This window comes from Pyxicephalus adspersus, chromosome Z, assembly GCF_032062135.1.
Source record: "Pyxicephalus adspersus chromosome Z, UCB_Pads_2.0, whole genome shotgun sequence".
Lineage (NCBI taxonomy): Eukaryota > Metazoa > Chordata > Amphibia > Anura > Pyxicephalidae > Pyxicephalus > Pyxicephalus adspersus.
The window spans coordinates 65,377,059-65,449,147 of record NC_092871.1 but is presented as its reverse complement, the minus strand read 5'-3'; the positions used below and the strand labels follow the sequence as shown (position 1 = coordinate 65,449,147).

General features: G+C 39.7%; 2 protein-coding genes across 3 annotated transcripts in view; one reads left to right on the top strand and one right to left on the bottom strand.

Annotated features, from left to right (window-relative positions):
* Window positions 1–23,655, top strand: part of DDX31 (DEAD-box helicase 31) — a 67,853-nt gene extending 44,198 nt beyond the window's left edge. For both annotated transcript variants that reach the window (XM_072431248.1, XM_072431249.1), the window contains 5 exons: window positions 2,172–2,311; window positions 3,427–3,508; window positions 7,401–7,512; window positions 13,266–13,431; window positions 23,387–23,655. In XM_072431248.1, coding sequence (XP_072287349.1) covers window positions 2,172–2,311; window positions 3,427–3,508; window positions 7,401–7,512; window positions 13,266–13,431; window positions 23,387–23,534 — 648 coding nt within the window. In that variant the 3' untranslated portion in view covers window positions 23,535–23,655. The remainder of the gene's footprint in view (window positions 1–2,171; window positions 2,312–3,426; window positions 3,509–7,400; window positions 7,513–13,265; window positions 13,432–23,386) is intronic.
* A 29,675-nt stretch (window positions 23,656–53,330) lies between these two features.
* Window positions 53,331–71,407, bottom strand: BARHL1 (BarH like homeobox 1). Its single transcript, XM_072430525.1, has 3 exons — window positions 70,948–71,407; window positions 68,818–69,040; window positions 53,331–53,610 (listed from the first exon to the last, which is right to left on the bottom strand). Exons 1-3 carry the CDS (start codon window positions 71,405–71,407, stop codon window positions 53,331–53,333), a joined length of 963 nt encoding a protein of 320 aa, XP_072286626.1.
* Between the last annotated feature and the right edge of the window lie 682 nt (window positions 71,408–72,089).

Here is a 72,089-nt window from a genome sequence, read left to right as displayed (position 1 = left end):
AGTCCTTTTTATATCCTTTGGGAGTACATGACAGAAAACCTCACAGGTGTATAAAACCCTTTCCCTACTCCATTCAAAATAAAAATAAATGTTTTGGCTTTGGATAACAACCTTCATTGAGGTATACTGTTGACCATTACGTAGAACTGATTACTTATAAGTGGCAGTGATATGCACCCTGCAGATAGATCTTGGAAGTCCAGGATCACCACAAATGAATTAGAATGGTCAGACAAGGAAGATAGGTAAAAATCTATTTACTAACCCCCTTTCCCTTCTTTAGTGTGAACCCATAAACCTTTATTTGGGATCAAAACTGTCAAACCCTGGCAACTCTGTCTGGGAAAAAGAGTTTGAGCAAATATTTTGGCTCTGCTAGGATAGAGGACTGGGGGGGACATCAGGGGTCTAATAGATGCCAGCTGTCTTAATTAAGAGAACCTGTCACCTTCCCAGTGTCATCACATAGGTGGTTTCCCAGCACCTTTGTAACAACAATACAGTTGTAGAAAAAAATGAAAATGTTTTTAAATATTTAAAAAAAAACATTTACATAAGCAGGCATGCACACATCTAACATGTGCATTTGTACATTATTGGGTAACCCTTATAGCGGTAACTCTAAACTGATAACTTTTGATATTTAATCTACCTATAATCAAATTTTAGCATCAACTATAATTGAAACATCATATCTGTGTATAATTATCTATTCAGGGGTTTGAGGCTTGAGGCAGGGGATTTTGTAACTAGATCATGTTACCACAAAAGCATGTCTGAGTAGAAAAAGAATATACATTTAGAGGAACTACCTCATTAGAAATTAACACTTCTATTCCTAACCCGCTGTTGATTTCAGTACTTTTAACTGCTTGCTTCATTTTTGGGGGTGCACATCATGCCAAACCTCACACAGCCCTCAATTCTTGTTGCAAATAGCAAACTATTTTTAAATTTATATAAAGGATTTTTCCTTTTGCCAGTGAACTGTTGTTGTGTTCTCTAATATATAAGTTTTATTTGAAGAAAGGAATTGTCTGTTTATTTCATTTGTAGAGACACCAGGTCAGGCTTATTGCACCAACAACCAGGTCTCTGAATATATTGAAGACGGCAGGCGAGCTTGTTCCTTTTTCCATATATGTGAGCTTTTGTGCAGTGTATGAACCTGGTGTTGCCCTAATCAAGATACAGGGCCTTTCCAATTTCACCTACCCATTTGTCACGTCAGCGACATCTCTGAGAATAGATGCAAGCAGGTTAACAATGAGACGGGTAGCAAGGTAAAAGCGAGAGATCGGCAAAGAACAGCTTCCCGGGAGAGAGATCCCATTAGCTCCAAATCTGGCATGTATTTTGTCTTCACATGTCACACTGCAGTGTTCCCTTGACAGCCACATCTGAGCCACTTCTGCTGCTGTTTAGTGTTAAGGAGCTGCATCGGTTGATATATTCCTTATGGGCTGCCTGGAAAGGCCATGGTCTATGTTATATGTGGGGTAATTAGGGTGCCATGAGTTCTACTCGGCCATATGTCATTCTTCATGTGCACATTATTGCCTGACAAGCGAGCTGGTTTTTTTTGCACATTTTTGAAATATTTAGCTGCCCAGAAAGAGGATGCTGCATGTTCTTCTGTAATTACTGGTTAGCCTTGATATCCAGGCATGATTCCTGGCTTTGAAGTTTCCATTTTGTAAGTGGTCCTAAAAGATCAGTTTACTGAAACTGTTTTCTTTGCATAGTAGATACTGGAGAATTAAAGAATTAAACTTTTATTATTTGCTCTCCTTTGGTCTGGTAAATATACCACAGAACAATATTCAAAACCACAGAACATATGTTCAATAAATGCCTGCCAGAAATTCCGTGCTGCCCTATACACCTATTCTATGCCCCATACATGCAGTGCAGATAAGAAAATGAGAAAGAGAACTGTTCTGTTTTTCTAATATACTTGTTTTTTCCCATGGTGCCATTAGGACTTCCTATACATGCCAGTGGTGTTGTGATAATGAAGTGAAGAGGAATGTTTACAGATGTTTGCAAGGCATCAGGCTATGAACTGATGATAGCTGATCTCTCATTACCAGGAATGGAGGTCAAACTATTTTTCCCAATACTCCACAGTTCCATTTTAATTTTGTTGCACTTTTTCCATGTGTTTTTAGTACAATGCTCCTGCAACTGCTGCGGAGTACATTCATCGTGTTGGTCGTACAGCAAGAATTGGAGCCCAGGGGAACAGCCTGCTCATCCTTATACCATCTGAAGCTGAATATGTGCAAGCCTTGGTGGAGTACAAGATCAGGTGGGTGAAGTACAAGCAAAGTGATATCCTGTGTGAAAACTGAAAAAGTCCAATATCTTACATAAAAATTTTACTTGTCTGTGCTGTGTTATATCTAAGAATGATTATATGTTTACCCCTTGAAAATATTGGTTGGTGGATACTTGTCTGGCAATTTTACACCATAAATGTGAAGCACTGTGGTATCGCAGCCTGTACATAAAGTATGTCCTCTGTCTGGCTTAAGTAATGCTGGGCGTCATTCATTCTGGAAGGTCAGGGATTTAAGGTGACCTAGGGTAGAGGGGGGACTGGTCAGCCCGGGTGTCTCTTAATGTGACTGCGTAAGGGGGCTTGCTGGGTATATTCAGAAAACTGCCACTGTGACCACCAGATAAAAGCTTGGAGGAAATTCACCCTGCAAAAAAAGCAGACACATCCTCTGTGTATGTTGCATGTTTGCATTAATAATGAAAACAACCATAAGCAGTACTTAGTTCTGCTAACATATTATGCAGAAAAATGGGCAAAATATGGTTACCCTGGTATAATAGTTTTCTTATGTGATACCTAGAAAATGCATTTTTATCTTGAGAGCTTTAAAGTGGATCTTTTATCAAGAGATTATATTAGTTGCCATTTCTAAAAAATACAGCTTGCCCAGTCCGAAATATTGACCCAGAATGAGATTGCAGCTCCGGGGGTCAGCTAATTTGTGACACAGTTATCTCCATGCTGGTTTCAGAGGTGTGACTGGAACTATTGAACCCACATTCTGGCATTTTTTATTCTTTCAAATAAATTCTGCAATGGTATCTTACATTTTTGCTTAGTATTGGCTTACTTTATTTAAAAGATATAAATTGCATAACTCTGGTTGGGACTTTTTAGGAAAGTTTTTATTTATTTATATATATATAGATATATATATGTTAAACCCATATGAATAAAATGAGGATAGGACAACCCAATATGCATGTGACATTTCTAGACAGCGTGGCTTGGGTTGGGTGTACTGGCTGGGTTACCAGTGTCGGGGAACTCATAAAAAAGTGATAAAAGCTGACAGATAGCTTATATAAGTAATTTTTGCCCATTATCCCCCTTTGAAATTCATTTTTCCTTATTTTTCATAGTGTCACTGAAATGAAAATGAAAGAAGTATTGTCCAACCTCATTTTAGAAGATTTCCTGAAAATCAAAAGAGCTGGTGGCAAGGTGAGAATCTCCATCCTGTACAAAGAAGCAATGCACACCTAGAAATATAAGTTTATATTAGCAGGGGTCAGGTCTGGGGGGGGGGGTTAAATGCATCTATTTTTTTTTATACACAGCTCAGTGGTGCAGAGACACCTCTTGGATTGTACGTTTTTCAGGGTCCTCTGCTCCTCCTGTGTCATTGTTTGTCTGTCATTTGGAACCCCTATTTAATGTACAGTGCTGTATAATATGTTGGTGCTATATAAATACTGGTAATAATGTATTACTTATAATTTTGCAGAGGTTGAATCTGGGGTCTGTAAAACTATGTTTGTTTACTGGATAAATGTCCCCTGAGACAAATGGTCATGTTCACCTTGGGCAAAAAACTAATGTGTACAATGGTCCTTGGCATCATTTAGCATTCTGCCTTGGCAGATATAGATACACCATCATTCAGCTCTGTAATACTTTTTACAGCAATAAACATGTTTTTAAGCAGTGTAAGTACCAGAATTCAACCTGGTATTGGCATTAGTCTACTGTGCAGCAGAACCTAGGGAAAGGGAAAAACAAAAATTAGTTGTGCCACAATGGAACGAGCATGCTGATAGCAGAGTGTTATAGAAATGAGCTTATTAGTCTGCTGCTATTCCTTCACTGTTCAGTCACGGGATGAGGACCTGTAAAAAATCTGGTCCTCTGGCAAAAGCTGTGTAAATCTCAGAACTGGATGTTCAGGAATACTGCGAGATTTCAGGAATACTGTGTGGGTGGTTTCTATCATATCTAATATATGGATTTTTATCTGTGTATTAAGCTTTTTTCTGCAATTATTTGTTACAGTCATTTTGTTTTTGTTGTATTCAAAAAATTTTTTTTGTAGTGCTTGTATTTATTTTTGCATGCATTTGGTAGTTGAGAGGGATCCCAGTAACAGTTCTTTGCAAGCACAGGCTTTGCAACCACAACCAGTAATATAAGAAAAAGTGGGAATGGCCTCAAATGGGCATGGCGAAGGTAAAGGTTACTGGATATAGGGATATTGAAATAACCCAGAGGCAATGTAGAACAGACAGGAAATACATTCCAGGTAAAAAGGCGTATTGGGGCTGACTGCAGCTGGTGGGGAAGCCAAGTGAAGGATGTTTCTTTAAAGAGATCTTCACTCTGAAGGAAGAAACATTGTTAGCTTATCCAAGCTCTCTTCCTTTCTTTGTAATATATTGCCATATTATCACTAATCCCCCTGGCTGTTGTGACACTGAGACAAGTCATCTGTCACTTAAGATTGAGCGCTCTTTAATTTTCCAGCAGAATCTCACAGCAGGGCCTCCTTCAATTTAAGGTCTTTATTGGAATTCTGAAGTCCCTTCTCACCTCCCTTTCTGCAAGCCTCAGATCTATTCTGAGCCACATTACAGAAAGTATACAGTAACCAACCGAGGGATTCATTCCTGGCTCCAGCTCTATTTATTTAACGATTTAGCTGGATTTCTGCTGCTTACGCCACCCCAGGCCAAAGCCCGTTTTCCAATATTACTTTTTAACAACTGTTCTATTCACACAAGTCCCAGTTACCTTCCACCCAACTTCCCTGTCTGCTATCCTCTCATTAATTTGAAGAAGTTAAAGGGAAAAGGGGGGGGGGGGGTACTGTGTCCAAAGGAATAGGTGAAGCTGCATTTTTTTTTTCTAGTAATAAAGTGCTTTAGTTTTAATAACTGTGGATTGTGCCCACCTGAGGAACGGGTAACTGGTGTAATTTTCTATTCATATTAAAAAATAATAATAATAAAAACGTTACACTGGGCTTAAAGGTGTCAGGCTTATTCAGTAAGGTGATGTTACAAAGAGTGGCAACCAGTTGGCAGTCATCCTTTTATGACCATCGATTGGTGACATCTGAGTCTGTTTTATAGAGCTTTTCATGCTCTTATTGCTTTTTGTCTTTCTGTACCAGCTATTGATGGCCACATAGGGCTGTTTTTTTTCTAGTTATTTATAATTTTTGTTATGGTTTTAGATATTCACTGTTTCTTTCATTCAACCAATTATTTATATATTTATTGTTTGGATACCAATAATTTTACCAAATACACTGCAGCCTGATCAAAAACAATTACATTTACTTCCCCCAAAACAATCACTTCTATCTTAGTTTGGGGGTAAAAAAGCCCTGCATGCAGCTCAGATTTAGAACATTTAGACTGGAATGTGTGTGGTTACTGAAGGTTATTTGTCTTGTGAATAAATAACATTGGTATTGTCCATGATGACTATTGGGGCAAGTTGTGTTCCTGCACAAGGAAAATCAATCAAATCTGATTGATTACTATAGATTGAAGCTATCAGTCAGGTATGTGCTAGCTTTTTATCTTGATTCTGATTGGTTTCTCTTTACACTTGGGAAATATTGATGCCTTTTTTAATACATAAGGCTGATCTCTTGTCATTAAAATATGGTTCTTTTAGATGTAATCTCTCGTTCTCTGACCACATTGAAATCCAGCAAGATGCGTCTAAAAACGCTAAGTTGTAAAATAAAAATACTGAGGATTTTCTCGCTGTTACTGATGTGTATAAAAATATTGGAAGTCTTTTTAGAGACATTACATCACTGTTAGATGAATCTAAATTAAGTGTGGAAGCACGGTAGTGTAAACATTATTTTAAAATCCACCTGGTACTAATCCACTAAATGGTGACCTCACCAGCAGCATGTACCTTTTTCTTTTGCTTCCCCAACGTTTTGATCGGCTGCTAAAAGTGAAGCGTAATGGCTGATACTTCCAGATACAAAATAAAAAAAAATTGTGACTTGCTCTCATTTCCCTTATGTTACAGTGCTGGTGCCATAGAGGTGCATCAGTTGTTCAGATCAGCTGTTGCAGAGTGCAGCAATATGTAAAGCATCCACTAGAGGGAGCTCTGTGTTGTAGCTTGCTGCTTAGCAACTGTTAAAATAAGAGATCAGCCACAGGTGGAGTGCATTGTTTTAGTGTGTGTCATGGTGGGAAACAGGTTCATAGGCATAAGGTAGAAGCTTTGCCCAATTACACTAAACCCTTGCCTATTTTGGGAACACGAAGGTTGGCTGGGCTGTCTAGACATGCCTTTTTTTTTTTTTTTTTTTTTGCTGCAAAGAATAGGTCTCTCGTTAAGGTGAATTAGTTGAACTGTAGTTCACTGCTTGCTTGGGACCGGACTGTAAATTCAGTGTCTTGGGGGCCGATTCAGAGAGATCATACAATTCTGTTTATAATAGCACATTAGAGTTATGCTTTTGCTTTTTAAACAGTACCAACACATCAGCACTTTTAAGCCATTGTACAAAGAGCAGAGTGCCAACTGGGGTAATTCTAGGCATAGATGTACTGTTTAACAATGCAATAGGGTCGCTCGTTTACATTGTAGTTTAACTTTTGTAGGTATTTCCCAGAGAAATTATTATTTAATTGATAAGTATTTTTATATCATTCAGAAGTTAAAAATCCTTGTTCGTTTGAGATGACTTCAGTAAACGGAAATTTGATTGATGATCCCAAACAAGACACAAGGATTCTTTTTTTTTTCTGTTCTCTTGAAGTATATTTGCAGTATGAAAAGTTAATTCACAGAATGTGTGCTACCTTTATACCTGCTTTGTGTGTTTCTTCTATGCTTTCCCCTTCCTCCCCCCACTGACTCCCTCCTCTCTGCCATCATTTTTATTACAATGTAATTTCTTGTCTTTTACTAATAATATTGCAAGGATTATCCTAGCTGGCCCCAGTGTTGAATGCAGTGTCACTTTACTGTTAATAAATCCATTCTAAAACCACTTTATTTTTCACTGTCTTGCTCTCCACTCTTCATTTAACCCATTTCTCCACCTAATGCCCCTTTTCTGCTGTCCTTATCCACACAGAAAGCTGAGTCATTGGACCCCCAGACCATTCAGGAAAGAGCAACTGTCCTGCAGACCAAATTTGAAGATTATATTCATGCCAGACCAGAGACACTGCTATGGGCAAAGAAAGGTAAGAAAGAAACTGGGCTTTATGTTAGATTTCCTTTAAAGTGCACCTGTCTTCTTGCATTGGATATACTGCAAAGTCTGTTTTGGTCTTTAATTTTTTTGTTTTATTATTATTATTTTTTTATTTTAGTTTTTTTTACCCATGTTGTAGTGTATGGTGATTTTTAGTAACGATCAATGTAAATAAAATACTTAACAGTAGTAGTAAACCGTTTAGCATTACTAAATCATAAATATAAGAAAGGAGCACTTTATGTGTTCTACAACCTTGGCAAGAGATCTCATGATCTCTGGCTACCATGAATGTTGTTGGCAGGACTACAGTGATAATAAATGCACAATAAAAGATGTAGCAATGAACACATATTAGGAAGACCATAGCTTCTCTTGTAGCTTCAAGCATTGCCCCATTCCTACACGTATATGATGAGGGTAGCAGGGATCATAAAATAATTTGTAAAAGAGTATTCTGATCTGTTTAATTAATTTTAGAAAAACACCTCTAAGTAACGTAGATAACATTTTTGTAGTTTTCTTTTCTTTTTTTAATAAACTAAATTTCAGCAATCATAAATAGACATTAGAGATTTGTAAGGATTATATTCAGTCAGATTTTTTTGATTCACTTGCCCAATGATTAAGAATTTTAGACACTGGTGTAATGTTTGGTGGCTGTAGACCATGTGGTCTAAGATATCTCAGAATGGATTAGGCAAGAATTTTAGTTATTCGTTCATGGGGAACAAAAGACTCTAATGTATTAGTCATTTAATAAAGTTGACTTGATGAGTTTAATTGTAGTTTTATTTTGATTACTGATACAATTGGGATATTTTTTATCTGCTATATGTAAGTGCAAGCTTGTGGCAGTTTCCTGGTGAACAGCATTGTTAAAAATACCAGGCAGATGCCATGGTTGTGTTGAGGGCCTAGAGCTACTTCATTGTTCCAGGTTACTAGGAAATATTTCTTTCTTGCTTGCTTTCCACAGAGGGGATTATTGATGTTGTTTTTTAATTGCTGCATGCCATCTTTCTCATCATTCAGTCTCTCTTCTTTCAAAAGCCACATGTTACTTCAGTCTTTGATCCATTCTTTTTGCCCACTTATATTATATATAAGTTTTCCCTTAAAATGAATATATAGCATAAATTAAACTTTTTCATTGTTAGGGATATTTGAAACCCCCCTGGTGACTAAAAGAGAAAGTGATGATGAATACAAAAATGTTGCACTACTAATGTAGAAGCCTGTTTCAGTAGTACTTGTATAACAATGTAGATTTCTTCACTTTTACCAATATTGGGTCTTTAGGACAAGAAGAAAGACTTGTCGGTAGTATTCAAAAATTAGGGGGGTGTTTAACGATGCCCTGCAAATTATGGCTACACATAAACTTATGTAATGTGTTTCAGAGGTGGCTGTATTTTTATCTTTTTTTTTCTTCTATTACAACATATGAATGGTAAGCAAATTCTTCTTTCATCATAAGAGATCAGGAGGTAGAGATTTTTATATTTCAGGGTACTTTTCACTATATTGTAAGTGTTTTTTGCAAATTATCAGAGACACTTGGTAAACTGCAGTTGACTTATGTATGGGGCACTTATTCCAGTGGAATCTCTTCTTTCACACTTCCTGCAGGTCTTTTAATCCATCAGTAAATTATTGAATGTTGACTGAATTGTTTTTATCATTAATGGTTACTTTGTCATTATGTACATCAGTCTGGCTTCTTTAGACCAAGAGTAACCCTAAATGTCCAAGGCTGCAGCACTTTGTTCTAAGCCCCCCTTTCGCACTCCGATGAAGAGAGATTATCGTCTACTCAGGATTAATCTCCCACTCTCGCTGCTGGATATTGCCGCTTATGAACAGTAATCAAAGGGAAAAGTGTCATTTTAGAGACTGACAGATGTAAGGTCCCTAGGAATCATGGAACAGCTGAAAAGAAAAGTGGACCAAAACTGGCTACAATTTCAGAAAATTGTGACTTATATAGGATGCTGCATAAATTACTAGTCCATTAGGTTACACCATACCTGTACCTAAATATGTCCAACCATTTACCAAAATATAACCTAAATCTTCCCTCTCTACAGCATGTTCCAGTGTTATTTTTTCATTTTACCTTGTTCCTGTAGTAATAAACCACTTTTTTTACTGCCTCTGATGTGATCACTAGGTTATGTAAAATGTTTAGGGGCAGCTGCTGGCAGCTCAGTTCCCAATGGTGTAAGCATGCGTCTAAAACTACATCTACCAAGCGCCCCCTACCTACACATGGTGTCAGCAGGCTGGAGTTGGTTTTGTGGCAGATATTTACAGGGATTTTTACACTTGAAAAATGTTTTGAAACCTTTTGGGATAATTTTTAGGGATAAATTATTCAGGAATCTGATGTATAGAATTGACAGCTCTAAGTGGATGTGTGTAGCTAAATTCTACTTTTATTGTTTATTTAGTGTTTGGATGCAGGTGTGGGAGAGCTCCAAGGTGGAAGTTTGAGCAGTGGAATGGGGCATGCTGTAGCACTGTGATGGAGCATTGTTAAGCAGAGAGGGGCATGGTATAAAAATGTAATAGGTAATTGTTCAGTGGAAAAGGTCGAGGTCTATGTAGATTAGAACCTAATTTTTTTTTAATTTTAATTATTTGTCTTCTTGTTTTTTTAATATTCAACTGTACTTAGCCTCTTGGAGCTTACCTTTGTTGACCTCAGAATCTCTCCTAATGGTTTGTTCAGTGGAGAAAAGAATAGGTGAGCTCCATGGTAGAAGACTGTTCAGCAAAGAAAGGCATGGTGTAGTGTTTATGGATAAGGTGGATAGTGTAACAGTGGAAAATAGTAAGGTATAGCCCTACAGATGGGTATAGGATTCTTAGGTGGTGGTATAATTGTATGGTGGAAAACTGTTTAGTTCTCCGTAAGTAATGCTCAGTAAAGAATGGCATGGTTTAAATTTATGTTAGGGCAATGGTTGTAGAAGTCAGATAAATAAGGTTTGAGTAAAAGTGTTGTATAGCTCTGAGGTGCAGGATTGATAAGTATAGAAGGGCATGGTATAATAGTAGGGAGCTGTATTGTATGATATAGTTCTGTGGTGGAGAAGGGTAGGGTAAAGATCTATATTGGTTGGGAAGAGGGGCATATTTTAGCTCTGCCGTGGAGGACAGTTTAGTGGAGAAGGGTGTTGTAAAGTTCTATGGTGAAAGACTGAACATGGTAGAGGATTGTTGTTAAAGAAGGGTATGGTAGAGCTCAATGGTGGAGGATTGTGTAGGGGAGTAAGGTGTGATATAGAATTATAATGGATGAATGATAAAGGGAGTGGTATAGCTTGTGGTGGAGGAGTAATAAAAGGAGATGGTCAATGGAGAAGGGCTTGGTTTAGCTCTTTAGGTAAGAAAGTTGTTGTTTATTTTAATGGCGGAGGATTGATCAAGGAAGAAGGGTATGTTATAGCTCTATGGCTCTATGGTGGCGGGTTGTTTAGTGCAGCCGCTGTGGCAGGTGCGTCCGGGAGCGGGGCCGCGTAGCCGTAGACCATGTCTCTCGTACGGATCTCAGGCTCTGACAAATGGGTGGGTTGTATCCCTGGACACAACCCTCCCACCCCCCATCACAGGCTCAGACCTGCGATGGGAGAGTGGGCGGCTTCTGGCATCATGATGTCACTATGGGGGACGTTTCCTAAGTAAATTTAGTGGTCTGTGAGTCTAAAAAGGTTGGTGACCACTGTTTTTAGTGGACAAATGTAGGGTATAGAATTGTTTAGCTCTCTGGTGGAGAACAGATTAGTGGAGAAGAGTAGGATGTAGATATATAGATGAGAGTTGGTCATGTGAAAAGGACATAGTTTAGCTTTCTGATTGTCCTTCTGTGATGCAGGACTGATTAGTGGAGAAGGGTGGGGTATGTTTCTACGGATAGTGTATCTGTGGGATGAGGAGAAAAAGGGAGGGAGGGAAAGCCAGGCTTTTGAAGGGCAAACATAGTTAAATTTAAAAACACAAGATTGTATTGTTCCAACAACATAATTTAAAAGATTAAGAGCTGTGTCCCTATAAATGAATCTCAGGCTAACATATAACCACTAGTTTCCCAATAAATAGCAATATGGTTAAGTATCATACTGGGTTAGCGTTGGCGGTAAGGTGTCCTACCCGACACATTTCGCCAGGGGTAAGGGGAGACTTAGTATTATTGCTGGGGCTTTTTACTGCATTAACCTCCCCAGCGGTGCATTTTTTTTCCGGTTTTATATGTCTAAAAGCGGCACGTTGTTTTTCATGAAAATTTATTTTACAGTATAATATAATAGTATGAGTATAATAAAGTTTGAAACACAAAATCATATAAAAACAATAAATTGAATAAATTAAAAAAATCTATATATTAAAAAAAAAAATTAAAACTTTTTAAATAAAAAAAAAAAATACACATTATATAATTATATATACTAAAAAAAACTAAAACTAATATATATACTGTAAAATAAATGTTTTTGAATACAATGTACTGCTTTTACACATAAAAATCCAATGTATTGCATTCAATACAGTTATTTTGTATTGAATGCAATACAAATGGATTTTGAATTTCCCGCCCCGCCGGTAACGTACACGCACGAACGTCACCGGGAACTCCCCGGTGACTCATCGGATGCAGAAGCAGGAAGAAGAAAGAAGACACAGATCGCGGCGCTGGACAGCGTGAGACACCGGTGGATGAGGTAAGGCTCTATTTACTATTACCTTCCCATAGGTTTACATACCCGAGTGTGACTCGGGGTTACCACTTGTAGCAACTTTTTTCTACCCCGAGTCACACTCGGGGTTACCTCTGGGGAGGTTAGGAGCCTTGTGACACCGAATTGCTGCTTGTAAGTGATTTGATAGTAAGACCGATATCAGTTTGGACGTACTGCTGGTGTTTCCAGATGTCCGAATGAACGGTGTGATAGAAGCTTGAAATGTTTATTCCAGGACTTTCATATGCACAATGGTTATGACAGCAGGGGAAGATAAAGTGTTGTCTTCTCGTATGGAGTATTTTCAGTGTGGTATGTGGGGGATGGCTGCCCACAGCTCACATATACACTATATGTAATCACAGACTGGGCAAATAGGAGTCCACTCCTTTTTGTTTGTCCTTGGGGCTATTTTTTCGGGTGGAACAAACTAACAAACTTATGTTTCTATGGAGTGTGGGAAGGCTGTGGTGGAGTAGTGATCAGAAAGAAAAAGGAAGCATTATAGCTATAAGGTGGTGAACTGGTTACATAAGAGGGCAGTGATAAAGCTCTATGGTGGAGGATAGGTTGGAGAATGTGGCCAAAAAAGAGCTGTTTGGTGGTTCAAAAGTTAAACCCTATGAAAAGAACGCTCTAGAGAGTGTAATTATTCTGTAATCACACAAAACAATATAAGGTCCATTATTGGCAAATCACATCTTACAATTTATATGCTTTGAATACCTGACATATAACGTTATCTTTTTCACAGATGGTGGCTTACTGATGAAAGCAAGTATAAATTAATATTAAAACATCAGGAATCCACTTTTTTATTTTTGTGGCACTAAAGTCAAAAATGATTAGTTGCGCTGGGTTTTTGCACTTTACAGTTAAATCACATTGTTGCTTTTTCTTGCATTGTTTATACATTAAAGCTAAAATGGCAACTTGCAGTTTTTAACTTAATATTGATCATGGCTAAACATTTGAACCCCTTTTCTCTTTCTTTTCCCAGCACTGCAGTCCTATATTCGTTCTTATGCTACATATCCTAAGAACCTAAAGCACATCTTCCATGTCCGTTCTCTGCACCTCGGCCACGTGGCCAAGAGTTTTGGCCTGAGAGATGCACCACACAAACTCGGCAAGCAGCTAGCAGGAAGTCCAAAAAAGCAAAAAAGGTAAGAAAAAAGCCTTCTGACCGTAAGTAACCAGAAAAAAACTATTATGCTCATTGCATGAAAAGAGAATCTGGTTTGTTTGCTCAACACAGACATACCCAGGTTACCCAAGTATGACTAGATGCGTGGCATTGTCAAACTACTGTGTTCACATGGGTAAAACCCAACTGAGGACACAAAACACCGGGGAACAATTTTGCACACATTTTTTGCTGACAATTTTTAAGCCTATTTACACTAAAAAAGGGATTCTGATGCAGTTAGTTTTCTTCTATCACTGCAGTTTTTTTTCTCTACCGCTTATATTAATACGATTACTATACCATGGATTTGTATATGCTATTCATTTACACGCAAAACAGTGTGGTCCGAGGTTGTGCGCTGCTCCACGTAGTGAATAAGCAAAATTTGTTTTTCTACTTACACACGTATTTCCTTTCTTTCAGGTCATGTTTGGCTCTGCTGTTTCTGGACGTAAGGGCCTAAACAACCCTGATTTATTTTGGTAAATCTGTGGCAGTTTCACCATTCCCAGTCAAAGGGCAAACATCAGCACATTTGTAGGGCAAGCCTATTTGGCATATTTCAAAGGTAAAATTTGGTGATCAAGATAGTCTTGGGCCCCTCATAGGGTGTGCAAACAGTGTGTTGAGGGTTTACGGATGTGGACAAAGGGAACATGTGATAAGATGCCATTTGGTATTCCTATGGTTATGCGAGAGCCAGGAGATCATTTTAATGGCTGCTACTTTTGTAAAGTGAAAACTTCAGGATATAACAAGAAAATGTAACATACAGTATCCTAGTCTACCGTCGGCTATACGCCCAGTGGCTCATTCAAATGAAATCCCAGTGCCGGTTTTCGTTACACTACCCTCTCTTGAAGAACATGATTATGGTGATGAACTAGGTGACAACAATGATGAAGAGTTTGAAACTGAAGAGGACTCTGTTCGTAAAGGATTTGATCAGCATGAGTTGAGTGATTTGGCTTGTGATTTAGGACTATCGAATAAGGCTTCAGAACTTCTAGAATCAAAACTGCATGAGAAAAACTTACTTGAAAAAGGAACGAAGGTACAGTTGACAGTCGAAAATCTGGCCATCGATAATCCAGATCCTTCAGTTTCCTGGCAGGGACTGCAGTACACTGTTTGACCACCAATGTTTTCATGGCCATGTTCTGCAGAAACAGCTGTTAGGTCTTGATTGCTAAACTAAATACACTTTGAGACGTCTCTGCTGCCTACTCCCTGGAACTGTGCCAGATGTTCGCCTGTGCTGCGAGAGGAAGGCTGGCCTGTGTATGGAGGTAAGTATAACTTTCAAAAATCTAGAGTTTTTGAAAATCCTGCACTCCTCAGGTCCAGAGGTTGCCGGATTTTTTTAATGTCAACCTATATCGTACTTTTGAACCAGAGAAATTGCATTTTTGCAGTACTTTAGAACTGACAGTGGCTTTGTGTATTGCCATAACATACCTGGTTTAATAGAAGAATTAGGAATTCCAATCTATAACTCACATTTAATGATGTCTATTCGTCGCTTGCTCAAAGCAGAACTTAAATTGTGTCCTCCTTCACAATGGCAATATGTTTGGGTCAGTTCCAATTGGCCATTCAGTTTCTCTTTGTGAAGACATAAAGAGGGTCATAGAGTTGTTGCAATACCACCAACACAATTGGGTCATCTGTGTTGACCTTAAAATGGTATGCTTCCTTCTGGGTTAGCAACGCCGGATACACCAAGTATCCCTGTTATCTGTGCATGTGGGACAGCAGGGCTCGTCAGAGGCATTGGGTGGAAAGTAATTGGCCTCCAAGATCTGCCCTAAAACCAGGTGATCCAAACATTCTACATGAGCCACTTGATTGAAAGAATATTATATTCCCGCCTCTGCACATGAAACTGGGTCTGATGAAGCAGTACGGTAAAGCTTTGCCAATTGAAGAAGTACCTCATTTTGGCATTTCCTAGCCTATCATTTGAAAAGATAAAGGCCGGTGTGTTTGATGGTCCACAGATTCGGCAGCTCATCAAAGATGTACATTTCATCAGGACAATGTCAGAAGTGAAAAAGAATGCTTGATTATCATTCAAAGCCATTTTCAAGGACTTTCTTGGAAACACACAAGCAAATAATTACACAGAAATTGAAACTCTTGGAGAGCTACAAAATGCTTGATTGCATCATGAGCATCAAGGTGCATTCTCTGCATAGCCATCTTTCTAACTTCCCAGAAAACCTTGGTGCAGTCAGTGATGAGCAAGGTGAATGATTCCACCAAAATTTGAAGGTCATGGAAGGACGGTATCAGGGTAGATGGAATGTTCATATGATGGCTTACTATTGTTGGAGCATCCGGCGGGCTTGTCCTAACACTGAACACTTCAGAAGAAGCTATATATGTAAATTTTTACCTTAACCGCTTACCCGATTAATTTACAAATGTTTTACTGTAAAAAAAATGTCATAGAGTAACAATAAATCCTTTGTATGAACAAAAGAAATTTAATAAATAAATATAATAAATTTTAATAAATACTACATTCAAGTTATTTCATTATTTTTCATTGTATGTAAAATTTGTATGTATTTTGACAAAAAAGGATGATACCCTGTATCGTAAAATCTGGATGTGATAGCAAAAAACTGGATTCACCACCCATCCATCCTACCTCTACTTTCATATGGTAGCACAAATATACAGTTAGGTCCATAATTATTTGGACGGAGACAACTTTTTTTTTCTAATTTTGGTTCTGTAGGTTACCACAATTAATTTGAAGTGAAACAACTCAGATGCAGTTGAATTGCAAACTTTCAGCTTTTTTCAGTGGGTTGAACAAAAAGATTGCATACAAATTTGACAAACTAAAGCCTTTGTGTAAAAAAAAAAATCACTTCATTTCAGGGGCTCAAAAGTAATTGAACAATTGACTCAAAGGCTATTTCATAGGCTGGTGTGGGCAATTCCTTCGTTATGTCATTATCAATTAACCACCTGGGCGTTACACTGATGTCTAGATTTCTGTACCAAAAGCGTTACACTGTTTTTCATGAAATTTTTTTTTTTGTGATGTGAGGGGGGGATTTCCCTGCCCAGCTCACACAGACAGAGACAGAGACTGACGCTGGATGCTGGAAGCTGCTGCTGCTGGCATCTCCAGAGAGATGCACAGCACAATGCAGGATTTCTGCATTGTGCTTGACATCTCACTGCAGATGCCAGCAGCAATAGCAAATCTTTTATTTCTGCTAGAGGAGCTGCGGACACTGGTTAAGTATTTGCATTCAGTTGTAATCCGATTGTCATACAATGTATGACAATCGGATTGCAATATAACATTTGTTTACATTTAACCACCTGGTGAGAAAAGTTTGTGGTTAACGATAATTGCAACTTTTTTTAGCACGGAAAAGTTCGGGCTTAACGGTTGGGAGGTTAAGCAGATAAAAGGCCTGGAGTTGATTTGAAGGGGATGCTTGTATGTGGAAGATTTTGCTGTGAACAGACAACATGCAGTCAAAGGAGCTCTCCATGCAGGTGAAACAAGCCATCCTTAATCTGCAAAAACAGAAAAAACCCATCCGAGAAATTGCTACAATATTAGGAGTGCAAAATCTACAGTTTGTTACATCATGACACAGAAACAAAGCACTGGTCAACTCAGCAACGCCAAAAGACCTGGATGTCCACGAAAGACAACAGTGGTGGATGATTGCAGAATCATTTTCCATGGTGAAGAGAAACCCCTTCACAACAGCCAACCAAGTGAACCATACTCCCCAGGAAGTAGGGGTATGGATATCCAAGTCTACCATAAAGAGAAGACTGCACGAAAGTAAATACAGGGGGTGCACTGCAAGGTGCAAGCCACTCAAAAGCCTTAAGAATAGAAAGGCTAGGTTAACCTTTGCTAAAAAAAAACATCCAAAAAAGCCAGAACAGTTCTGGAAAAACGTTCTTTGGACAGATGAAACCAAGATCAATCTTTACCAGAATGATGGCAAGAAAAAAGTATGGAGAAGGCGTTGAAACAGCTCATGATCCAAAGCATACCACATCATCTGTAAAACATGGCGGAGGCAGTGTGATGGCTTGGGCTTGCATGGCTACCAGTGCCACTGGCACACTAGTATTTATCGATGATGTGACACAGGACAGAAGCGGCCAAATGTATTCTGAGGTGTTCAGAGACATACTGTCTGTTCCATCCCAGCTAAATGCAGTCAAATTGATTGGGAGGCGTTTCATAATACAGATGGACAATGACCCAAAACATACAGCCAAAGCAACCCAGGACTTTATTAAAGCAAAGAAGTGGAATATTCTTGAATGGCCAAGTGAGTCACCTAATCTGAACCCTATTGAGCATGCATTTCACTTGTTGAAGACTAAACCTTTGACAGAAAGGCCCACAAACAAACAGCAACTGAAAGCCGCTGCAATAAATGCCTGAAAAAGCATTAAAAAGGAGGAAACCCAGCATCTGCTGATGTCCCTGAGTTCAAAACTACAGGCTGTCATTGCCAGCGGGTTTTCAACCAAGTATTAGAAATGAACATTTATTTTCAGCTTTTTATTTGTCCAATTACTTTTGAGCCCTTGTAATGAAGTAATTGTGTTAAAAAAAGGCTTTAGATTAGTTTTTTTACCAATAATACTTTTTACATTTAAAAAAAAAATGTATTTTGTTTGTAACTTTTTTAATTTATGCAAGAATATATGAATATATGAAACCCTAAAAAAAAAAAAACTTTCTTGTATAACAAATTAGGGATGTGGCATAGAGAGTAAGATAAATAGGAAGGGGGAATTGCTCATCTTTTGATGATACTTAAATTTTTTTTTTTTTTAATTTTAGGAAAGAAGTTTTACTGCAAATAAGTGTAAATTATAATTTGCGCCCCTTTTTAAATGACACTAAAATGATGTTTTTAGCACAAAGAATGGCTAAAGTATTTTCAGATAATTTTTTAAATCTGCAAATACTTTAGCCATTCTTTGTGCTAAAAACATAATTTTAGTGTCATTTAAAAAGGGGCACAAATTATAATTTACACTTATTTGCAGTAAAACTTCTTTCCTAAAATTAAAAAAAAAAATTTGGCCATAGTTTACATAGCAATTAAAGTAACTTACAAAACGATAATTATTAAATATATAAATGATATATATATATACACATTTCATATATACAATAATTATTTTCCAAATTTGTAAATGTGCATTTTACTAGACAGATGTATCCTTAAATCTTTATACAGCCATATGTTCCTTTTCCAAGCCCAAAAATGGTGTGCACCCTCATATCAACAGTGCTGGTAGCCATTGTCCAGTCATGTAGCGGGGCCAGTCTGCGACTCTTCTCTCTGTCTGCAAAGGCAGATGGAGAATTGACTGGGACCCCCCCCCCCTCCCTTCTTTCTCATGCATCTCGGGCCATGACTAGTAGGATTTGTCCTAGCTTTTATCTGGCACATAATAGTGTGATTAGCAGATAAGAAGCACGTTACATAGCATGGGGCCACCTCTAAAGACAGCCAGGCAATGCTCTGTCTGATGGCCAGAGGCGTATCACACGATTAGACTGCCTAAAGTCGGGGTCTGCTCACCTCTATTCACTGTACACAAGGAAAGCTCCTAGGGAGCATGAACATGTCGCGTTCCAGAGCATAAAAGACCTTAAGGGATCATTAAGTGATCATTTAAAGAGAATGTAACCTTAAAAGGCCAACATTCAAGTTATCATCCCTTTCCTGTTCCTGTGTTATGTTTAAAACTTGCCCTATTACTACAGATACTCTGAAATGGTGCTTGTCAAAGGACAACTATAACTGTTTTTTTATTATTGATATTGCAGAGTATGGTGCAGCACACCTTAAATGTGATAATTAACAATTCAAAGGTACCTTAAAATTTGCTCAAAATACATCATAGGCTCCCTTGGAACACGTCACCAGTAGTGCAGGAAAAAGGGTACCTGAGGTTACCCATGTTACAGGTCCTCTGTATCTTGGAATAAAGGATTTCCCTAGCCATATCGGCATACCCTTACCATCACCGTAAGCAGGTGTGTGGTTAAATATCTTCCCGAGACTGTGGAGACATACAGATTAATAAGTGCAGAAATATTCTGTACTCTAATTTGCATATAATGTGTATTATTTTCTCTTCATCAGACTTTACATGCAGACTTACCAAGGAGACAAAAAAAAAGCACAATCATTGTGCAGTATTCCAAACAGGAAGCAAATTCTGTTTATTTAGCTAAAAATCATAGCCGTCCCATGTGCACAAACGAAATGTGATTACAAATAAATTGAAACCAGTTTATTTAAACATTGACAAAGATTTTTACATATATTAAATTCTGTAAAATGTATAGCTTATGAGTTGAAACCTGGGAAAATTTAGGCCTGGTCATTTCCTGATTCCAGGCATCATAACTTGTAGAAATGGAAGTTGCCATGTGCAGCTGATTGTCTAAGGTTGGTCTTGTGCAGCTGGCTGTGGCATAACTCAGTGTTCCCTGGATTGCACTAACTAGTCACTAATTGATTTTACTCATCTGCAATTGCTGTTCAACCTGTAAAGAAATTGTGACAAGCGTAGTTCAAATCTTTCACCCTGTTCAGGAAGCCTTTCTTCTTGCGCCTTTCTGGTCTTTCTCATCTGCTGCATTTTCAAACAAGCAGATGGCATGTGAGACCTCTAGTTCATTGCGTAGTTTGTTTTGTTGCTGCTCTCTGGATTTACATGTGTCTGGAAGCAGTGTGGCGATAGGGTGGCCAAGGCTATAAGACAGTCTACTGTCATTATCTGGAGATCCCAAAGCATGTTGACCATAAAGACTGAACCACAAAGGAGATCAAACTGACTCCCCCGGATCCCTGGAATAAGCTTATTTCATACTCTGTCACATCTGAAAAGGAACCAGGTTAAAACCCCAATTAAAAAAAAAAAGCAGCCAGGTGTCACTGGAAAAGAATGGACATTTTTAGTTTATAATTACTGTGATCCTGTTGTCTGGATCTGTCATGTCTTTGGGCACCAAAGCTAGGCAAGGTCAGTAAGTCTCTCCCAAAGAGGGATCGGAACTTTGCCCTGCATATCTCAGCACTAACATCTTGCTGACACAGAGTCACTGTTCAAGTGCCTGCCCTGCACTTTTGTGTTATTCATTTTCATTTAACCCCTTTTGTTGCTGCTTGCAGTTCAAGGGGACATTGTTGTTGACCCAATAAGAAATGGAACCCAAAAATAGAGTTGACCCAATAGGAAATGGAAAGTAAATCTTTAAAACATTTATTTCTAGACATTAAATATAATTTGATGTTAATATGGTATATAAAACACCACTGATCTGAAAAAGAAGAAATAACATTTTTGTAACAGAACTGAGAGTGACTCCTTTACAGCATGGTCACCTCTCCAAGCCATGTGACTGTGGTTTCCAGCCACTAATTATTAGGGGATTATATTATTATTGATTGTCTGTTTTGCCCGTGCTCGACAGCTGTGCTGTACACAGGACAGACGTAACACCTGACCTGTCATATTACCCTACTGCTTCCTGTTGTCATGGCCCTACTGAAAACACGATCACAACCAATTACTGTTCAATCCATATCTACATGCATTCATCAATGTTTTGTTTCCTTTAGATGTAATATGTAATGGCTAGACTGTCAAAAAGGCTTGTCATTATGGTGGAGCTTAACCCAAAAACTAAAAGTTGCCAGGAAGTAGAGGTTTTTATCAGATATATGCAAAATCAAAAAACTTTTTCCTGGCTTCTGGTGGCTTTGTTATATTTATAGAACATTCACCATGCAGTTTAAAGCCAATTTCTCAGAACTTCCAGTAATACATCAGTTCTAGATGCCAGGGACAGGGTAACACACACAGAAGTTATATCATCAGTGGCTTGTAGAAGATTGTAGTGAACCTGGAAGATGGTGATGTACAGTTAGCTACAAATATATTTGGAGAGACAACTTTTTTCTAAATTTGGTTCTGTACATTACCACAAAAAATTTTAAATGAAACAACTCAGATGCAGTTGAACTGCAGACTTTCAGCTTAAATTCAGTGGGTTGAACAAAAAGATTGCAAAAAATGTGAGGAGCTAAAGCGAATGCAATCACTGAAGTGAATACAATCACTTCATTTCAAAATAATTGGACACATTAAAAAGATGAAAATAAAATGTTAATTTCTAATACTTGTTTGAAAACCCTTTGCTAGCAATGACAGTCTGTACTTTGAACTTTTGGACATCACCGGATGCTGGGTTTCCTCCTTTTTAATGCTCTGCCAGGCCTTTACTGCAGCGGCTTTCAGTTGCTGTTTGTTTGTGGGCCATTCTGTCCGAAGTTTAGTCTTCAACAAGTGAAATGCATGCTCAATTAGGTTCAGATCTGGTGACTCACTTGGCCATTCAAGAATAGTCCACTTCTTTGCTTTAATAAACTCCTGGGTTGCTTTGGCTGTATGTTTTGGGTCATTGTCCATCTGTATTATGAAACACCTCCCAATCAATTTGACTGCATTTAGCTGGATTTGAGCAGACGGTATGTCTCTGAACACCTCAGAATACATTTGGCCGCTTCTGTCCTGTGTCACATCATCGATAAACACTAGTGTCCACTGGTAGCCATGCACACCCAAACAATCACACTGCCTCCGCCATGTTTTACAGATGATGTGGTATGCTTTGGATCATGAGCTGTTCTATGCCTTCTCCATATTTTTTTTTTTGCCATCATTCTGGTAAAGATTGATCCTGGTTTCATCTATACAAAGAACATTTTTCTAGAACTGTGCTGGCTTTTTTAGATGTTTTTTTTTTAGAAAACTCCAACCTAGCCTTTCTATTCTTGAGGCTTATAAGTGGCTTACACCTTGCAGTGCACCCTCTGTATTTACTTTCATGCAGTCTTCTCTTTATGGTAGACTTGGATATCGATACGTCTACTTCTAGGAGAGTGTTGTTCACTTGACTGGCTGTTGTGAAGAGGTTTCTTTTCACCATGGAAGTTATTCTGCAATCATCCACCACTGTTGACTTCTGTGGACGTCCAGGTCTTTTGGCATTGCTGAGTTGACCAGTGCTTTGTTTCTTTGTCATGATGTACCAAACTGTAGATTAAAGCTGAATTAAAGCTGAAAGTCTGCAGTTCAACTGCATCTGAGTTGTTTCAATTAATATTAATTGTGGTAATGTACAGAACCAAAATTAGAAAAAAGTTGTCCCTGTCCAATTATTTATGGACCTTACTGTAGGTGTAAGCAGCGGTGACAGCATCCTGTATGACTTGAAAAATCCCCAACTGTGAAAATGTTTATTCCAATATTGTTCATATGTTTCATGTTTATTTGTCACAGATTTGTAAGACTGTTCGTATCTGCTTTGTTATAAAAAAAAAAAAAAGCGTTGTGTACAGAGCTGTATGGCTTAAACCAAAATTTCTACCAAAAATTTCATTAATCGCAGCAGTGGCTCCTACCTCTCCTTTACAGCATGTTAACATTAATCATGAATATGATTATAACTCGTCATCTACTTTGTATGCATTAATTTTGTATTGAAATTCTGATGTCACACCTTCATCTGTAGACTATAGATATGCTTTGGGTATTTTTAAGGTATTCAAAAACTGTACCTAGAACTAGAAATTTTTAAAGAAAATGCCTTTTGAAAAATCCTGAGAATGGTTAAAATCACTGCTTTCATGAAAGGACCCACTAAGGCTGTTTAGTAATATTTTCTCACTAGTTTTGGTATCTTTGGGGTTCCCAGGACCTGCTGTGATGTCACACCACCAGGTGAATGTGGCTGGGGATCTAATTAATAAGCAAACCTTATATTTAAATATAATCAAATACCACGCTGCAGAGCAGAATGGTATCTTTTACACATTTATTTATTTTTTTTACTTTTACAGAGCTGATGGACACAATGTAGTTGGAAAGAAGCAGCGATTTTTAGATCTGCTCAGGTCAGAATATTCCAGTGGGATGACAACGAAAACCAGGAAAGGGAAGAAGCCCAAGAATGAAGATGAGGAACGTGATACAGGAGGTCCTAAATGAAAGTTTTCACGTACAGAAGATGAACAAAGCGGATGCAGATTTGGCAGCCCTGGTGTTTGTTTTTTCTTTTAAAAATGGCTACTGGCTAAAGTCTGTCCACAATAAAAGATTTTTATTGTAAGGACATTGTTTGTGTATGTATATGTATGTATGTATGTATATATATATATATATGTGTATATGTATATATATATATATGTGTGTGTGTGTGTAAAAAAGTCAAAAGTCAGAGCTTGATGTGCATTGTAATGGGTGAAATAATTAATTGATCCCCTATCAACCAGTCTGGAGATTGGCTAGCCCACTCCGGGACCTTCACGTGCTGCTTCTTGGGCCACTCCTTTGTTGCCTTGGCTGTGTGTTTTGGGTCTTTGTCATGCTGGAATACCCATCCACTACCCATTTTCAATGCCCTGGCTGAGAGAAGGAGATGCTTACCCAAGATTTGATGGTACATGGCCCGTCTATTGTCCCTTTGAGGCGGTGAAGGTGTCCTGTCCCCTTAGCAGAAAAACACCCCCAAAACACCCCCACAGTGGGGATGGTGTTCTTGGGGTCATAGGCAGCAATTCTCATCCTCCATACATGGCGAGTTGAGTTGATGCCAAAGAGCTCAAATTTGGTCTCATCTGACCACAACACTATTACCCAGTTCTCCTCTGGATCATTCAGATGTTCATTGGCAAACTGCAGACGAGCCTGTACATGTGCTGTCTTGAGCGGGGGGACCTTGCGGGCTCTGCAAGATTTCAGGCCTTCATGGCGCAGTGTGTTACCAAGGGTTTTCTTGGTGACTATGGTCCCCTTACAGAGGGTGCTCCTAATCTCAGCTTGTTACCTGCATACAGTGAAGACACCTGGGAGTCTTCCACATCAAGTTCTGACTTTTGAGCACTGGGTTTTTGAGGGTTCTTGTGTTGTTATTCTGTCTCTCACCTCAATAAATCTATAATTACAATTGGTCATTTCTTTGTCCGAGGGAAAACTTACAAAATCAGCAGGGGATCAAATATTTCTTTCCCTCACTGTATGTGTATGGTAACCCAAACAATGCTCCCATTTACTACCTTTTAAGGTTTGGTAAATATACATCTGTTTAAAAAAAATGCATGTTTAGCCTACCATAAATCTTGCAAGCTAGCAACATTATGTAGGGCTCTGCTAAGCTATTTTTTTTCATTTTTTCCCATGTGTTCTATACTCCTGTGATAGGATGACAACACTGCTTTTTTATTTCTAGTAAAGTGAGTGAGCTTTGATACATAGGAAGTTACTGGCAGGTTCACATGTGAAAATAAAATAAAAGGAAAGGGAAAAAAAAAACTAATGCAGTCATTACAATCCAACAATCAATTTTGATTTAATTGTATGCTGGTACATTTCATTTTGCAACAATATTCTTATTCAAAATCCCCTCAGGATCCCTGTTTGAAGCCCACACAGACTCTTCATAAGCAAGAAGGGACAGTGGAATACATGTGACAATTTCAGCCAATAGTAATAGTATACTAAGAGCTCATGTACATGCTTTGCATTTCCCTGTAGTTTGAGGACATTTTTAAGCATTAGGAATATTTTTAATATATACTTGTGGAAATGCGTGTTTGGAGGGTGAGGGAAATATGACAGGTTCTTTTACCTGCAAGACTGTAAGCACATGTTAAACACATGCATATTTGCATTTTTTTTTATTACTGTTTTAAAAGTTTGCAGGGGCCACATTTACTGACCTAGGTTTATACTTGAGTCAAAGAATTTTCTTGTATTTTCAGGTAAAAGTAAGAATCTCAGTTCATTTTTAAAATGTCATCATTTTACCCCACAGGTATCTTTTTTTATAGAGAATCTCCAGTATTTAGATGATCATACATGACACATGTAAAAGGTTCACTTACTGTCATATACTTATGTTGAGGTAGGTATACTTTACAAACTGGTTGACATCCTCATGAGTACCAATCCGATGTTTGCTTTTATTAGACTGCACTGAGAGGGGGCAGTTAAAATCTGCCTGCTGCAGGTAGTAGTATTCAGCGTAATCTGTTGGCACTATATAAATCCTGTATATTAATAATTCTTCCAGTTTTTATGAAAACACTGCAAGGAATGGAAGACAGCCAATGGGAAACAATCGTTAAGTAGCTGAATTATTAAATATGATCACCTATGTTACATGGGTATTGTGCATTCTTCTAAGTTTAGGTACATGTCGTGCTTCCCCTAAGCAAGTGGTTCAGGGGTGTGAGGAAGCAGTCACCTCACCGCAAGTCCTAGCATACTATACTGTAATAGTGAAAGACCTTTCATCTGATTTGTCAGATAGAATAGCTCCTAGATTTTAATTTCATCCAAAGAGTTAACAATTGTCCAAGTTTAATTCCATTTATCATTATAGAAATATACAACACAAAAGGTATTTTTCCTAAGTCTGTCCTGCTTTTCATCCCGTTATACTTTGCACAGCAACTCTCAAACTAGAAAAATATGTAGCAGCAGGCTAGGACAATGATAATTTTTTGTTACCATCTGCTACCATCCGGAAGCCTGTATGTTTGTAGGAATAAAGTGCAGAGAGATGATCTTATCAGTCATCTACTGTCTCTTACTGTCCAATCAGATGCCAAGTGCAGATTGGTGACCAACCTTTACCTTCTTACCTGCAGTGTTTAAAAGTAAGGTCACTGACTTGTTCTGCTGTCTGAATCACAAAACATGCTGAACACATTAACAAATGTTTTGTACTTATCTGTGCCTGTGTATTTAAACTATGTATATTTGCTGGTAGAGTATATTTGCTGGTAGTGCTTTGAGAGCCTGGACTGTACTGCTGACATCAGTGGATTTTGTCATTTTGCCTTACAAAGAACGGCATCAAACCTGCCCTAATGTATTATTGTATTATTCTTTAAACAATGCTTTATTCGCCAATACAATACTGAGACAACTGGAACCCTGCACACAGCACTCACTGAAGCCCTCTCTAAGTTTTTTTTTTCTCTTTTTGTCTGTCCTGTTGTACCACCAGCTCTGACAGCATATGTAATCCTGGACCTGTCAACAGCCTCCTCTCTGCTGGAGTTGTTTCTTCCACTCTAAAGCTACCTCTGGGATCAGCATCATCCTTCTTCTCTTTTTGTCTTCAGAAAATTTCTAATAGGCAAAAATTCATAAAGATGTCACTGGGCCATGGGGTGCTTGTTCCTCATGTTTCCTCCCATTGTTGCCAGTGGTGGCTGAATTGGTGACTAATGAAGATCGCTGATGAAATGGAGTGTACTGAATGAGCCAACATGGATCATCATGACTTCTCAACCACATCACAAGCCTATAGAAAAACTTGAAATGTAAAATGTCCTGTCAAGTCCAATGAATGCATTAAAGAGCTTTAAAATCTATCCCTCACAATCCAAGGCAAAAACTCCAGAAAAATTGCAAAATAAACTACAAATTTGGTTACTGTATGACCTACCAAAACTTTTTAAATTGTGTACTGAGTTCTTTGACTAACACAAATTCTCGCAATGACACATATTTCTATTTTCATCAATTCACCTTGCTGGTTTAGTATTTCAATTTGTTGCATTACTTCTCCCCTTCCAGCATCCTTTTTGGACATTATGTCATCTTCACCTCTTTCCAGGAGCCGACCCAGAACACTAGCTAACAGCAGAGTGGTGTCGCTAACTGGCTAACACTTTTGTATCACAAAAATGGCAACATAAAATAAATGTTTAAAATGTTTAGGAATAAAGCTTTATTGAATTAAACATTTTCAGAAAAGGGGGAAAAGAGCTTAGTGAGGATTTCTGTTGTGTTACACAGTACAAAAAAATGTTTTGAAAAATGAACAAGCCTCTCTATATATTTTTTATTCTTAGATTGTGAGCCAGAGGGAATCAAAGATGAAACAAATTAGGTTGAAAATTTGAATGTTTTTTAAAAATTTTAAATGAAGAATAGAGAGGAGGAAGGAAAGGTATATGAAGCTGGTTAAAGGGTAGGGGTTGAAAAGTTGGGAGGAAGGTGCCTATATCAGGGAGGGGGAGCTACTCGAGCAACATCAGCAGACAATATGGCCTGTAAAGAAAATGTATGAAGCTAGTAAAAAGGTAGGGGGTGAAAAACTAGGTAGGCAGGGCAGGTGCCTAGGTCAGGAGGTTCCGATTTATATTTTTTTAAAGTTGGTATAGGCCCAAGAAACATCCAATGTGTACTCCATGTGGTTATGTAGGTAATTAGTCGGTCATGTAGTTGGGTTGTAGTTTCCTTCAGGCAATGAAGTCATTATTCTGGTGGACTAATTATCTCAAAATCACATTTCTAAGAAAAAATATTAGTAGACTTTCTTAGAAAATGAGTCAGGGAGTATCCATTTGAAGGCAGTTTTTAGGGACATGGGGTCCAAACCTCTACCATTCGAGTTCTGGTATCAAAAACAAGAACATTTTTATCATGGGGCATGGCACCATATGTGTAGTATGGTCCCCGTCATTCTGTCACATCCCCCACATAAGTTAGGAATCTTTCATGTTCACTCCTATGTTCTAAGGAGATCTGCACTACCAAAACAGGATTTCAGTTACAAGTAAATTTTAAGCTAATTGTTGTTTGCCATACAATACTTCCATTATTGTATTACATACTGATTGCTGATTCTCCAAGAATTTTCACTATAAACACTTTGCCTCCCTGATCAGCAACTGCTGCAATAAAATCTTAATCACTTTTAAAATTATCTAATATTGTTTCTTAATAGATTCATGGGCTTGCATTGAGAAAGAAACATCGGGGCTCAAATATTGTGCAAGACTACGAAACAGAAAAACGATCCTGCTTATGTAATAAATAAGTATGACTGCCACATTCACATAAATAATTATAAACGTTGCACACAAACATCTCAAATGTTCACACATTTATATTATTTATATCTAACATTTCACATATCTTAATGACATTAGATGAACTGTAGTTTATTTTAAGGCACTGTTCTGTACAAATATCTATTCTGAAACAAGGCAATAAAGTTAGGGTGCTTAATAGAAGAATATTTGAACCAATGTGTCTCAGTATATGCCACCCCTAAACCAGTGTAATATGCAATAAATTCAAGAAAGAGAAAAAAGCCTTTTTGTGGCAACCAAAAAGTTCTTTATCTACGTATTTTCAAAAATAATACATAATAAAATGCGTCTGATAAGAAAGAAGCTTCATCTTTGTCATAGGTAAAAATAGGATACCTCTATGACACAGAGGAAGCTTCTTTTTTATCAGACACATTGTCTGCAAGGATAAGGATTTCTAAAGCCTCTGGAGCAAACTCTGAAGTTCTCCTTTACATTGCTAAGATCACCATAAGGCCATATTACTTTCATTTTATCAAATTGCCCCACAGAGTCTCCTTTCCTCCTCCCTAGTATGGTTGGTTCCCAGACTTTTTACTAACACCCGTGTAGCTGTGGCATGTTACATAGTAGGTTAGGTTGAAAAAAGACATAAGTCCATCATGTTCAACCACTACAGAAATAAAAATATCCCAGATATAAAACCCTATAAGACATAGTTGGTCCAGAGGAAGGCAAAAAAACCCTGGTACAATTTGCTCCAACGGAAGAAAAAAATTTCTTCCTGATTCGATGAGGCAATCGGATGTTCTCTGGATCAACAGTCATTGTTATTTTTACTTTAAAGCCCTAATACCCAGTTATATTCTGTGCTTCTAGAAATCATCCAGCTTTTTCCTAAAGCAATCTATAGTAGTTGCTGAAACCTCTTCCTGAAGGAGCTGATTCCACATTTTCACAGACCTAACAGTGAAGAATCCCTTCCTTATCTGGAGCTTAAACTTCTTTTCCTCCCGACGCAAAGAGTGCCCTCTTGTTCTTTGTAATGATCTCAACGTGAATAATGGGGAAGAGAGTTCCCTTTATGGACCATTTATAAATTTATACACGGTGATCATATCCCCCCTTAAATGTCTCTTCTCAAGGGAGAATAGATTCAGTTCAGCTAATCTCTCCTAATAGCTGAGCTCCTCCATTCCATTTATTGAGTTAGTTGCCCTTCTCTGCACTCTCTCCAATTCAACAATGTCTATTTGTGAACTGGTGTCCAAAACTGGACTGCATATTCCAGATGTGGTCTGACCAATGCTTTATAAAGGGGCAGGATAATGTCTCCATCTCCACAGTCTATTCCTCTTTTAATACAAGAAAGTACTTTGCTAGCTTTAGATATTGCAGCTTGGCATTGCATGCTGTTATTATGTCTATGATCTACCAGAAAACCCAGATCCTTTTTTATTTCTGACTCCCCCAAATGTATTCCCCCTACACAGTATGAAGCATGCATGTTGTTAGCTCCCAAGTGCATAATTTTACATTTATCTATATTAAATATCACTTGCCACTTGGCTGTCCAAACAGTACATCCAGGTATACTTGTAGAATATAGACATCCTGTATGGACCTAGTTCCATTACATAGTTTAGTGCCATCTGCAAACACAGAAATGGTACTTTTAATCCCAAACTCTATATCATTTATAAAGATATTAAACAGTAAAGGTCCCAACACTGAACAATGGGGTACACCACTAATAACCTTAGACCATTCAGAGTATGAATCATTAATTACAACTCTCTGGATGCGATCTTTAAGCCAGTTCTCTATCCATTTACAGATTGACTTTTCTAAACCTATCAACCCTAACTTGCCTATTACCGTCTGTGGGGTACAGTGTCAAATGCTTTAGCAAAGTCCAAGTACACTATATGAACTGCTTTTCCACTGTCTACCTGTTTACTTACTTCCTCATAAAAAGAGAGTAAATTTGTTTGACAACTTCTGTCTTTCTTGAAGCCATGCTCACTAACACTTATAATAATATCTTATAATATTTTCTAGCAGAACTAGATAGAAATAGAAACTCCTCTATGTGGTTCTTTATCAAACTCTCTAAGACCTTTCCAACTATGGACGTTAAACTAACAGGTCTGTAGTTACCTGCTAATGACTTTGCTCCCTTTATGAAGATAGGAACCACATTGGCCTTACGCCAATCCATCTGTACCTTGCCAGTGAATAAAGAGTCTCTAAAAATTAGAAATTTTGGCTTTGAAATAACTGAGCTCAGCTCTTTGAGGACAATTGGTCCTCATCAGGTCCTGGTGCTTTGTCAACCTTAAATTTTCCCAGCTGTTTCTCATATCAATTCTGAGCCACTGTGACTCATTTAAGGCAGTGACATTGCTATTATCAATTTGGACTTGAGCTCTGCCATTTTCCTTTGTGTTCACAAAGCTAAAAAATGTTTAGTAAATCCGCCTTGTTTTTTTCCCCAGTTACCAACCCAGAGACATCCTTTAATTTAAGGGGCCTACATGCTCAGATCTGATCTTTTTTCTATTAATATATTTGACATTTTTGGGGGGTTTGCCTTCCTTTCCTTTGCAATCTGTCTTTCATTTTGAAGTTTTGCACATTTTATCTCCTTTTTACATCTTTTGTTATATTTTGTATAAGTTTTAAATGATGAAGGTGATCCTTCATTTTTATAGTTTTGAAATGCACTTTTCTTGTTCCTTATGGCTTTTTTAATATCAGCTGTGAGCCACATAGGTTTTAATTGTAGCCTTTTAAACTTTTTACCCGTTGGAATATATTTTTCAGTTTTCTTTTGTAGAACAGACTTGAAACATTCCCATTTCTGTTCTGTGTTCTTTGAGGACAATATTGTCTCCCAGTCCAAGTCACAGAGAGCCACCCTTAATAATGGAAAATTTGCTCACTTAAAATTAAATGTTTTTATCTTTCCTGTTTTTTCTTCCTGTTTACAGCTTACATTAAATGAAATCATATTATGGTCACTGCTACCCAGATTCTCTTTTATATGCATATTTGGTATAAGCTCTGCATTGTTAAAAAGAACTAGGTCCAGCAGAGTATCATTTCTAGTTGGGGCTTCTGTAAATCGTACCATAAAATTATGTTGTATTAAATTCACAAATGTCCTCCCTTTAGCTGTTCCTGTAATGCCATTACTCCAGTCAAATCAGGGTAGTTGAAATCTCCCATGATTAAAACACTTCCACTTTTTGCTGCTTTTTCTATCTGTGCTAGTAGTTGATATTTCTTCCTTAGCACTGGGGGGCTTATAGCAGACTCCAATAATTAACTCAAATAGTTACAGACTCCAATAGTTATTCAACCCCACATTCACCCATAATGCCTCAACCTCATCGTTTGTTCCATCAATTTCTTCTTTCACATTCACTGTTAGATCCCTTCTCATATACGGACAGACACCACCACCCTATCATTTGACTCTGTCTTTACAAAAGAGAATATACCCAGGAATATTGACACCACATGCATGTGAAAAACAAAGCCAGGATTCAGCAATACCAACTAAGTCATATTTCTCCTCACTCATTAGGGCTTCCAACTCCCCTATCTTGTTTGCTAGACTTCTAGCATTGGTGAACAGGCTCTTTAAACCATTGCTGCTTTTTACCATCATTGTTTGCCAAATCCTTTTGTTTTTTAGTACAATTAGTAAAATAAAAAGAAGCAGTTTGATATGCTCATTACTCTATCCTCCCCTCCTATCAGCATGCTGCTTGCACCAACAAAAACAAATTTGGATATTTACAATGGTTTATGTAGTTATTAAAGGGTTTGATTTGTAAGTGGATCCAGGTAATATGAAAGGGACCCAGATTTACTACTGGCCTCCAACAGTGAGCTCCCCTTTCAATATTTCATGACTCTGATGTGACTGCCTTGGGTGTTCCATCCCAATATGTTTCATCCATTTTAATTTCTCTATAATACACAATAACAAATCCGGCATTAAGAGAGGGAACCTCACATAATGGTCACAACCAGTGTACAGAGACAGCAGCTCAAGACAGAGATCTCACCTAGGGCCCAATTTCCCACTAGGTACAGTGGCCCTGTGCCTATAGGTGGAGGCAGATTTCTCTGTAAGCAGATTTCCTATTAGTGGTAAAAATACATTACTCATAGAACATTATTTGTATGATCACAATACAGTAATGTAATAGTGACTAACTCTCTCAACATTCACAAGAACTCAGTCTCACACTTCACCAAATGGGAAATTTCATCCTGTTTTTTTTTTGGCAGGAGGTCTGGAGGAACTTCTTCGCATACTCATTATAGGTTGTAGAACAATCTCAGTCAAAAGTCTTTGTTCCAATGCTGAACCCTTACTTTGATTTCCAGCAGCGACAAAAGAACTTACCCCACAATCATCAGGCCCAAACTATCTTTTGCCGATGAACCTATCAATGTGTTTGCCCCATCCCTTGCTCTTAGCACCTGTGGACACCAAGACAGAAGAGGACTTGCCCTCCATGCAAAGAATCATTACGCAATACATTACAGATAGAAAGATCAGTCCCATTACAACAAAGAAATAGTACTTCCCCTAAAATATACCTGCTTATCCTAACATAGAAGGTAATTTTTCAGGAGCATATTGTTAAAGGATGACAACTGTTTCAAAGTTTTTCTCTTAGAATGTCACCCTGCCTTGGGGAAACCTACAAATGGGTATGCCGACAAACTACTTCCAGAAAACCAATCCAGGGCGATGTTGTGCAACCAATGCTGCACTGTTCATGCATGTAGACAGGAAGTGGACAAAAAATGCTGGAAGGAATTGGAAGTCCTGAGATGAAACCAGTATTTGGGCAATTATTACATTCTAAAGAAATCGGACTGCTAATAAATGAAGGTTGATATGAAACAAAAATAGTGTGTAGCCGCTATGCCGCGGTCCTGCTTTAGCGTTTTAGAGTTTCATTAATGAACTGTGCAGAATCTCTTTGTGTTACTAGCAAAATTAAATATTGGAGGATCTGTTTCTTTTTTTATTTCCATTTTGTCTGTGTAACTCAGGCAGTTGGGTTGCTTTCTATCCCTTCCCACATCCCAGCAAAAGCTTGTGCACCCCCCGGTGCAACTTGTCTTTGATAGACTTTTAATATGATTTTAAAGAGTTTTGTTTGGTGTCTTTCTTATTCAATGAGATTAATTTAAACCACTTATCCCCTGGGTTTAAGTCAATTCGTGTTGGGTTTTTCTTTCTCGTTTGTATTACAGAGCTGCAGTTTTTTTTGTGTGCTTGTGTGTGTGTGTGCGCGCATTTGTTGTGCCCCGGCTGTTTGTCTTTAAACTCCACTGTCACTTCATTAACCCCCCGATCTGGGGGCAATCCCCTGTGCCTACCATATCTATGGCAGAGGATTTAGCAGGGGCCTTTTCACATGCAAAAACTCAGCACCAACCACAATGGAGGGGGCCTTGTTGACTTAATTAGTTGCTGTGCATTTCGCTGAAAATTGTATTACCGCCGGCTGCCTTAAAATGAAAAGGCAATAGGGAATGAATCCTTACAAAGGTTAATCGAATGCACAAAGGCGCAGGTTGGGTGTCATTTTGAGAAATGCAAATAATCAAAAAAATTATATTGGATAAATCATACACAAACTGATAGTAGAAAAGATGTGAAATGGATTCCACTTTACCTAAACACACACTATTCAATATTTTAATTGAGTAGACAATAATATCAAAATGCTTAAAAAGCTACCCTTTTTTATCATATACATGATCAATATTTGGGCAGAAAGTTGATCATGCAATATGTTTTATTGGTTAACCATTGTATTAAAATCAAAACCACTTTTTGTGTTGAGATTCATATTTGGTCAAATCAAGTTAAATCAGTCATCAAATAAGTGGATAGTACAATAAACACTTGAAGCTGATCACAAGGATGATTTCAGATCAAGGGTTTCATCAATAAAAAATAACGTTGATAGAAAAAAAATTATATATATATAATGCTGAAACATATGAAACATGTTGGAGAGGATACACTTTCCTTTTTAACATTTTTTATTTATTTTCATAATACCCAAAGTTCAACATAAGAGTATGGAAGTAACTAGTGTTGTTGTTCGAATTCGGGTCGTCCTAATGTTTGAGCCGAATATGACAGTTCGAATTCGGGTCGACCCGACCATTTTTGGTGTCAACCCCCCCGCCCCCCCACAATAAAAAAATCCACTTACTGTACAAATTTACACTTTGTAAAGCATATTAGCTACAAAGTATTTTGCAGGGTGTCAAGCAACACAAAAAATTTCTACAATGTCTGGCCGAGCAGCTTTGGCAGGGGTGGCAAGCAAAGCAGTATGAGTTTGTTTTTAGCTGCAGACCCGAGAACAAGAAGCGCTGCTGTTGGTGGTGGACATCCATTATTACCACACCATGAACAAGAGGTAGTGGAGTACAGCCTGGGTCAAGTGATTCTACCCCCTCTTAATCCCAGTCCCAGACACAGGCCTCACAGGTGTCCCAACCAGTCCATGATACACCTGTTCCTCCTAGTTCTTCATCAGCGGCTGGAAAGTCTCGTGTACAGCAGTAAGTAGAGGAGTCCCACCGAGGGGTTGGAGAGGCAGAGCTACACGTATTCCTTCAAGATGCTCAGATGTTTCACTCATCTGACGAAGAGAGTCAGTTCACAGGCTTTCCCCCCACTTACTTTTCACCCGAACACTCTGAGCCAGACGAGCCAATTCAAACTGGCTCCAAAAGGCCACTGCTTCCTTTCGGCACATACAGGGAAACTGTCACTTCTGATGATGATGATAATGATGTCCTTGATCCGACATGGAGCGAACAAGGAGATCATCATAAGCAGGAAGAAGAGGAGAAGGAGGTTCCAGAGCTCCTTCAAAAGAGGAGAGGGACGAAGAGGGTAAAAGCTGCCCACACTCTGCATTCTTCATGTACCAGTGAGGCAAGTCATTGTCGTCCATCGTCGGAAGCTGCCACCACAGCTATGCTTCAACAACCGTGGACCGCCACCACGAGCACCAGCTCCAGAGCACCTTTAGGCCTGGTTAGATGTTCGCCCGTGTGGGCATTTTTTAATGTCCACAGTGATGACAACACTATGGTCATAGGCAAACTGTGTGCTCAACACTTGAAACGAGGCAAAAACCCATCAAACTTGAGCACACATTTAAAAAGCCACCACCCGGCAACCTGGCGGGAACACCTGGTCAAAGCACAGAGCTCTGTGCGACCACCTCCGCCCAAGAAGCAAGCTCAAACTGCTGGATCTTCCCCTGCTGCCTTTCCTCCTTCTGCCACTAAAGTTACCCATGCTGCTGCCAGCAATTTGAGTGGGGCAACCGAGCATTACCTTTTTCAGGCTCCACCAGCAGGGAGCAGGAGCTCCAATGCAGATCGGCTGCTGTTTGTCGCATTGCTAGCAGTCAAGACCAGGCATCATTGCAATCCCCCACACCGTCTACCCCATCATCCAATCTTTCTGTGGTTAGCATTAGCAGCATCCATTCTTCCATCCCTCAGATGCTGGAGCGCAAGAGGAAATATGGCCCAAATGACCCCAAAACAAAGCTAATCAATGCGGCAATTGCACAGCTGATTGCGTTAGAGCTCCTCGCATACCGGCTGGTGGACTCCAATGCGTTCCGTATTCCTTTGCGCAAACCCACAGTACGTTATGCCTAAGCGACAGTATTTTGCTGAAAAATGTGTTCCTGCTTTGCATGAACACGTGCAGAGCAATGTGTCCATGGCCCTGCAGCAGTTTCTGATAACCAACAGTTGGTCAAGCAAGCTCACTGGGTAACTTTGGTGGCAGCAGGGGAAGATGCAGCTGCAGCAAGGCCTGCATACCTACCTCTACCCAGAGCACATCGCCAAGCAATCTCCTCCTCAACCTCCACTTCCACCTCCTCCTTTGACTCTTGTGCCTCAACCTCTTCCTCCAGGGACACTTTGCTGTGAAGACCCAGCACCTCCCATTTCGCAGCATCTGTTCTCCACCAGCAACAACCTGCAGTTTGCTGTTTCGGTGCACAATTCAAACGTTGCCACGCAGTCCTGAGGTTGCGAAGCCTGGGTTTCCTCAGCCACATGGGCACAGCCATTCTAAGAGCCTTGCAGGAGCAGGAGGACAAATGGCTAACTCCCAACAGACTTCAGCCAGGCAAGGTTGTGTGTGACAAAGGGGCCAATCTGCTGGCAGCCCTGCGTTGTGGGAAACTCACACACGTACCTTGCCTGGCTCACGTCATGAACCTGATAGTACAGCGCTTCTTTAGGAATTACCCAGGCCTCCAGCCGCTGTTGCTGAAAGCCAGAAAATTGTCAGCCCATTTCTGCCAGTCGTACACAGCCAGTGCCAGATTGATGGATTTACAGCGAAATCTCAACCTTGGAATTCAATCTTTTACATGCTGCAGCCTCTGGCTGAACAACATAAAGCGGTGGTGGATTATGTGGCAGAGTCTGTTCGTTTCATACGTATACCTACACTACATTTCTTAAGCCCTGCGAAAAGGATGCAAATTGAGGACTTGTGCACTGTATTGTCACTTTTTGAAGAGCCGACCAGGATGATCAGCAGGGATCAGGCCTGTGTCAGTGACACATTTCCCATCATATGCCTGCTGGAACAGATGATGGTGGATCTCAGACACGACACAGAGCAGACGCTGCATCAAGAGATGACGTTTCAAACATCATCTCGGACATGTGTGCCTACTAGGCATAGTGCACCACAAATCCAGGAAGAGGAGGAGGTGGAAGAGGATGAGGAGGACATTGCAGGCATGGGAGAAGGGGAGGAAGGGGCAGAGGAGGATATTGAGGGTACATGGCATCCATCCACCCAAACACAAGGCGGCATGTTCCGTGGATGGCAAGACCAGGTGGAGGAGGAGGAAGACGACTACCCTGTGCTGCTGTTCGACCCACCAGAGTGTGGGTCCAGAATTACCTCAGCTTTAGGGAGTTAGAGCCACATGATAGCCTTCATGCAGGAGTGCATAGTCAAAGATCCACGCATACAACACATAAAAACAGACTGACAACTATTGGATTGCTACATTACTGGATCCACGTTACAAGCCTGAGATACAGCAACTCATCTTGCCCCAATACAGGGGAGCCAAAATGCAGCACTACCGAGAAGTGTTTGTAAGGGACTTGTGCTCAGCCTTTCTGGCTGCCGGCAGCAGCAGCAGCAGGGATCCCTATGGCAGTTCCACCAGCCATGGAAGCCAAACAACTACCTTAAGCAGCATGGGTGGCAGCAGCCGCTGAGAGGTCGTCTAAGCCAAACTATGCAGGGTTTTTTTAAGCGGAAGCAAGCTGCCAGTCGTGCAGCAATTGCCAATGACACTCAGCAGTGCTACTCAGTCATGGTGCAGGAATACCTGAGCTCTACATGGGACATCTGCAAAGTGCAAAGCCAGGACCCACTGAGCTACTGGGTATCCAAGCTTGAGCAGTGGCCGGAGCTGGCAGAACATGCCATTCAGATCCTTGCCTGCCCAGCCGCAAGTGTGTTATCTGAAAGAGCGTTCAGTGCAGCTGGGGGCGTAGTGAGTGACAAGTGGATTCCGCTCTCCGCAGAAAATGCAGACCAAATCACTTTTCATTAAAATGAATAAGACTTCGGCAATGACTTCAACGCCCCCTCTGCAGAGTGTACTGATTAGTCGTCAACTGCTGCACGGCCTGCTGACACCTTGATGGGAAGAGCACGTTTACAGCCTTCGGCATCTCCTTCTACTCCTCCCCCTCGTGGCCCTCTACCTCTGTCTCTGAGACCTATAACTTGCAATGGAACTTGCAATGAGGCCTATAACTTGCAACGGAGCACCTCCCTCAGGGCCCTCTGCCACTATCTACTTTGAGGCCTATATCACTTGTAATGGAGCTGTGATTCATAATTAAATATTTGAATTTTTAGTAGAGAAATACATAAATTTTTCTGTCCTTTTGAATAGACAGCAGGTGGTATCAAAAAAAATATCTGTATTATTTTTACAGAAATACAGAATTTTTTATGTTTATTTTGATAGATAGCAAGTGGTATCTGTATTAAATATCTGTATTTTTTTTACAGAAATACAGCAATTTTTATGGCTTTTTTGATAGATAGCAAGTGGTATCAGAATTAAAAATCTGTATTTTTTTACAGAAATACAGTTAAAGCACTGCTCCTGCTTTAACTGATGCTGCCACCTGGCCAGTACCAAACTCCAGATGCAAGATACTAATGCCGTCCACACTCCGTCTCAGAGCCCACCGCCTCCTCCTCCTGCTGTAACTGATGCTGCCACCTGCCCAGTACCCGACTGTAGATGTCAAATACTAATGCCATCCACGCTCCATCTCAGAACCCACCGCCTCCTCCTGCTGTAACGGATGCTGCTGCCTTCCCTGTACCCGACTCTAGATGCCAGATACTAATGCCGTCTACACTTAGTCTAAGAGCCCACCGCCTCCTCCTCCTCCTGCTTTAACTGACGCTGCTGCCTGCCCAGTACCAAACTGGGCTGCTGTAACTAATGCTACCATCTGCCTGTAACTCAAATCCCTCCACAGTTATTGTCCCACTTACATTTCTGACATGGTTAAAAAATACTCCCCCGCCGCTCTCTCCGCTCCTCCAATGACCTACTAATGACTTCCTCACTCATAACCTCATCACACGCACGGTTACAAGACTTCTCTAGAGCTCAACTCCAACTCTCTGGAATGGTCTTCCTCGTCCTATTCGGCATGCTCCTACTTTCTGCTCATTTAAAAGAGCGCTGAAAACCCATTTTTTCAAACTTGCCTACCCATCCTCTTCTGTCAATTGAAACGACCACTACTTCCCTCCACTACATATCTCCTATCCTATTGTGTGTGAAATTCCCCCACCTACTAGATTGTAAGCTCTTCGGGGCAGGGTCCTCTCCTCCTGTATCACTGTTTGCATTAGTCTGTCATTTGCAATCCCTATTTAATGTACAGCGCTGCGTAATATGTTGGCGCTATATAAATCCTGTTTACTCGGTCTCAGAGCCCACCGCCTCCTCCTCCTGCTCTAACTGATGCTGCCGCCTGTCCAGTACCCGACTGTAGATGCCAGATACTAATGCCGTTCACAATCCGTCTCAGAGCCCACCGCCTCCTCCTCGTGCTGTAAATGATGCTGCCGCCTGCCCAGTACCCGACTGTGGATGCCAGATACTAATGCTGTCCACTCTCCGTCTCAGAGCCCACCGCCTCCTCCTCCTCCCGCTGTAACTGATGCTGCTGCCTGCCCAGTACCCAACTGTAGATGCCAGATACTAATAACGTCCATGCTCTGTCTCAGAGCCCACCGCCTCCTCCTCCTCCTGCTGTAAATGATACTGCCGTCTGTCCAGTACCAAACTCTAGATGCCAGATACTAATGCTGCCCACACTCGGTCTCAGAGCCCACCGCCTCCTCCTACTGTAACTGATTCTGCCGCCTACCCAGTATCAATTCTGGATGCCAGATACTAATGCCGTCCACACTCTGTCTCAGAGCCCACCGCCTCCTCCTGCTGTATCTGATACTGCTGTCTGCCCAGTATCAAACTCCAGATGCCAGATACTAATGCCGTCCACACTCTGTCTCAGAGCCCACCACCTCCTCCTCCTGCTGTAACTGATGCTGCTGGCTGCCCAGTACCAAAATCTAGATGCCAGATACTAATGCTGTCCACGTTCTGTCTCAGAGCCCACTGCCTCCTCCTCCTGCTGTAAATGATGCTACCGCCTGCTCAGTACCCGACTATAGATTTCAAATACTAATGCCGTCCATGCTCCGTCTCAGAGCCCACCACCTCCTCCTCCTGCTGTATTTGATGCTGCCGCCTGCCCAGTACCCGACTGTAGATGCCAGATACTAATGCCGTCCACACTCCGTCTCAGAGCCCACTGCATCCTCCTCCTCCTGCTGTACCTGATGCTGCCACCTGCCCAGTACCAAACTCTAGATGCAAGATACTAATGCCGCCCACACTCCGTCTCAGAGCCCACCGCCTCCTCCCCCTGCTGTAACTGGCGCTGCTGCCTGCCCAGTACTCGACTGTAGATGCCAAATACTAATGCCATCCACGCTCCTTCTCGAGCCCACCACCTCCTCCTCCTGCTTTACCTGATGCTGCCGCCTGCCCAGTACCCTACTGTGGATGCTAGATACTAATGCCGTCCACATTCCGTCTCAGAGCCCACCGCCTCCTCCTTCTGCTGTAACTGATGCTGCCGCCTGCCCATTACCCGACTGTAGATGCCAGATACTAATGCCGTCCACACTTCTTCTCAGAGCCCACTGCCTCCTCCTCCTCCTGCGGTAACTAATGCTGCCGCCTGCCTAGCACCAAACTCTAGATGCAAAATACTAATGCCGTCCTTACTCCATCTCAGAGCCCACCCCCTTCTCCTTCTGCTGTAACTGATGCTGTCGCCTGCCGAGTTCCCAACTTTAGATGCCAGATACTAATCCCGTCCACACTTGGTCTCAGAGGCCGCCGCCTCCTCCTCCTGCTGTTACTGCTGCTGCCTGCCCAATAACCAAATATGGATGCCAGTTACTAATGTCGTCCACAATTTGTGTCAGGGCTCACCACCTTTTACTCATGCTGTTACTGCTTCTGCCTGCCCAGTACCCAACTCTAGATGGCAGTTACTAATGCCGTCCAAACTTCGTCTCAGGGCCCATCGGCTCCTCCTTCTGCTGTTACTGATGCTGCCCCCTGCCCAGTACCCTACTCTATATGCCAGTTACTAATGCCGTCCACACTTTGTCTCAGAGCCCACCACCTCTTCCTCCTGCTGTTACTGCTGCCGCCTGCCCAGTACTCAGTACCCAGATGTAGATACCAGTTAACAACGCTGTCCATGCCGCATTTTACAAAGTTACAGATAGCAGATAGGAAAAGGCAGTCCCCTACACAGCAATGTCTCTAGTATATACAGCTTCTACACTGTCCATATAGGTGATGGCCTCAACCACTAATGCCGTCCTTGCACCATCTCAGGGCCCACCGCCTCCTCCTCCCTGTACCCAGCTCTAGATGACAGTTAACAATGCCTTCCACACTTCTCAGGGCCCACCGCCTCCTCCTCCTACATTAACTTATGCTGCTGCTTGCCCAGTACCCAGCTCTAGATGCCTATTACTAATGCCATTCACATTTTGTCTCAGGGCCCACCGCCTCCTCCTTCTGCTGTTACTGATGCTGCCCCCTGCCCAGTATCCTACTCTAGATGCCAGTTACTAATGCCATCCACACTTTGATTCGTAGCCGAACACCTCTTCCTCCTGCTGTTAATGCTGCCGCCTGCCCAGTACCCAGTACCCAGCTGTAGATGCCAGTTAACAATGCTGTCTATGCCGCATTTTACAAAGTTACAGATTGCAGATAGGAAAAGGCAGTCCCCTTCATAGCAAAGTCTCCAGTAGCTACAGCTTCTACACTGTCCATATAGGTGATGGCCTGAACCACTAATGTCATCCTTTCTCTGTCTCAGGGCCCACCGCCTCCTCCCCCCAGTACCCAGCTCTAGATAACAGTTAACAATGCCATCCATACTTCCCAGGGCCCACCGGACTCTTCCTGCTCTTACTGCTGCCGCATGACCACTGCCCAGTACCGAGCTCTAGATGCCAGACAAGCTCAACAGGGTCTTCTTTCCCTGCTGATTCTGCCAAGCCCTTTCCTTTTCATGTGCTTTCACTCGATAGCAGACCCTGAGATGGAGTGTGGAAGGCAGTAGTAACTGGCATCTAGAGCTGGGTGTAGTGCATCTTTAATGACACCCCGAAGTGTGTAATGCAAGTGTATACTCTGAAATTTGTGATTGAATGTAGAAGGCCACGTCTTCTGCTTCATCCATTGGTACCACGCTTTATCAGACTGAATTTCTGTGTGTTACCTCAGAACTGGGAAGTGGGACAGCAGTCGCTCTGTATATGTTGGGGGGATGAGATGTGAAACACCGGTATATTTAATGGGAACCGAGAGGTCCTGGATGACCACATTGAGCCATGAAGTTATTTGCAAACGACACGTTGGGGGATCTCTGGGTAAAATGCACAATGGCATAATTTTCCGCGAATTGCGTCATTACAGAACTGACCACCACCTTGTACGGTTCTATTTCCTGACCCACTGTCTCTTCGGAGTACATAGAGAGCGTGCTGGCCGACTTCAAACATGGACCTCAGCCTGACGTTGTCATCATCAACTCGTGTATATAGGATGTTATAGACTTACTATGTAGTGAAACCACATGAAAGGGAACGGGCCATCGTCCTTTATTGACAGTGTAAAAGGTGTAGCTAATGGGATGAATGAGATTCTCACTGTCCCTACAGTGGGAGTGGGCCCTGTCAACAGGGTCTTCTTTCCCCGCTGATTCCGCCAAGCCCATTCCCTTTCATGTGGTTTCGCTACATAGTAGGTAAGGACAGATTGGAATCTCGTTCATCCATTCATGTCTCCAAAAGCTACAGCTTCTACACTGTCCATATAGGTGATGGCCTCAACCTCTAATGCCGTGCTTGCTCCTTCTCAGGGCCCAACGCCTCCTCCTCCTGCTGTTGCTGCTGCCACCTGTCAGTACTCCATTGCTAAATATGGTATTACAGACATCTAGGTGGCATTGATGATGCACTACACCCAGCTCTAGATGCCAGTTACCAATGCGGTCCCTGCTCTGTCTCAGTGCCCACTGCCTCCTCCTCCTCTTGCTGCTGCCACCTGTCAGTTGTAACTTATAACACAGCTGTGTAGCTGGCTAATGTTTTGACTGAAAGACCCCCTCAGGTACCTCTGCCTGTACTCTGAAGCCTGTGTATGGCTAATTTTTGGACCGGAGGAACCCCCTAGTGGACATCTCTGACTTTACTCAGAGGCTGGTATAAAATCCGGCATGTTCCCTTGACCACCCCATAAAATGGCCTTGCCAGCAACATAAAAAAGCTTTCCTTTTTTTTTTTACTTGTACAGTGTTGTGCAGAGCTGGGGGAGTCTTGATATGTCTTTTTAAATGTATTTATAGGCTGTAGAAGCTCCACACAGTTCCCAAAAAACAACCCAAATTTTTCCCCTATTAACTTTAATGGAGTTCGAATTCGACGTTCGTTCACCCGAATAATTTTGCACTATTGGACCGAATAGTGGTCGAATCGAATAGTGAGCTATTCGACCAACACTATAAGTAACTAATAACAGCAGTACTAAAATCAAATATCACCATACATGAAATAAAACAAAAGATGATGGGGACAGAAAGGTAGGCCAGTCTAGGAAGCAATGGGGATGTGGTGGGGCAAGTGTGTGGCTGCATATACCAATCTCATACAAGCAAACTCTATATGGCACATACATAAGGTGGGAGTTACAATTATCAAGGGTTATAGGACTTAACAAGCAGCATCAAGCGTTCTGTGTACATAAGGCTCCTCTCTACGTCTCCTGAGATAGAGTAACTCTGTAGCCCAGGGAGTCTTGGTATTGTATCCAATAGAAAGACAGGATACACTTTCATCTATGAAGCTGGGTGATTCAGCAAACCTGGAATGGATCTGTTCCAGGATTCAAAACATTGGTTAGCAAATAGCAAATGACTTTGCAGAAAGCCATTCCAGGTTTGCTGGATCACCCAGCTTCACTGATTAAAGTGTATCTTCTTCAGCCTTGGAAAGCTTTAATAAATCAGGCACATTAAGGGAACACTGAAATCACATATGAGATCTCAATACCCAAAATTTTCAAATAAAACTTCTCTATTGATTTACAATGTGTAATCAATTTCATCACAATTTATATTGTGGCTCAGTAAGAAGTATGGCCCTCCTGCCAACAACATCTGAGAATGCTTCTGATTAAATGTGGATGGTGCACTGGGGGATCTCCTCCCACACGTAGATCAGGTTATCAGTGAGCTTCTGGACAGTCTGGGTATACTGATCCATAATGTCCCTTTTGGATTCAGGTCTAGAGAACATGAAAGCAAATTAATGGCATCAATGCCTTCATGATTAAGGAACTGTCTAGACACTCAGGCAACATGAAGCCAAGCATTATCCTGTGCCAGGTGGAACTTAGGCACCACTGCATCATAATAAGGTGTCTGAGAATTTCACTCAAATACCAAACAGTAGTCAGAGTACCATTAGCTAGAACATGAAGGTCTGTGTGACCCTCCAAGGATATGCATCCCCCCAGACCATCACTTACCCACTGCCAGTTGTGATCAGCTGGTCGTGCTGAATGATGTTGCAGTTTGGTTTGAAATATGTACATGAGTAGCCCACTGGAGGTTATCTTGCAGGACTATGGAAGTGATACCCCTGTCTTTTCTAACACAAAAACACAGATACGGGTCCTGCTTCTGGGTTGTTGCCCTTCTTTATCCCTGTTGAGCGAAGAGAGTCAGAGCAAACCTTCTTGTGTTAACATGTATAGATGTGCCATGCTGGAGGATCTGGACTACCTGGGTACCTTTAGCAGGGTGTAGGTACCACCTTACACTACTGTACAGTTCCAGCATGGCTGAGGAAAAAAAAATCAGTCAGAGACAAAAAGGAGAGAGAAATAGTTTGTGGTAATACCTTTGTGTGTTGGCTTGCTGTCTCCCCTTTTGACCACCTGTTGTTGCTTTCATTTGCTCTCAGCTCATAGTGGGGGATGCACCTTCGCCTGGCACTGAATGCATGGCTTTTTTGAGTCTGGCTTCAGACATATTATTATAACGATAACGTGTTTGTTAAAAAAAAACAAAAAACCTGCTAAAGCAATTTGCCATTGATCTGCTGTGTGATCCAAGCACCAAATTTCCTGCCAGGCCACAGTTATTATGCATGACAGGCAGATCATTCATATCCAATTTATCATATTTCCAACAAAAACATGGATGGAATCTCATCCTAGAAAAATAGTTGCGTGGCTATTGTTATTGTCGCTGGAAACAATTTTCTTTTATTGTTTCCAGGGACAAAAGAGTGACAGATAAACAAACGAGCGTGCACACACAGGATAATTTTGTTCTATGGGGAGGGGGAGAAAGAGAAATTTTCTGATAACAGGATGAAATTGCACAATGTCTTGATATTGCTGAAGTTTTATCTGGCCTTCATTAGGAATCCCAGCACTGACCGTTCTTAGAGGCATTCTCCATCAGTAGGTCCATACAGGGGTATTCAGTAACACCTACAAAACAGACTTGTCATTCCAGTCTGATCTCCTGATTTGGACCATGAACTACTCCCTTATTAGATATGGAGAAGTCTTCTTTAGTTCATTATCACAGTTTGAGTTATCACTCAAGTTAGGACACATTATTTCTGGGAGGTAAACATGTTTTTCTGTACTCAGTACTATCTGTACTCACTAATAAAAAAACGAATATCTGCCCATCTATGACTAACCTTACAAATTAGCCAAGACTATTTAACAGGTTAGATATTCCCCCTAACAGTAGTGGATTCACTAAAGTAGTTTAGGTTGTTGATTTGGCAAAGTCATTTGCCAAGTTTCTGGTGACTTCCAAAACAAAATTTAGTTTTTCTTTTACATTTGCTTGCATGTGATTGTGTGTTCTTAAAAAGTGAATTTTCATCACATTCACTAAGCTAAGTAAAAAATCTTTTGCAGCATGTTTTCTAAGTGAGTAGCCCAAACTGTTTTAGTAAATCCACCCCAATCTCCATATATAGCCCCATAGTCCAAAATGACTCCTGCATCCATAATAAACCTGAATAAGTCTCTTGTGTTTTGTTGGGCTTATGTATAAACGATCTGTCAGATATTCTCTGCACTAATCACTGCTGGGAGAAGTTAAAGAGCAGGGATCTCACAATAAAAACCAGGCGAGAGTTTCAAAGGAGTCTCACTTTACATGCTGTAACTCTTGACACCTTGAATGAGCGGTCTCCCCCAGCCTATCACTCAGAGGAGACCTTTGTCGGTACTCAAAAAGGCCTATAGGAGGCTGCATATCTGCAGTGCCTGAAAGATGGAGAGGACCAGGGGTCACTGGGACCCGCAGGGTCCTACACAATAGAGATCCTCTGATTGAGGAGGATGGGGAGAGGGGGAATGTCAGGCTGTATGTGTTAATAAACAGCAGAATGAAGACCATCATCCCCGCGGTCCATCTGTTTGATGCCTGGGCTGGTGGCCGCGTACAGTTTGTCTCATTCGCCAGCTGCTGGCTACTGAACTGTTGAAGAGCCAACAAGAAAGAAACAATCCATCATGCAAAGTGATCATTTAAAGCACTTAAGCAATTAGACACTGGCGATTGGCTATAATAATTCAATGATTTGTGTTATCAATACAGAGGTGGTATTGAGGGAGGTATGAGCTTCCCCTCTGCTAATGATGGGATGAGGGAGAAAAAAAGGGGTCATGGATGGGAAGGATGAGCTTGATCACTATATACTGACATTAGGAGCTTTATATGACATGACCCTGAACCCACACTAATTCATACAAAATGTGTCATTGCCTTTTTACAGAAAGCGCCCAGGGCCAGGCCAAATTTCCATCACTGTAGAAACACAACTTTGAAATCCCATTGTTTAGGAGACCCTGTCAGGTATCTAAACTGGTCAAAATGCTGGTTCTTTATAATAGAAGATGAGGTATATTCTCAAAATGCCCATGTCTGCTACCTCGTCTTCATTCCAGTACTGCAGCCTCTGATGGTGTTTTCTGGGAGTGTTAGATATCTGTGTCAATAGGATTGGACTAGCCCATCAGAATACTAGTCTGATTAAGCCTCACATCCTAAAAGATACAAAGTCTTTTAGATTTAATACTCAAATACAAATTCTTTTAATACCTAGCTTTGTGAGTTTTTACTAAATATGCTTGTGTGAAACTAAAGGAAAGGTTAATAAAATGATGCTTAATTTACAATCTCTGTACCAACATCTACAGCCCTGTAGTATGAGGGATTGCCTGAATAATAGGTTTAATCTATATCCAATTAGTTTAGTCCTTGCTTGTGTAGATTGCTTTGTATAAATCTAAAGGATCATATTGTAAGGTATGTGATCAGCTCATGGAAATGCGACAAGGTGGTGAAAATGTCGGAAAAATTGAGGCAGCTGTATAATATAGCAATCGCAATTTATAACCAAAAACGTTATAGTAAAAATGATCATTTGCTATGCCTCTATCAAACACGCATCATCTAAGTGTCTCTAACACAATATCATATAATATATTTACCTCCTTTAAGAGTCTGTCTGCTCTTGCCTGACCCAAGATCTCTTTGTGAATGTACAATTAATGGTCTATCATGAATAATATTCAATGAATGTTTTGTGAATGGAGAGTCTAAACCACCTCTCAACATGATTCCCAGACTCTTATTCTTCTTTTTTAGGAAAAAGATACAGAGGTTTGCTCTATGGAGGACAATACAAAAACCAATTATTTGTCAGAATTATATTTTCTCATTACATATTTACTCATTTTTACAAAAATCTAAATTCTGTAATATTACCAGACACATTTATTATCAATGCCCACCTCTCCCATAAATTACAAAGTCTATACCACAATTTAAAGATAATCCACAAGTATATATTCACAATTTTGGATCATGAGTAAGCAGATCCTTAAAGGAGATGTGTGTATTGTGTGATATTATGTAAGACACCCCAAGACGGGTTATATCTAAAGTAGGGGCCTTACAGCGGTGTCTGACATTTTGAACTTATATTTGGAGTAAAGGATAATATTGTTTTATCTCTTTTTATAGTATTTTAAACATATATATCTTTTAAAAATACTAATCCTACTGAAATACTAATGTTTGTGGTATACATGTATGGTCAAGTTAAAATGTGGGTAATAATATATATAATTTATTGGAAGGCTCTAGGTATTAGTGAGAGACCTAGAATAAAAAATTGGAGGAGCTTACAAAAAGTGAATGTAGTTTTATTGACCAGGTACATGGGGCAAGGCTTAGTGTACCTCCAGCATTGCACTGAATGTAGATGAAAAGTTTTTTTTAAATAAAACCTTTTAGACAAATATTCTTATTTCTTATAATATGTCTTCAGTAGTTCTGAATTATTTTCCTTGAATTATATATATATATATATATATATATATATATATATATATATATAATAGAGTGAGAGAGCGATAGAGAGAGCAGACAAACAAAATAGCAATTCTAATAATTTTTTAATGGTTTTATGTAATTTAAATATAACCAATAAATTCATTAAACAGAGAATAAATAAGCAGGGATTCATGGATATTGGAAAATTTATAAACAGATCAGTTTATATAGAAGTTGTAACCTCTTTTGTGCCAAAGTAGAAGTTTTCTCTGTATAAACCCTTGTGGTAGATGGTGACCGATGAATTGCCAGATTTACACTTATTATTCTTGATGATTTACAAATGGATTTAATCAGAAGCCAGAGTATTGTAACCTTCAGCAATCATTTTCCACTGACTGCTCTACCGCATGGAAAGTAAAGTTTGGTTGCAATGGGTTGTTTTTTATATAAATACAGTGGTACCTTGGTATAAATCCTTAATCCATTCCAGATCCTTGGCCTTATAGCAAACAGGACTTATACCAAACAAATTTTCAAATTTTTCCCATAAAAAAATAAAAGAAAAATGAATAATCCGTTCCCATGAAAAAAAATCCTATTGTTATTGGCATATTATATATTGATGGGGTTGTATAGAAAAATTTAGGCACTGCTTAATACTAAAGTACATAAATACAAAAGCAATTAGATGAACTAAATGAAAATTTAACCTCAATTCACCTTACTGTTAAGAGTTGAGTGCCTACTAGGATGGTGCTGAGAAGGGAGGAGGAGGAAATGTTATGTATTTCACAGAGAGTTATAGCGCGGGTTGTTCACTGAATGGTAGCAACTGGCGTACTGATGCTCGTGGACAGTCGTGGCTTTGTCTCAAGAGAGTTGTGACTCATTTTGACCCATACAACTTCTAAGACAAAGGTTGTATACCAAGCAAGATTTTTCATGTCCTAACAGGACTTATACCAATTGTACTTATTCCAAAGCGGACTTATACCGAGGTACCACTGTATTGTAAGTAAGCCTGTGTATTATGCTTGGCAGGATAAACCCACATTAGAATTAAAACTGAACTCCAAGCAAACAGGTAAAACACAGTTTCATGCATTTATTTTAGCTGCCAAATCTGTGTATTTTTATCCACCTAATCCAGAAATGTACATAGACCTTGAAGGAAGAAGACAGAGAGCCTGGTGACCTGATTCTTCTGTGCTGCAACTTTGTAACCTGGTCAAGCTTGGTCAATTTCCCTCCCCCAGCCCATAATGGGACAGAAAATGAGCAGCAACAGACCCCCGAGGTCACCTTTCTTTTCTATTTTATCAGCACATGTGCATGCAGGACATGTATGTACTGCCCTCGCCTCTAACAGACTGTCTGCTGCTGTAAAGGGTATTTCACAAATGAATAATAAATGTAGCATTTTTAACACACAGCTGTGTTTATAAGTGTTTTCTTTTTGTGCCCGGAGTTCAACTTTTAGATGAATGGCTCTTGATAGGCTGTATTGTCAGGCATTTTTGGTTTGCCTGCCTTCAGCGCTTTATTTATGTAATGAAATTTTCCCACAACAACTACTCAGCTTTCACCAATCATTTCTACAGTCCATAGTTTGAAAGACTAACAAGAATTCAGATGGTTGCTATGGGCTTATTACATAGTTATCTAAAGTTGGAAGCCAAGGAAAGGTTGAGGAACGTCTGTTCACAACGTTTTCTGTTTGTTGCCAAATTGCTTTGGACAAAGTATATTAAGTGGAGATCTTTATAAATAGGTAGACATGAATATAGCAATATACAATGAGCTATGTACAGGTTGAAGTCTAAAGAGTCTTCTTTCTCAGAAATAAAACAAAGCATATTCAATATTTTTTAAGCAAAAGTTTGAGGAACCATAGTTGTGAATATACCTGTGAATCTACCACCATTTCTCATGGCCAAGGACTTCTCTTGAAGAGGATTCTCTAAGAGTGTTCTCATATTCTATACACCATGCTTGGATTTTTGTCCCCACGGTTTGGCACCCCATCCCCTAGATCAGGGGTGTCAAACTCTAATACACAGAGGGTCAAAATGAAAAACTCGACAAAGTCGCGGGCCAATCTTGTCCTTCTCATTATATATAAAACCTTTTTATAAGGAAACAAAGAGGTTTTGCTTCACATTCAATCTGGAACAAGCCTATAATAGAGAAAGATAATAGAACAAGCCTATAATAGAGGCAATGGAATTTTTTTTAAATTTTATTTGAGAAAAAAATCTTATGTCTCTTTCTCTATTTGTAGCCTGCTGAGTTAAATTTCAATTCACTAATAATAATAACAATTTTCTTTGTGAAACCATTCAAGTCCATGCTTTGGAGTAGCAAGGAAAAGTACAGCTGTGGGGGAGTGCTGGAAATGCCAGAAGAGGCCAATGTGGGCCTGGAACTCCCTCTTCATTGAAATAGTGACGCTACTAAAATTACCGGCATTACTTGGGTCTACAAAATAGTTCAATGCGAGGCCACTCATAGGCAGAGAGCCCTCTGGTCTGTGAACGCGAGTGATGCCGGGAATTAGAAGTAGTAGCGGCGCTATTTTATTGATGCAGCATGCCAGCTGCGGTTCATATTTAGGATTTCTTTGGACTAGCACCACTTCTTGGAGACAAGTGCATCTATTATAGTTGTTTGGGAGCGTCACATGAGGTATTGTAAGTATTGGCCATTTTGACTAATTCCCTTCAATTCCATGTATCAAGCCTGAAATCATGGGGCAAGGTTTGGTACACTATCCCCTAGATGGAGTTTCATGGTGCTTTACAATCCTACCACCTTAATTCCTAAAGCACCCAATACTAGCTGGTCCAGCCAAGGATACCTTTGAACTACAGAGTTTTGGAATGACAGCTTGTACTGAGAAGGACATGTTACTGTGTGTGATGCAGTATGGATATGATTTGCCCAAGGTTGAATACCACTTCTTGTAGTTGGACAAGCACACCTACCAGAACTAGCTGAGAACTTCACATGTGCCAAGTAAAAGCCACTCTGACAAGTTCACTTTATTTCTATCTACTAAGCTTGGATTTGTGGAATCATAATTGCAGACTCATGACATAGCAAAGCCAAGTTTCAAGGGGGTGACAGCCAGATTTGCATTCTCTTGTCTTACCAAATTTTACTGCTTTATAAGCAAGCAGGCACAAACCAAATTGTATACAATGTGCTAAAAGCAATCACAAAGCACAGGGCGGACTAAGTGTAACCAAATCGAGTCCTTCAAGGCTGCAGTAAATGTAGTGAAAAAATGACTGTATATATGAAAGTCCCGGCCTGTTTGTAGTAGCCCTGAAGGTATGAAGTTGGACAACCCAGGAAAATACTTTGTGAATTGAGGCTTGGTATGAGTAGCCCCACCTTAATCTGAGGAATTAGGTAGCTGTTGTACACTTATGATACCTTTTGGCAATTGGAATTCTATAATTGTACGATAAATTTCATGGGAGCTAAATGTCACTCTAAAGCCACTGTAAATATATATTTTTAATGTCTAAAATTAAATAGTAATGGTCCTAAATAACTGACCACATCACAAACCTGAGATACACTTTGACATTTTGGGTATAGCCAAGGACAGGAAAATGAATATAGGTGAAAAGTATAAGTATAATGTATATGCATTGTATAACAACAAGAAATGTATGTACAACATACATACATTTCTTTTATGTTTAGCGTTTTTTCATATCTTACATTTATCAATTTTTACATCTTTTTGTGTTTCAGATTCATGAACACATGTTTTTTGGCCAATGACAAATAGGGGTGAATATTTTACATCTATCTTCTATTTTTGTTGTAATTGAAAATTCCATGAGCACACATTTAAAGTATATGTACACCCTAAATATATTTGTTCATTTATTTCTTTTATTTTGATCTGTTTGTTTTATCTGTCCAATAAGTCCAACAAGTGCTGTCTTGTGTCCTATGAGCTCAGTAGTGGTATTGACCCTGATGCATCCACCTCTGAGGTTTACAGAACACTACTGCACTGTTATAGAAGTAAGTAGAAGGGGATGTTCAGGATTCTATGCAAATTTTCTGTCCTAGTATGACAACACTTCTTCATAGACACAAAGCATCACCTTAGAACAGTAAGGTGTCCTAGGATCAGTGGATAATAATATATAAACAAAAACAAAACAAATGCATAAGCATATATATTCCTTTTTTTGTCTTTAGATACACTTTAAGTGCCATTTATTTTACAGTAAATTTTGGAATTGTTTTAAATGTGTTTAACAGTTAAACACAAGCGGTAACATTCTGGGGAGGAGAAAATGGCCAGAAATAGGGGAAAATGCAAACCACTTTACATTTAACAAACAGAAATGGGGAGGCCATGAAGATTTCTTTGAAAAAAAATAGTTATTGATTCTTTAGAATCCTGATTGAGTTATTTTTTGAAACCATATAGTCATAGCTCCTAATGATTTCTTTAAAATTGTTCTTTTGTTTAATATTAACTGCCTTCCATTTTGTTTGATAAATACAGTACACGTTTCTGTATCGGTGTCCTTTCTTTTTAATACAAGGTCCTTTATTTTCTGTTAGTTTGATTTCTGAGAAATAAAGATTTCAGCTCCAGTTCACATTTAGTAACTTATCTTGCTCCTGAATGTTTTTAAATTGTTCTTTTAGGCATTGAAGGTCACTTTTAGGCAAAGATTTTGTAGGGCTGTTCCTTTCCTACAAGCAACTCTCTTGCTCAGGCGATGTTGTGGTGCTGATCTGCAGCCTCTGACATTGGCACCTGGTAGGTGATAGGTGGGTGTCTTCATCGGGGCTGTGCTGCCCTTGGAATGACTCCTGTTAAAGAGGGCTCAGCTCCACCTTGAAGTCCGTGAATGAGAATCCTGGGAACCAGAGGTCTTTGCAAAGCTGGTGGAGGTGCTGTAGGTCCCCTGTATAAATAAAGGGCTGCACTGGGGTCCAGGTTGGAAACAATGCTTTGTGGGTAAAAATATGGGGAAGGAAACATCCTCTGAAGAGCAGAGTAATTACCTGCCTCTGCCAACAGCTCCAGTCCAACTGCAGTCTGCCTCTTCCACTTTGTCCTGTGGGGAATAAAAGAAATTACTATATTCGCATTTCAAATACCATTTTGCTAGAGGATGCAGCATCCCGGTCTTTCTCAACCTTTTTACCCCCAAGGAACCCTTGAAATATTTTTTTAGGTAGATAGGTAGATTTATACATATATATAAATAAATAAATATATATATATATATATATATATAAATATATATATATATATATATATATATATATATATATATATATATATATACATATATATTGAAACAACCAAGAAGATGGAATTGCTAGAGTATTTGATAGTCAGTTATAATAATTAATCAGTTATAACCACAAAATAATTATTGTAACAATGTCAACATTAAAACGAAAGGTAATCCTAATGGCCCATAAAGAAACTCAGACAGACTCACATAAAATATTATACTTATATTGGTGATCATCAAGAAGAATTCCACCAAATATCAAAATAATCATTGGTAGCATTCCACTGACTCTGCTAAGGATGTCAGCCCAGAAATATGTAGTACTATCAGATGGAAGAATCAGACATTTTTCAAGGTACCCCCTGCAATCTTTTGAGTGACCCTGGTTGAGAATGGCCCAAGGTCATTTCTTTGTTCTTGGACACTGGAGCTGATATTAAAAAGGTGACCGACACACCAAATTTCATTTTGCTCAATAAAATTCTGGCCGCTGACAGATTGTTTTTTGCAATTTATTGCAATTTATTGTTTTTTGCAATTTATTGCAATTTATTGTTGCAAGTCGCAGCATTTCCTTGAGGAGATATATTCAGTTTTTGCAATTTGCTCAGATGGTTAATTGGTTGAAAGAATCTCTAAGTGGTTGCAATTTAGGCTGCTTTAGGCTTGTGGCTGCCTATACACCGCAAACAAATGTATTCTGATTTAATAAAGAGACTAATTGCCTGTACTCCTCTACTACTCAACAACTTTTTTTAACTAATTAACATCTCTATTTTAATTCTTAAACATACAAAGAAATACAAAGCAGCTTCTCAAATATACCACTTATATTTTATTTTCTTATATCTGAAAAATGTCTGCCATTTGCACTCTAAATCCAGACAAGGATTAAGAATAATGAAGGCATGTGCTCTTTATAACTTGTATATTATGCAGGTGTGAATCACTAATGAACATTTATCTGATATCTGTACATAGCCATGTGGACCTATAAATACCCAGTAGTGTTTAGAGAATAAAAAAAAAATTTACTGGCCTTTCTTTAACACATGATTGGATGATTACCAATAACACCTAAGACCAGTACAGACATCAGATAATTGTCAGATGATTGTTGCTGGTGTTTCTGATGACAGATGAATGATGCTAATTGATGATGAAATGCTGTAAGGAGAGTGTTGTTTGTTTTCTATGGAGGGGTAAGGAGGAAGACAAGTGAGTGGGACCCCACTGTGCTCTGCTTCATAGTAAAGCACAGCAGTCATTCCTATTCAGTTGTTCATCAAATGACATCAGGGGACCCCCTGTACACGTCAAATTTTCATCTGGGACGGGGATAACCGTTCGTCTTGGGGAACAATCTGATATGTGTATGAAGCTTAAGTCTTCACTGAACTCAATAAGGCACATGATTGTTTAAAAAGCCAGTCCAATGCATTCAGCACTGGAAGTCATATAGGGTGAAAGTTATTCTGCAATGAATTTATGTAATCACTGGAGATCACAATCTGAGCCCCTGTGTAGGTTTCCCTACAGTGTGCACAACAAATACAAAAAATGAGAATAAGAAATACATCACAAATCCCTCTAGAGCAGCCTTTTTTCAACCTTTTTAACATGAGGGAACCCCTTAAAATATTTTCAGGTCTTCAGGGAACCCCCTCTATGATTACTATATCCACAACTCACAGTACATTAGTGTGGTGATCAGTGGGAAAAATGTCACCCTTACAGACAGCCAAAAAAATCATTGGTGTTACCAAAACTGACCTGAGGGTCACCGCTAGCAACCTCTAGGTTGAGAAACACTGGTCTAGACATTTATTCTGCTTTTCAAAATTCCACGTCTGAGGGGCGTGGCTAAGTGCACAAGCAGGATGGCAGCTTAACCGAACAGCTCTGACTCCATGGGCCGGGAAATCAGCTTAAAAGCAGGCTAAAGCGCAAAAGACGGGGAAAAAATCAGCGGGGAACACCCGCAGCAAAGCACAGGCCGCAGACAGGGTTGCAACCCGGGACTTATCCGAGTTTTTTAAGCCCCAAAATCTGTAGGAGAAGCAGAGGGCAGATTCCAAGATGGCGCCCAAGTCACAGGAGGATGATTCTAGCAGAGATTTTTTTGCGCCCTCAGCAGCCTTAGCAGAGGAGGAGGGAGAAACACGGAGGCCAGTGCTGCTGGCAGATTTATCCAGCATGACTGCTGACATCAAGACCACTCTCCACACAGCCACTGCTGAACTTCAAGGTTGCTTTACAACTCTTAGTTGTTCTAAGTTAGAAGAGGTGGCTAAAGTAAGGAAACCCCATGGGGTGGTGATTGCTAGAATTGAGCAGACGGTTTCCTCACACCAGGAACATTTGATTACAATGAATAGGCAGATTGAAGAACTTGATAATCGGAGCAGAAGACATAATTTAAGAATTAAAGCATTGCCTGAATCGGTTCTTCCTGACCAGTTACATGATGCGGTGAGCACCTTATTTAAGGATCTACTTATTAGGTCTGCTGACACAGTGATTAATATCATTAAAGTCCACAGAGCTCCAAGACCCTGAGGCCCAGACCACCAGCCCCCCAGAGATGTGGTTTGTGGATTACAATGTCTTAGTCTCAAAGAGGAAAGCATGGCTGCTGCCAGGCAGAATGATTCTATCATGTTTCAGGAACATGCAGTGTCCTTATATCAAGACCTTCACCTATTACTTTGAAAAATCGCAGGGACCTAAAACCCATTCTACAAGTGCTTTGTCAGAAGAAAATACCCTTTAGATGGCGCTTTCCATTTAGCTTTCAGGTTATATCTAACGTGAAAGTAGCGGTGCTACATATACCCTCTGATTTACCAATGTTCTGTGTAACGCTTCAATACCGGAAATGACAATACCTGAACGGTACCAAGATTTTTATTTAGCTGGATCTCGACAGATGGACTCAAATCCCTCTTCTTCTCCTGTGGACAGCCCTAGTCCTAGGCGCAGTAAATTACAGGAGAGGTCCCTGGGACTATCGCAAAGGGTCATGCCAAGGAAGAGGGCTGATTCAGAGACATCGGCAGACAGCCACAGAACTGGCCTAGCTGTGCAAGTTCTGCTGTGATGTAATAGCCATGCCTGGATTGTTCGCTTACTCAGGCATTGTTTGAACTGCAAGTTACTCAGGGGGCAGGTTTCTATTTAATGTTCTTAATACTGCGTTAAATGTTGTTTTGATTAAAGCTCAAAATTAGCTTATGTATGTTTACACTCATAGAATGCCTGCTTAAAATATAAGGTGTTAACTGCCGTATTCACTCCCCCGCCAAGTGGAGTTGAGATTGTTGAGATTGCCTATACCAACGTTCTACTGTTTATTAACTTTTTCTTTTCGATTTGCTGCTAGACAGATCAGCCATAATTTGGTAAATTTCTGGCTGTCCCCCAACCCTAGTGGTGTCTATATTTTAGATATAGCACACCAAACTCCTAGAGACCCGGGACACATTGTAGTGTCAGGGCCTTGTTTGTAAAATCCTTTAATTTTCCCCTTTTCCTCTTCACCCCTTTGGGGCTGTTGATTACATACCATGGCGCCATTTGAGGTAACCATAGCGCATAGACTTCTTACTAATCACAATGTACATGCTCAAATGCTTTTGTCCCAAAATGTTTTGAACCTAATTTCCCAGAAAAGACCTTGTTACTGAGAGAATTTAAGAAAGCTGGTGCTTCGATCGTTTTCCTACAGGAAACGCACTTTAAAAAAGACAAAACACGGAAAATGACCAATTCCTTTTTTACTCAGGCGTATCACACCACAGATTCATTATCTAAAACGAAAGAAGTGACAATCCTGCTGAGTAAGTAATCAGGTTTCTGTGTTGTGAGGGTAAATACATTTTCCTTTCGGGCTCTATTGAAAACAAAGAAATGACATTGGTTAATGTGTATTTCCCAAATACTGGCCAACTAGCTTTTCTACAAATGATAGTGTCTGCCCTTCATGAGTCTGCCAACAGTATTGTGGTTATGGGAGGGGATTTTAATATCTCGCTCAATCCGCTGCTTTATACATCCAATAGCAGTTCCTCAGTGCCCTCCAAAGTGCTTTGGAAAATGAAACAATTGCTACAGTCCCTGCAGTCAGTTGATGTCTGGAGGTCCTTCTGCCCCTTGCAATGGGACTGCACGTTCTATTCCATAGTGCACAAGAAATACTCCAGAATCGATTATTTCTTTCTTTCACAATCTGATTTATTCATGGTCGATTCAGTAAAGAAAGGCACCCAAACATTTTCAGACCATGCGCCTGTCACGCTGTCGTTGTGGGGACTGTATAGCAGACACCAAGATTGGTGTTGGAGGCTGAATTCCACAACTCTCACTGACCCGGTTCTGAAATGAAGAATAGAGGAGCGTTTGACCTCCTTTTTCCAGGCCAATGTCACACCTACTATGTCCCCTAAGACAGCGTGGGAGGCCCATAAATGTTTCATCAGAGGGGAATAGATCAGAATAAGTTCTCTGAAAAAGAGAGAGGAAGACAGGAGGCTGTCCACTCTACTGCAGAAGGCAGCTGACCTAGAAAGTGTACACAAACAATCACTGTCGCAGCAGACAGCACAAGAATTGCAACAGGCCAGACTGGACCTCAAAGGTTTGATGGTCAGGTTATACATTGTGCCAGGCAGATGCATGATTATTACTCAGACTTGTATAACCTGCCTCAAATTTTATCAGCATCTTCCTGGAAACATTATCTCACCCAGAGTGAACTTTCTAAGCTGTCGTAAGTTGAGGCTGATAGTCTTGAACAGCCTTTCACTGTAGAGAAATTACAAAACGGCATCTCTCAGCTAAAAGCGGGGAAAAGCCCAAAGCCAGATGGCTTTACTATTTTCTACTAAAAAAACTTGGCTGCTACACTGATAGCACATCTGTTGCCGGCTCTAAATAGTATGGCCACAGGTTCGCCGGTCTCTAATTCTTGGTCGGAGGCATATATAACTGTGCTCCCTAAAGTGGGTAAGGACACCTGTTACAGCTCCTCCAGACACGTCTGTCCTCTTGTTTCTTCATCCGGCGTGTCCAGTGACGATCTCTGGGGTTTCCCGGTGATGTCACTCCATGCGTCGGTGCGGGCGGGAACAATTTAAAAAAAAAAAATTCATGAAAAACAGTGTACCGTTTTTGGTACAGAAATCTGGACATCAGTGAAACGCCCAGGTGGTTAAAGGTATGCTCCTGTCCACGGATGCTGAAAAAGCGTTCGACAGAGTGGCCTGGGACTACATGATTGAAGTTCTGAAGTTTATTGATCTCAAGGGACATATGCTTTCCTGGCTTCACTCCCTGTATTTCTTGTTCATAGCTAAAATTATATCGAATGGAATTTTTTCCCGTGCAATTGGGATTAGTAATGGAACCAGGCAAGAATGCTCGTTGTCACCCTTGTAGTTTTTTTTTAATCCTGGAGCTCTTTATCAAAATAATTAACACAAACAAAGAAATCGAAGGGTTTGCAATAGGCAACAGGGAATATAAAACTGCAGCATATGCCGATGATCTGATGTATTTTCAACCACAACCACAAACATCGGTGCCGAGTTTACTCAGGGAACTGGATAGATTCAGGCAGATCTCTAATTTTAAAATAAACTACAGTAAATCTGCGGCTTTGAATTTTGATTTGCTGCAGCACACAATATGTGAAATTCAACAAAATTCTTCCTTTACCTAGGAACAAACTGGCCTCCAATACTTAGGCATTCAGGTCCTCAGATATATCACAGAATTTTTTGACAAAACTATATCCCTTTACGATCAAGTATATATATAGAAGAACTTAGACCAGTGAGGCTAATGGAATGTGAGCTCATGAGAGCCTCACTCAATGTTGGTACTGAAAGGGCCTGAGACACTCCACTTTGTTTCGTATTCTAGTTTTTAGTTATGAGAGCTTAGTTTTGAGAACTAGATGTATTCCTTGGTTGTTTAGACTATATGTGTATAAACCTGATGTTCTGCCAAGATGAGTGTCCTTGTTAATTCTGCTAAACTCAGATAATGTCGATTGTTTATGAATACCAAGATGTTTTGTATGTGTCTGAAATTATGTCGCTAAACAGTTTCATTTAGAATACGTATTTTAGTGATTTTCCATTTCATTCCAATAAATGAGTATGCGCAATGACATATTGGTATGATATATAAACTAATGTTTGTTATAATAAAGTTGGAGATTGCTTGATACCATACGAGTGTATGCGTCGTTGAGTGATTCTTCCCAGGCGTGCCTGTTCTGATGCATGAGAGACTCTGGGATGAATTGAGAGGACAGAGGAATAGAGCCAAAAAACCTGCAGATCCTTTCAGCTGGGGGTTCGTAGGCCGGGATAGAGCACACAGGATTTTCGGTGAGTACAGGAATTCCTAATGGATTGGGAACTTTCTGGAACGGATTTTTTTAGAGCTGTGGTGCAATCAGGTTATAACTTACACTTATGGTCTGCCACTAGAGAGTGTCCCCGTAGGTATACTAAACCACAAACGCTCTATAAGTTAAATCTGTATGTAGCTGGAATTGATTCAGGAATTGTTGGGCGGGCCAAAGGGGAAGCTATTCCACTGTTTGAAAATCTTAGGGTTCCTCCTTGCTGTGAACTGCCGAGACAGAGAACATACTATTCTAAGAACTTTTCTTATCCTAACTAGTTAATATTATAAACCCAGGACAGGTTATGAGCTTGGGTTAGTTAGTGACACCCCTAATGTGTTTATTCTTAGTTAAAAATACTATGAGTCCAGGACTTTAGGAATGAGCCTGGAACTTTGAATAGTTGAGGCTACTTCTAAAACACATAAGCTATTGGTTACTAGAACTGATAGATAAAGTGAACACTAACAGCACACAATAACTTTGTTCTCTGTCTTGGTCGGTTCCTCATAAAGGGAGGATACCTTCAAAAATGGGACAAAATAAGACAAAAATGCCTTCCCCTAAGGTAGGAGAAACATGTAAGGATTATGTTGCCCGGGTATGTGGAACAGAACATTTCAGTCACCTTGAATGCTGACCCCAGAGTAGCTTCTGGTATGCTTCTCAGCCGTATATTATTCCGTCTCCCTCTATTCTCTTGGTCATCTATTCTAAGTGCAAATGATGATAGAAAGGAATGTACCTGCACTTGTGAATGCTCCAAGGCTGTAATTCTTGAATCTGTGTGTGATTTAGTTGATCCTACTACAGTCACCCTTGTATACACTGCAGTGATCTGATGCTGAAGGGATTCTGTTTTTCCCTAAGGGAATTTTTCAAGCGTGTGACTAAAGACTCAAAATCCTCCTTACTTTGCAGAAACTTTAGGGGAGTTTGCAGATCACTGGGAAGGCTTTGTTTCCCTTGCAGGAGAAAGTGAAACCTGGGCTGTGAGACACAGAGATGTCAGAGAGGAAGGAGGGGTGTGTCTGGGCTGTCAGCTTGTGTCCCAGACTCTTCATCCTGAAGCCTCTGATCTGACCTCGTGGCTGGGGTTGCCATCTTAGTTGTTTCCCGGTCTGAAGCAGTTGGGGAGTCTGAGGGGAAATACTGGTGGAGATCACATTTCTTGGCTGATCTACCTGGTCCCTTGGGTTTCTTGTGCCTGGGCATGCAAGATTCAGCTGGCTGCAAACGGGTTTAAGCTCTTAAAATGGTTAATTAGTCAGGATGGCAGAATGGACTGAGAGCATGGGAAGTGTAAATTTTTCAGGATCATCCCAAATTTTCCCGTAAATCTGCTAGGAAGGGATTTATTTGTTTACTGAAATTGCAGTTGGGGATTAGCAAAACAGGACACCTACATGTCACATCCTCAGTTGCCCATGCCCATTCATATGCCAAACAGTGGTTGTTTTTTATATCTGGAATGTCAGCCACAGGATCCACTACTTGATCAGGTTCCTCCTGAAGTGTGGGCAAGGACTGACCAAGATGTTGGTCAAATCTCTTGTACACCTTACAAGGCAATGCTGAAGCCCGGCACTGCATCTGTCTACATTAAACAATACCCACTTTCCCCAGAGAAAGAAAAGGGAGTTGAACCAATGGTAATGGAATTTCTGGAGGCAGGGGTTATTGAGGAAATTATTTCTCCCTACAACACACCTATCAACCGAGTGAGAAAGGCTGACAATACCTTTAGGTTTGTCTAGGATCTTAGAGCAGTAAATGCTCAGATCATACCCATTGCCCCTGTGGTTCCAGACGTGCCATCTCTGCTATCAGCTAGTCCTGCACATGCAGAGTTTTTCTCTGTTATTGATTTAAAGAATGCATTTTTTTCTGTCCCAGTTGACAAGGAGACACAACCACTTTTTGCTTTAACATTTAAACATCACCAGCATACTTGGTGTAGAATGCCTCAGGGTAATGTAGATTCCCCTGTAGTCTACTCTATTGTTCTCCAGACTACACTGCGCCCTTGGACTGCCCCTCATAGTTCTGTCCTTCTACAATATGTGGATGATCTCCTCATATGTAGTTTCACTCGGGAGGCCTGCCAGGCGGACTGTGTTAGTCTATTACTGTGGTTATATGCATGTGGACATAAAGTAGCAAGAAAGAAATTGCAATGGTGTACAGAAAGTGTTGATTATTTGGGCTTTGTCCTCAGTAAAGGTGAAAGGAAAATCAGCCATGCCAGAATTACTGCTGTACTGGGTCTGCCCCGCCCACAAACCAAGAAATACATGTTAACCTTTCTTGGCATGATTGGTTACTGCCGCCAATGGATAGCTGACTGTTCCTATTATGACAATGTTCTGAGACAAGCCACCAAGACTGATTTGCCTGATTTTATTAAATGGTCTAATGAAATGTTACAAGTTTTTGGTCATTTGAATGTGCGGCGGTTTCAAGTCCTGGTTTGAGCCTACCCAACTATGGCGTGATGTTTCACTTATTTGCCAGGGACAATTGTAAAACCATGGCAGGAGTCCTGGCGCAGGGATATGGAGGCAAATTTCGCCCTGTTGCTTTTTTCTCAAAAGTGTTTCTGGTTCAGGTTCAGGGCATGCCTGCGTGTCTCAGGAGTCTGGCAGCCTGTGCCATGGTTGCTGAGATGGCTACGCCTATTACCCTAGGTCATCCCACCATTCTGCATACCTCACATAATGTTTAAGCTTTACTGAAAAACATACAAACACAGCATATGTCAGCACAAAGACTGAGTGGATATGAAGTTTTGTTGTTATCTAATCCTCAGCTTCATATTAAATACTCAGCACCCACATTTGGCCAGGATTTGGCAACAAGTAGTGACAAGTTAGAATGGCAGTCGGTAGGTGCAGTACAAAATCCTGATACGGGTCTTATCTGCAAAGAGGGGAAACCATGTATTCCAGTTGCAAGCGCCCCAATTTTAATTGCACAATATCATGACCTTGGCCTCAGGGGAGCACAGGCAACCACTGGCCTCATTAGGAGAGATTTTTTTCATACCAAGCCTTAGATCAAAGGTACAGTCTTATGTTTTACGATGTATTTACGTATTCTCCAGAATCCCAATTCTGCATACATAGGATCCAAACCTGTTTCCATAAGGGATGGCCAACAAGGTTTTTGTTAAAAGTAGTTAACATCTCAGGCTCCCTGGTTGGCCACTCTTCTAAAGTTAGGGTGGTCAAGCCCCTGTTGGAAGTGGGTACTTCCAATAACCGACGTAAGTGGCGAGGGAGGTGTAGAGATTTTAGACAAGGTAGATGATTTATGAAATAGGTTTAGGGTGGCTTCAATTGTTGGATTGCCCCAGATCGAAGGGGGAATAGGAGTGCTGCTGCATGGAAGGGCAGTCAGCAGGATCTCCATTGTTGCTTGTTCTATTTTAACCATTGCTTTCAGTCACCATCTCTAAACCATTCAATCACTCTGCCTAAATATATCACAGCATTGTACATAGAGGGGTCTGGCACTGCTACCCTCCTTGCTTCTTTGTCAGATGGAGGATTTGAAAACATAGTGCTGGTTTTATAAATTGTCCTTAAAAATTGTCTAAATATTGATTTCAGATTATGGAAGAATACAGCTAACATTTTGATTGGTAGTGCCTGCATCACATATAGGCAATAATAATATCTTGATTGCATTAGATCTACCGAACTATGAAAGCAAAATCACATGCCATTGTGAGAGTTCATTCTTAAAGTGCTCAATAAAGGAAATAGGAGGTTATTTTTTACACTTCCTGGCAATGTTAAAATCTGTCCCCCCTTGTCCTGCCTCTTAGCGAGTCCCTAATGGCCAAAAAGATTGTTTATTATTAAAATTAGATAATAGGAGGCAACAGGGCATCCTTTAAAGTGTGCCGTTAACTCCATATTAACATGCCATGGTCCACTGACCAGGTTATAGGAAAATGCCATTGTGATACAGATTTCCACCCACTATCGAGTATCCATGGCCAGCTGAAAGACAGCGGTCACCAAACAGTGGTCCGTGAGAAAATGTTGGTGGTCCACGCCTCTGGCCGGTGCACCCTCGAGCGGGGTCAGCAGAAAGGATGCCGCTGGGAGGACTCACCGGCCAGAACTGCAGACCACATCCCCAATACAGTTCCCAGGTTTGGGGTAGTGGACGTTCTGTGTCCCTGGACACAACCCGCCCACTCTCCCATTGCAGGCTCAGATCTGCGATAGGAGAGTGGGCGGGGTTATGTCGTAATGATAACACTCTGGGGGAGGTTTCTCCCCCTTTGAGTGACACCTGGCTCCCCGCACATGCCCGGTCGGGTGCTGGTGATTTTAGTGGTCTGCAGGACTGAAAAGGTTGGCGACCACTGTTCTAAGACAACCAAACATGCTTACTCTGTGTTGGAGATCTGTATTTTTGGAACACTGTAGGGGCATCCAACATTCACGGCACAGCACCCCACCCACTGCGGTTTATTGGCCTATCAATTTGTATAAGAAGTAGGGATTGTTCACTTTTTTCTTGTACATGATTGGAGGATTGAATAGCATTTATTTACTAACTTCAGTGAATGTTCACTTTAACTTTTCACTTCTCTTCTAAATAAGATCTTAGGGTGTAACAGCAGGTGGTGCACAAGGTGAAGTTGCTTCTGGGCCCATTTATTCCCCAGCACTCACAACACTAAGAGGAGTTCATGACCCTGGTTCAGGCCCACAAACATGAACAATATATGTGTTTGTATTGTAGGAAAAAAGAAAAAAGGAAATATATACAAATAATTAGAAATCAAACAAACTCCATGTAGACAGGCTCAGGGTCTAAGCGCAGCAAGGCAACAGAGTGCAAAAAGAAAACCTACAACCCACTTTTATATTTTTAAACATATCAAGAAACATACAGCAAAAGAGTTGAACAGAGAAAGGAAATGTGCTGGCATGAGATATAAAGGTATCCTGTTTACACCTTTAGCTTTGGGATTGATTTCCTAAAGAAATACAGGTTGTTCACTTAGTAAAGGGTTTATTCAATCAGCCGAATGTTCCAGGAATTCTGCTTACTACAAATATCAAATTATGTCCAAGCAAAAATGCTGTTGTCCTACATTTCCTTGTATTTGCTTCTTTTTTTTGGAAAGTACATTTTTTCCACAACCACTGAGCTAAGTGACTTATTCCCTGCAGAGTACTAAGTAAACGCTCTAAATAAAGAAATAAAAAAAGAAATATCAACCCGCAAAACCAGTGGAACCACAAGTGCCTTTTTGTAGCTCCAAGCTATCATTCCACACACAAATGCATTAACCATCTAATTTAGTACGTACAAGCCCTGTTGTCATCTGTATAATGTACAGGCACTGCAGCAATCTTGTCCTGACAAACAGAAGTGAATACTTAATCAGCCATTGTGGACTTATTATTTACTATACGTAGCAAGTGTAGGTGTACCTGTGTCTCTAGCAGTGCATTCTACTGTTTTTGGAACAAGCATCCCAGCGCTCACACACAGAAATTATATCATAGCATGAATGATAAAAATAAGACATAGATATAGCTGTATTAATGACTACATGAAAAGCTTTAAAGCAACCTGTCATTAAAAATAATATTTGAGCATGCATCGGCTAACAAGTGAAGGTGTTTCCTCGAACCTGTCAGTATCTGCATTATTGTTTCAAAAAAAAAGGCAGCTAAAAATGTTCAGCACCTGACATGAAATTAAGAGCTGTCATGTCAGGTGCAATTTTTTGCTACTTTGCTTTTCTTTGCTAATACTTTGATTTTTCACTGCTGAGAAGCAGGAATTAGAAAAGCCAAATTTTACAGTTTAACTCTGCATTTTTACACTGTGCAATCCCATCACCTGATGTCTTAAAGTCATTTCTGTGTAGTTCAGACACATTTTGGTAAGACATCCAAGTGTCTTGGAATTGTGGGAAACATAAATTAAAGGGCCATGACAATCTGGGAAATTGGTAGTTTAGACGTCATTAACCTGATGTGGAACTACAATTCCCAGAAAACCTTCAAATCCTAGATGATACTGGCACACTTTGTAATTCGGATGGCTTTTAAAAATGTATTAAGTGTATGCCAATTTGTACACATGTACATTATGCTAGGAAAGAGCTCAGTCTGTATCATAAAAATGATATAGCAAGTATGTATAATAGGATGTATTGCATATACATAGTATGTATTGTAAAAAGATATCTTTGTTCCAAGTACATTTTTAAAAAATTTTAAAAACTTATTGTGACAATTTTTTTTGTGTGTGTTAATTCCTTAATGCTTGTCAAAAGATAGAAATAATTAGCAAAGCCAAAATGTATATACATATATATATATATATATATATATATATATATAGTTATTTACAGCAAAATAATAATATATGGTAGATATTCTAAAAGGCAACAAAAAAGAATATGAACACTACTAAAAAATGTAAAGGTATAGTAAAAATGGAGCTTGGAGAATAAGAGTTGTAAGGCAGAAAAGACCAAGGGACATATAAATACTCTCCTTTCTAAGTCAATGTGATTCCCCTAGGACACCTTGCTGGGATTGTCAAAATCGATTGTACATATTCTATAATAAATCAATTTCACAACCTACAGATCCAGCCACATTTATTTGAGATTTCCGCTCCCTTCTACTAAAGAAATAGTCCTATTTCCAGGACTAAATTATTCATTTCATATTTATAATAACTTTGTAATTACTGGAAACAGCCTGTTAATTATTGATGCGCAAAGCAACAATTGGTGATTTAATAATAATGTGTGAATGTGTTAAATAGCCATGTTTATTTAAAGTACAAGTTTGTTTTTTTTACTAACAGGCTCGCAGAATTAAAATGTATGTAAATATTATTGTGGTGTCCAGTAACTTTTTCGTAATCATATAATTATACATTTTACGTTTGTAATAAATAATTTTTTTTTTTCAATTCATGTTTTTGATTTTTGTATAATGAAAATTACATTTGTGTTTTATGGGTGAATTCTTTTTTATATTGATATATTTATTATTATACCATAATCATGTGATACAACAGCCACAAAAAAAGTCATAAGTAGCCAAATGTGCTGCAACATAATCCTAAACAGGTAGTATAAAATAAATACAAAATAAAAATCATATATAACTGAAATATTTTGTTGTAAATAATATTGTGATAATGTCCCAAAATGTTCTGTTATTTATAACAAATTATATTAATTTAAATATAATACAATAATAATATACATTATTGTATTTTATTATATTATACAATATTATAATCACAGACGTGCCTTTTAAACAAATATTCAATTCCAGAATATCAAGGTAGGTGATTACTTGTATAATGACATTGCTTACATTAGTGCTTTTTTTGCTTTATAATTGGAGATTTATGTGCCAAATGTGTTAATAATTCCAGTCATTCATCTTGTCTAAGCAGGTGGATAAAAAGTAACTTTATACACCTCCACTAGGTAATCCTGTTCACAGAATTGGTGTCATAATTAGAGGAATCTTTGGATCATCTCCAAAGTGCCATTACGCTTTACAGGAAAGAAAAAACATTGCAATATTTGTATAAATTAAAAATCAATAAAAAGTAAAATAAAAAGAATTAAAAAAACGATTAAGCAAATCAAATTAGTTTCTATTAAATTTAGATCTAGATTAAAAAAGATTAAAAATAGATACAGCAGTGTCAATAATAATACTATATTAGTAGCCATGTTAAAATATTTATTATCTTCATTTCAATATCATTAAAATATTATTTTTTTTACTTATTTTATAAAGAATTTAAAATGTATCATTATTAAAAAATAATATTAAAAATTTGTTTTAATAATAAACTATCATAAAGTTTATTTATGTATCTTTTATTTTCTTTCACCACAGTTATTTAAAATAAAAATGGGAAGCACAGTGCTAACTAGGTAAGGTAATAGGTAAGGTAAGGTCCCTATTTAATGTACAGCGCTGCATATTATGTTGGCGCTATAAAAATCCTGTTTATTAATAATAAAAAAATTAATAATATTAGATGGAAATGTTGTTAATAAGTATGGATAACATATTCAGATACATTTTTATTCTGTTCCCAGTTTTCCACATATGAGTGGCTTGAAATGATACAAAGAAAAAAGTTTATATATATTGTATGCCCCACTAACTCCTGAATCTGTGGCATATAAACATTTTATAATGTGGTGGTGTTGTATCACTTGCTGTATCAATGTATTTTATACATTTTTTTTTGTCTTAAATTCCTAAATATTTTTAAAACATTTTCCCAAGCAGTTTAACTGATTTCCTTTTATTGCTATAAAAATTGGGCAGGGGAGTTTTGCAAAGTGTTTTGCAATGCATATGACAGCTTGTAAACTCCGCTGCTACAGGGAATCTAGTCTGCCCTGGTTGGGCGACATTTTGAGTGTTTGGGACAGCAATGCATGTCATGCCCCATGCTATGTACCAAAGCAATAAAGTTGTCACAATAATAATGTTAAGTCCAAACATTAAGTCTTAGTCAATGCTGAATATACCTGCACACCACATTTGACGCAGCAGCGATGCTGGATAGGCACTCACCTTCTATTCTGGTACCAAGTCTTGACCTGGGTGTCTGTGAGGTTCAGTGAAGCTGCCAGCTCCATCCTGTCCTGAACACTCAGGTATTTCTGTCTCTCAAAACTTCTTTCCAGCTGTGCCAGCTGATGATCTGTAAAAGCAGTACGGGCTTTGCGGGGCTTCTTCAGCCGTACTGGAGGACTGTCCCTGGAACTGGAAATCTCTCGATCTCCTTCTTCTTTTACTAGAAAATATGAGCGTGTCATCTGTGAGCCAACATGACCTACACCCAGAGCACCCATCAGAGCCACTTCATATCATCATTTCCACATTTATTTATATTTAACACATGGAAGGATCTCAAATCCCCTAGGAGATTTCAGTCACTGCAAAAACGCTCATGTCATATAAAATGTCATACAAGGTATTGTCATGTATGATACGTATCACACAGGGATCTGTGGAAGACCAATAAACATACAAGTTTAGATTAAATACATATGGTTGTATGAGCTTCGGGACATCTGATCATCCTGCTTTGGCAAGTCTCCATCCAAAAGAATCTATCTATCTATCTATCTATCTATCTATCTATCTATCTATCTATCTATCATCTATCTATCCTCAATAATTTTCTCTCTCTGTCTTTCTCTTTTTTTCTTTCTCTCTACGATATATTTAGGATTACATATAAGATATCAGGAGTGTAAGGAGTGAAACGCTCATCACATTACATATCTCTCCTCAGCCTCGTCCAGGGGTTTATGGAGCATTTTATTGTACGAGGTTCCTCTCTTGACAAGTGTGAAGTTGATTCCCCTCTGCAGGAAGACAATAATCCGTTTAATTGAGCCACTGGGGATCGGCAATCCTTCAGCCAGATATCCCCACCGAAAGCGCTGGAGCAGCAATGCGCCTTACTTACGCTGCACTCAGAAAGAACCAAGCCAACACGGGCCCAGTGCTGGGGTCCAATGTCATCCTAACCAGAGGCCAGGAATAGGAGGAAAATAAAATAAATAATCTTATAAAGTTATCTGTTCTGGCGCATTATACACCTGAATATAAAAAAAAAAATATTATTATTATATAAATCCAAGATTATTGGACTTTATTGTTGTATCAGTGATTTATTATATCTGACCATTCATCAGACACTTCCAAATTAAGCTATATATATCAATCTATTTATATACAGAAATATATATATATATTTTTATATATTAGCAAATTGAACAAAATAATCACATTTTTTTTTAAACAATAAAATCACATTTAAACTCCAATCATTTGTTCTATTTAAAGATGAAATTGGACTTTTTCTTTTAAATAAATATTAAAAATAATATTTCTCGCACAGCCATCACAATGAGAAACAGGGGCAATAGAAGACACCATTCCACCCAGATGAAGACTTCTCCATGCAATGAAAAGCTTTGAAACTTTTACAAATTGAGGCGCCGTTTTTGGTTTTAATACAAAAAATGATGCATATAGAAAAAGTACAATCTAGAAATGAAACCGGAATAGCGAATAAATCAGACGATCAAACAAAATCTGGCTCTGTAAAAGTTAATGCATAATTTACAAAGAATATTTATAGATATTTTTTTTTATTTTTTTTTAAATTGAGTAATTAGATGACAGCCGATCTTTTTTCTTTATTGTCAGTTTTCCCCTAATTGCATGGTAATAGATGAAACCGGATTGTAGCAGTAATTTGGAGAGCCACTTTTATGTTAATTCGTTAGATATTTATTCCTAATGATTCTTTCCGATAATGAAGCCTCTAAGGGGAGCCTGTGGTGTCGGAATCCTAATTTAGTATTTTTTTAAGTTTCCTCTAACTAACCCATATTGCCTATTTTTTATGTATTTTATTTGAATAATTTATTTTAAAATATATAAATATAACAATAAAATACTAATTTATTTTTGCAAATAATTTATTTTTAGAAAGTTTTCTTTTTTAAAAACAAACCACTAATTTTCTAATTTGTTTATTTTTATTATTATTATTATTATTAATAATAATAATAATAATAATAATATTAATCATATCAACAATTGTTACTATTATTAGTATATATATATAAGTCATTGTTATATTTCCTGTAGCTTTTCCTTGCAGGAGCAACGGCTCACCTTTACCTTTATATTCTGATTCTGAGGATGTGGAGCTGCTACTTTTCTCCAGTTTGTCCTTAAAGTCCTCAGTAGCTTTGCTGGACATGCAGTGGTTCAAGTCCTGGGCTGGTTGCCCATTGCTGGAATAAGGGGCGCAGGTGGCCAGCGGTTTGCAGTCCGCTAGGATGTCTCGGATAAAAAAAGAGGAGGTGACTGTTCGAGATTGGGATGGAGCTGGGATCTGGATCCCTGGCTGCAGGTGGGACTCGATGGCCAAAGCTACCCCTTGCCTGGAGCTGACCGAGTCCAGGCACTCTCTAGATGGAGAAGGTGGAGAGAAGCAAATACTGCTAACCTCAGACCTAGGGCTGAGTTCCAAGGGTGACCTGCTGTTCCCCATCTGTGGGTCACCTTGAGCAAGCCCTGGGCTACTGGCTCTGTGGGACAAAATAGTGTCAATTCCAAACCCGTTGGAGCCTTCCATGCCAGTTAGCCTTCAAAAAGTCATTGAGCCTGAAGGAACCAGCAGAGAAGAATTGGTCCCCAAGTTTATTGGAATTTAGGCGGCAGTTTTAAATCAGGTCCCCACCCATGCCAAGTTCTTTTCCTACCAAGCAAGTCCCAGTTATAGCCAGTCTTGGGAGGTGGGTGTCCTGATGACCTCAGAAGAAAGAGAAAACTGTGAGAAATAAATAGAAGGTTTTAGCAATGGAACCAGAGCAATGATGGCAAAATCGATAAACTGAGAAACAAGTGAAAGGATTCCACAGAGCTTCAGCTGTGGATGAGATGCAGGATGGCAGGAGAGCAGAAAGTGGAAGGCTCTAATCTTCCATCAAACATAACAGCGAAGGCTGGGGGTAATCAACGGACACGTCCCATTCTCCCAAGGACCCTTTGAAGACCAGGCTGTCATCAATTAGAACTATGGAGACGTTCAGCACCTTGGAGAGTGCCTGTGCGCCTAGGCAGTCCTTGCGGCTACACAATCCAAAGACAAGAAAACAGACAATGGAGACCAATTGTGGGTCTGTCCTGGTCTGGTCACTGTCCACTTCCAACCTGAAGATATGGCACGCTGGGTCCTCTTCAAAGGCCACACAGGAGGGTTTGCTGAACTCAGATGCCTCTCTATTGAACTCTGTCCTGCTTCCCTGACTGGGAAA

Excerpts from the sequence above, each read along its gene's own strand:
- BARHL1 (XM_072430525.1), bottom strand. The coding sequence starts at position 71,407 with ATGGAAGGCTCCAACGGGTTTGGAATTGACACTATTTTGTCCCACAGA. Across the intron at positions 69,041-70,947 it reads CTCAGAATCAGAATATAAAG|TAAAAGAAGAAGGAGATCGA; the intron begins GTAAAGGTGAGC and ends CATATTTTCTAG. Across the intron at positions 53,611-68,817 it reads ACTTGGTACCAGAATAGAAG|GACAAAGTGGAAGAGGCAGA; the intron begins GTGAGTGCCTAT and ends TATTCCCCACAG.